General features: G+C 39.7%; 1 protein-coding gene across 1 annotated transcript; it reads left to right on the top strand.

Annotated features, from left to right (window-relative positions):
• The first annotated feature begins 52,491 nt into the window (after positions 1 to 52,491).
• Positions 52,492 to 68,041, top strand: TSPAN8 (tetraspanin 8). The gene is made up of 8 exons (XM_005514175.3): positions 52,492 to 53,007; positions 57,788 to 57,850; positions 60,318 to 60,446; positions 61,052 to 61,126; positions 61,212 to 61,319; positions 62,986 to 63,120; positions 65,112 to 65,195; positions 67,750 to 68,041. The coding sequence occupies exons 1-8, from the start codon at positions 52,948 to 52,950 to the stop codon at positions 67,801 to 67,803; spliced, it is 708 nt and encodes a 235-aa protein (XP_005514232.2). The 5' UTR covers positions 52,492 to 52,947; the 3' UTR covers positions 67,804 to 68,041.
• The last annotated feature ends 4,048 nt before the right edge of the window (positions 68,042 to 72,089 follow it).

Genomic DNA, 72,089 nt, shown 5'->3' with positions numbered 1-72,089 from the left:
TCTAGGCTGGAGTATGGATTTGCTGGAGTGCAAATACCTCTTTATTCAGTGTAATGTGATATTTCCTGGATGTTGCTGGGGACAAAACATTTAGAAAACTGCATGTAGGTCAGCCATGCCCCAACTGCCTGAGGTTTGTTTGGTTTTGGTTTTGTTTTTTGTTTTTCATATTTCCCACAGTTTTAAATAAAAATGCAAGGAATCACATTTTTTCCCACTCTTGCAGAAGATAAAATAAAATAGCTTACTTGAATAATCTGGTTCATTGCTTATACTAGAGAAATAAATATTGGTGGGAATATGTCATCATAACACTTTTATTTTGCAGAAGTATTTTAGGAAAGAGAATTCTGAAGATAAAATTAAATCTCTATCCTGTAATAGCAGATACATTTATTCATCAGCAATTTCTGACACGACTGAAAGGCACTAGAAAGGTCATGAGCTTATAAGTAGTTGGAACAGTCTGTATTTAAGGAAGACATCATAGAAAATAACCTTAGACTGGGCAATTGGAATTCATTTAGAAGGACCCAGAGATTCAGACCTGTAAGTGGATTCAGGATTCCAAAAGGCCAAGTTACTGATATAGGTACACGCCTTTGATGAATAGCAACAGCTTTACAAGTGACTACCTGTCAGCTGAGGCACAGAAATTATCTGTAAACACACCTCAGTCATGAAAAAACACATTAGCTCAAACCTCACTGAAAGTAATCAGCTGCCTTGCATTTAACCACCAGATGGGCATAGATGGCCCAGAGAGGCAGCTGAGAAACTATAGGTTAAGATGATTATTACTCTGGAGCGATTCATCACTGTGTTGATGCACTGAAAACACAAGACAGAGATACCTAGGGACAAAAATTTGAAGCTGAATGGCAAAGAGGTTGAAGAAACCATAGCTGTTGACACAGAATTAAAGAAAAATTCTCTCTGCTTTTCAGCAAGTTGACTAATATCAGCTAAAAGAGAAAAATGAAGCATAATTGGGAATGAAATGGAAAGAACTATAACTGAAGTAAAAACAAAATTAGAGGTGATTTTATCAAAAGGGTAACAGACTCAACAAAGGCCATCCTCCTTTAGTCTTTGCACCAAAATGCAGGTCTAACAGCATTTATTTTAAATCAAGCCTACTGAGTTAGTGATAGTACTTGATCTGAAGACAAGTGCTTTGCATGTGTTTGTGTAAGGAGGGGAAATTGATGTAGGCAACTGCAGACTTGTGAGTCTGGCTCAGTAGTACATGTAGTTTTAAAACAGGTTTTGAAGAGAAAGACCATTTCAGCATCAGATAAAATGGGAGTGGAATATTGGTTTTCCCTTTTCCCTTTCCCTTTTCCCTTTTCCCTTTTCCCTTTTCCCTTTTCCCTTTTCCCTTTTCCCTTTTCCCTTCCCTCTCCCTCTCCCTCTCCCTCTCCCTCTACCTTTCCCTTTCTCTTTCCCTTTCCATTTTCTTTCCAATAGGATGATTTCATCTTCTAGAGGAAAGAAATGAAGGGGGAATATTCTGCCTGTCCTACAGTGCAGTCATTATGCTGTCAAAACCAAAATTACTTGCTTGCTTGGAGAAAGCGGAATTTAAGACTGCAAGTATAAGTTTACCAGGGTAGATGATTTAGGGCAATGTTGGAAAAAGAACCATTAGACTGAGGGGCAGGTAGTTAGGACTGATCCCTAAGAAGCTGTATTAGAAGAAAACTTTAAATCAATAGTCTTAAAAGAAGTGGGATTGAAACTTCCTGGTAGTACAGTATCAAGAAATTTAGATAACTGAGAAAAAAGCTTAATATAGCTGATGAAAAGACCTGCATCACTTTGAGGACTGGGGAACTAGACATGAGATTCAGCAGTAAGAACTGCAAAGCATTGCAGAAAGGTGCAAAAGAGAAAATACAAAATCTTGTTATGAGCTGAGAACACATAAGTTGGAAATAGAGATCATGAGAGGCCTGATTTGTGCCTATCAATATCCTAGATGGCTAGAAAACTCAATTCACTGCTTTAAATATGGCATTTGGGTCTTATTATGCCTTTTCCTGCTGTGCTAAATATCAATTTGTTATCAAAAATCTCTTCCCTACATGGTTACTTGTAGAACATGATCCAGACACTTTCTTCATTAATTAAATGAACAGAGCTTCTGTCACCTCTCTCTCTGCAAAATAATTGTTCCCAGGCCACTAGCTGTTCTTTTAGATCCTTTCTGAGTCCCTGCCATCCAGATCCCTTTAGAAGTGCAGATAGCAGTGTCTTTCAGCAATGATCTCATTAATATTGTATTACTAAGTAATTACCACTCTTGACACTGTTACACATCCCTCTATTCAAGGACTGTATTCTCTGTCTATACCATATTGAAAACAGATGTTAGTCAATAATCACGATTTTGGGAAGTTATCCAGTGATGCTGTGGCTTAGGATAGTATCCCTGTTTCTCTCAATTTGAATACCGCTTTCTTTCCTAGGTATGTCTATCCTTGTGTTCAGGCATATTAAACAACTCTTTCATTTACCAAGCACTAAAGATTGGTCTATATAGGTGGTTTGACCCTACTTTTAATTGTTAGTCCTGTAATAAGTGGAAGGTTATCTGCAAGTAGATGTGATAAATAAAACACCATGTTAGATATGCAAGCATTTTTATTGGCTTTGTTAGAAAATGACCCTAACAGTGACAAAGTGGGGAACCCTGTCTACAGAGCTTTTGCTTTTTTTAAGATCTATCAATTAAATAAGAAATTGTTGATATCTTTATGTACCAATTAACAATATATATTTATAAATGTCTTATGTGTATATATACATGGTTATGTGTTTATGTATTTTATGCACACATAATTAAAAATCAATATTGATATGTGTAAGTCTTCATATAGTTACCCCCATTTTAAAGCACCAAGAGTAAGAGAATTTGATCTGGTTTATTAGTAAATTCCTAGTGCCATGTATGGTAAGCCTCAATAACAAAATGATTTAGTATGTCCTTAACAAATAACTACTTTAAATTAATTCTATGTGAATTGAAAACATTTAGTAAGTTACTATGAACTGATGTTAGGGCCAGAATAGCAAGAAACATATGCCATGTAGAAACAGAAATCTGGCCTTTAAAATTAAATCCTGTATACTTAACACCTTTTGTAAAAGCTGTTTTACTGTACAGCACTGCAACTTGAAGACATATCAAGCTGTTGCTATCTGAACTCTACTTCTTTACAAACTGTAGCTGTAAGCTAGTTCTATATAGGCAGGCACACTTAAACCGGTGGCCAAAATATAATCACATATGAAAGGCTCTGGAGACAGATGAGATGGAATACGAAAGGAAGCCAAAATGTAAATAGCAGCATAGCAAGAAAAGCATTGGTTTGTAATACCTTTTGCCACACTATCCAGAGAACCCCAGAAAAGGAGTTTGCTGTTTGCTGCTCCAAAGGGCAGTGGAAATGAGCTGAGTCAGGTAGCAGTGGTAGAGCCTTTCAGAGTCTACAGGTATCCTTGCTGGCAGAGGAAACAAGGTGATTTTCTCTGCCCATGGCCCCAACTCCTCCAGAGAATACAGAGAAGTTAAACAGTAAGGCCCAGCCAGTCCTGTTGCTCCCTTTAACTAATGCCATATACAGCAACCTACATGGTTTGGGCCTAAACCCAACATTTTTCCTAGGCAGCATCAACTCAAACAAAGGACAACACAGGTTACACAAAAAAGGGGAAATAACCATTAAAAGGGCATCTGGAGGAAAAAAAGACTGTCACATGGAAGTAAAAAATGAAGGATTTATGTTTCACACTGGACAAGGAGGCACAGCTAACCAACCAGCTTACTGTCAGCCAAATGCCATTGTATTGTCCATGTCCATGCCTCAGCATCTATACATTTCTCCCTAAATATGTTGCTTCCCATTGCCATGAATGACAGTGACAAAGTAAGACAAATAAAATATGGTATTCTTTTAAACACCAAACTGGAGCCATAAGACATGACATAGGTGAGGCTCTTTGCCTCTAGAAATGTAATGCATGGAAGAGGGACTCATCTCTTATTCCAAGCAAGAGCTTCTGGAAAAACAACACAACCTTCCTGTGCAGTTAAAATGTGAAACAGTCACAACAAAGACTTAACTTCAGAATAACAGTTTTACTGGCATTATTCACTGTGAGAGCTATACATTAGTCAGACAATTCAAAACCTGGATATACTTTTGAGTACACTTTGAGTACTTCTGAGTTCTGAGTGCCCCAAAAGTACTTTGGAAATAATTTTCCATGTTAAATATAAAATTACTAAGCAGTTTATTATTGTCAAAGCCATTCAACACAGACATCCTTGACTCTAACATAAATCTCCTGAGGAATGCATTTATAGCAAAATACACATGAAGTGTTCATTTCTGAGCATCCCTGTAAGCCATCTGCAGCAGTAGCACTTAATGGAACTTTCCACTGTGCATTACTTTCCTACCTTCCTGATGATTTCTTTTATGTCGTTATGGCTCAGTGGCTGTTAGGTGAGGGAACTGGATACAATGCTGTTGCTCTAATTAGACTATGGTGATCAGTGAGTGGAAATTGTCTCACTTTTCTTGCACTGCTTCGTTTGCCTTCCTGTTTGAGCTTGTAAATCTTTTCCATCAGCCTCTGTATTCCATATTTTCATGTGCTTTAAAAGTTGAGGTTGGGATGGGGATTTCTATCTCCAAAACTGTCTAAGCATACAAAGCTTTCTCTCTCTCTCCTTTTATAAGTTGTTTTTTAGTTCTTTCAAAAATACCTCATTTTGCTAAGAAAACATTGTGAGAAATTATTTGTATAAGGCTAAGTCCTGCTGTTCTTACTGAGGATAATGTGCACTAATAATGATAAAATCTCACCCACTCTGAGATATCTTGGCCCCAAATCATTTCCCCTACCACAATCCTTAGGATTGAATGAGCATTTTGATTCAGTTGCCATTATGTGTTCAAGACTCTACCAGATTAAAGTGCTTTGCTGCTCAAAAGGGCTTGACTCTGGCCTTTCAATTATATTTGTAGTTTTGCATATGCAGTTCTTCTTGTGCCAGCTCTTAAAATTCTTGATTTTTTTCCTCCATCTTTCTTATTGAAGCAAATTCCAACTGAAAATTTCAGAGTAAACCCTGGTATTTTCAGATTTCATGTTCAGATGGACATGAATCACACTCTGTATCAAATAGAGCAGCTGGACATGACACCACAAACTGCAGATCCAACTGAGGGTCAAAACAGGAGACCTATTGGACATCATTTCTGTCAACTAATTTTATGCAAAAACATTTTTCAAGTGAGCAACTTTTGTGTATTTGGTATCTTAAAATGCATAAAGGTGAGGGAGGAGGGTGAAAGAAGCATTGAGCTCTTCTGTCTTTGAGCAACTTGTGCTAAATACAGGGAGGATTAAGCCCTTTGGTGAAAATCATTTCTACTGGTTGAACCTTGTAAGTATGAGATATAAAATTATAAAACATTTTAAAACAAGGAGTGTGGAGCTGATGTGCAGTGTTTATAAATCGTATGTATCAAAGAGAAGCCTGTCAAGCTGTGTTTAATAACACAAACACGGAGTTCATTCAAAGAGGGATATCTGCAGTTTTAATATATTTTTTTAAAGTAAGAATCCAGTTTGTAATTAAAACACGTGTATGAAGAAAACTTTTGTTATTGTTCCTGAAACTAACAAAGAGTGCTATTTTTTTTACTGTAAAAGTTTCATTTAAAACCTTGAACAAGTCCATTTTAGCTGTTTACTTTCTTCCACTGAATTCAACCTGTATTAACAGGCCCAGTAGCAAGCACATTTTTTCCATTCAATTATTTGAATAGTGAAGAGAACAAGTTCTATAAGCAACTTCTGTAGATTTTCATACAAGGAACCTGATGTTGACTTACACCTAGAAATACTGAGAACAGAAGCAATGCTAGAATACTTACCTAAGTAGCAGTAAAGCACCAATTAATATTTTTTACTCGAGACTACAGAAAAAAGGAAGTTTAAATGAAAGTGATCAAATGTTGAAAACATTAGTGAAGTTCCTGAAATAGTAAGGAAAAAAGCAATAACTATCCAGTAAGTGGATATTATAAATTACTTTTTCCTCTCTGATGATTACCCTTATGATTGTAATGAATTTATTTGTCTTGTATAGTGCTGACTATCAACATTTTAACAGTTAATCAGGAAAGGAAGCCAGCATCTCTGGTGGTCGTCCTACATAATTTCACTGCAAAGTACTTTTGCAGTTGTTAATATTTCTAATTAGAGTTTGTCAAGTGATGCTGCCTGATAGAGTTGTGAAGAGCTTCCTGTAAAACTTGCAAAACTGCTCAATTTGTTATCTTTCACACTTCTCTTCAAAAGTTGCTCTCACTGATGTCTACAGAAAACATATCAGTGGGTAGACTACTGGGCTGCAAACATAACTGCCCAGCAGATAGAGATTTGTTCCACTTCTTACTCCATCTGAAATATTTTCTAGCATTTTGTCATCTCTATCACTTTTTTTATTCTTCTTGAGTAAGGTTTTCGGGGGAGAGACTGTCTTTCTGCTCTGTGTTCTACAGTCATGTTCCATTGTTAGGGCTCCTACTCACTAAGCTAATGCAAGTAAATTAATAATAATCTTTCTGCCTTTCTGTACATTCTATCCTGAGTAGATACTGCCCTTCTCACATGGGCTAAACATCTTATTTTTCTTTGCCAGTGACGCTTCAGGTGGTATACTGAAATAGTATTTTATTCTCCCCAAAGATAAGTAAATGACATTCAACAAAGCATGTAAACAGACTGCACTTCAAGTGTGTAAACCATGGCACTGCTAGGAATCAGTCCAATATGAGGTTTCAGTACATAGCTATGCACTTTGCTAAGCACTGATAACAGAAGTTTCATTAAAATTCAGCATGAACTTCACGACTTGGCTGCCCTGGGGTCTTTCTATGCTTAAAAGCTATAAAAATCCTAGAATGTGAAAGTGTACTGTCAATTCAGGCCCTTTAATCACATGACCTTATGCAATAGGTACATTTTTCATTGGGCAAGAAGGAGGAAGAGGACACTGATGTTTAGAGTAATGATAACAAAGGAAAATAAGTTTGCTAGGAAAGTAAAACAAGACCTAACACTGTGTGACTCCTGTGTCTGTTTTCAGAGTCCACAGGACATGAGAAGAAAATACAAACTGCTTGCTCTTTTAAAAACTGTATCTGAGTGCTGCACGGATAAAATCTCTGGACTTCAGGGATCTTGAAAACAATTTGATTTTTCAAATATTTCTCAATGTAAGTCAACTGAGAAAGTAGCCAGGCAAAAGTCTCTCACACTTCACATGCTGTTGAAGATTTTTCTAAGCTACCACCGGGAAGTTTTGTGGGCTTATGCTCTTGCCTCATAGGTGTCACACAAACAACTAAAAATGCTGGATCCACTTCATAAAATATTTTAAAATTTGTCTTCTTTCTTTGCTTAGAACACAGTTCTGGTCCCTAAAGTAAAGTGAGGAAAAGCAAACATGAAATTATCCATCCCAGGATATAAAACAGTGAGTTGTACTTCCAGTTTATTTCAACACTTGAAGAAAAAAAAATAATCTCATAATAATGAAATCCTGAAGTGTGCATCACAAGTCTGATTAGTCTTCCTGATCATAAACCTCGGCAGTAAAATTATGTCCTCAGGGAGGCAGTGAATGTCCTCATGCAGGGCATAATCCCAAATAACATTCATATGTAGTCAGATCTGATTAGCCTAGGTGAATGGTAAACTCATTTTATATTTAGATTACAGCACTAATAAAAAATGCATGAAGGCAAGAGATTGAGAAGAGGAGGCTGCAGGCAAATGAAAGGGGAAAAATTTCCATACTTCTGTTTTTCAGAATTTGGAGTGTGCAAAACACACCTGAACCCTCATATATGTTATCTGTCTTTAGAATCAAACATATGAATACTTGCCCTTAGCAAAAATGATAACCTAAAAAGTATATCAACAATTGTATACTACATTTGACTTAATATATCAATACTTTTGCAAACCTGATGAAACTCTTGCTGATCATGATCACTGATATGAAATAAATACATAATGAACGCAGTGTTTGTGTACAGATTTGAATGTATAGATTTTAGTTGACCATGAAGTGGACAAACACAAAGACAGTGCTCTAGAACCTGCAGTGCAGCATGAAGAGGTGTGAAAGGGGGAACAACCTGGGAGAATCAGGGATGAGGGCTTGTTTTTTTTGTGTGTGCAGCTCCTTTTGCCTATTTGTTTTGTCATCAGAGGAGAAATAGCATTTCAAAAGACAGTGAAGGGATCAAGGAGGAAAAGCTTGTTACAATACTGGAGAAATTGGACTGCAAGCTTAATCCATAAGTTAGGAACTAGGCACTGCTGACATCACTAATAAAAGTCTGTATTACCTAATGTTTTTGTAATTATATTTTATTGTGGATCCAGTACTAAGTTACACAATGCAATTTCCCAATAACTTCAAGAGATTACTGTTTATTTCAGGACAAAAAGTTGATTCATTCTGTACAATATCATAGGTATTGCCCAGACTTTGAATGTTAGCAGTCAAATTTGCTGGTTTGACTTGGAAAAATTAGCTGCCCTGTTGTCATAGTTGGCTTTGTTCTATTCTGTTTCCACATTATTAGATAAAAGGGTGCAAAACGACCAATAGAAAATTGCTGCATAGTAATTTTTCAGCCTTCTGCTAAGTGTTTATACTTACCTTTCATCCTATTATTCATCATCATTGTGTATTATTGCATAAGAGTATTTGGACTTCATCCAAATATATGTTTACATAAGGTAGGCTTTTGTAAGACAAAGATCTCAGTAGTCCTAGTTCCAAAGAGAGGGTGTGAATGAAGAAGCAGGTCTCTGAAATATAAAGGCATGGAAACTCTCGTGGGGGATGGTATAGAGTTAGAAGACATTCTGGTCATCCATGAAACTCTCATGGAGCAACAGAGAAAAAGGACAAGTAAAACGTGAGGGATTTCTTCAGAGTTGGGAAAAGAGAAGACAGCTATTTATTCCCAGGGCACAGGTGCACGGATTTTACTATGTACCGTAGCTGTTTAGTCACTAAAAAGGTGACTCCAAGGCTCTGAATCCAGCTTGGTATAATTATCTCTATGTAGCCAGAGTTAAGCCTCTTACAGCAAATCTCGTCACCCCTATGTTTTCTTGGGAACTTAGACCTGAATTCTGACTACCATTCAGAAAATACTCAAACTTTAGGTCCTGCAGTACTTAAGGCATGTGCTGGGTATAGGGAAGCTGTTACGGCAGTTTCTTGCTGTGGTAACTCTTGTGGGAAATAAAATGATGTAATGGTGTCATGCATCAGGCCCATAGTTAGCACATGTAGTTAGACTATTAGTTGGTGTGTTTAAACAAATTTCACATTATTTTTATTAATACTTTTTTGATTCCTAGCTTTATGGATGGCAGCTAAAGGCCATTTTAATTATATTTCACATTTAAGGGCCTGCTTTTGCAGGAATTATGGCAAGAGAAGTGTTGGCAAGTTCACAACAACTGCAAGATTGAGCAATAAGGGAATTAAAAAGATTTGTAAAGAACCAGTGACTAAGTGCCTATTTCACTGCCTGTTGTATCCTGTTATATCTAGAGAATGGAAAAAGGAAATGCCATATTGACTAGATTGAGCTGTACTTGCCATCTCAGTAATGAATCCATCATGCAATTCCTTCAAATGAAATCTCAGTTAAACTGCACAACTGTTTCTTTTTACTTGCACACTGTAAAAATTCAGAGCAGCAAGTGTCAAGGAAAATATATTCATTGGAAAGAAGCTACCAAAATCTGTACGTTTGACTGTTATCTGCAGCTTATTTCACACATCCCCCAAAAGCAAGCAGTCAAAAATGGAAACTGCATGGGTGGTTTATTGGTCAGCACTGGGATCCAAGCCTGTCTTCTTGATGCAATTGTCTTCTTTATATGAAACAGACTGGTAATTTGTTTCCCAATTCCATAATAATCTGAATTCAATAGAAAATATGAAAGCATTTCAGATTGTTCATACCCTCCCACATGCCCCTGTATTTAAATTTTGGGCCTGGGTCTCCTCTTCCTAGTAAACAATACAGTAATTCACAGCTTTTCAGGTGTAACAGGATGCAATAAGTAAACAAACAGATTCTGATTTGCACAGGCCTTCCATTACACTGAAGCTGAAGTCTTTTTAATAGAATATGAGACCTGCATACTTAAATTCCCAATGAAGTCCTTTTCCTTGATCATTACTGTCTAAAGTAGTTTTTCACTAAATGTTCAATGCGGTTATAGAAATAGCAACAATTTCTCTAGAAAAAAAGGCAATTTCTTTGTGTCACTCTCTTTTTAGAGAAAGCAGTCTTCTCAGTTCCCATGTCACTAGTTTCTGTGAAGTGTGTTGTAATTGAGAGAGTGCAGTCATTCTATTCACAAAACAGGATGATGGACAGGTTACGATTATTGTGCTATCTTATCTTATTGTGCTATAATCAGCAAAAGTTCCTGAACATAGTTCTGCCAGAAGGAAAAAATTATTGATGCCTTGTTAAGAAGCATTTGCTACTCTCAGAATTATTTTTGGAAAAAAAGATTCTGCATATATTAAGATAAAAAGCACAAAGGCAGGTAAGCAAAACGTAAAAAGGCACTTTAAACTTCTTTTTCATCACCTTTCACCAGAGATTTTATTATAAGTGTGTTTCATTTTACTAGAGTATTAGCTTTAGTCTGGAATTTAGCAGCTCACATTAGAAGCCAGGAGTCAATGACTGACTCCTCTGTGTTCAGGATGAGGAAAAACTGGAAGGGTTGCTTCTTACACTTACATAGTCTTTCCTGGAGTTGTCTCAGTTCTGTGTAGCTGCTCATCCCTCAATATTAGCAGTGAAGACTGTTCCAGCCTTCAAAAAAATATTGTACAAATATCTGTTTCTGAGTAGGTCATTAGTTTTCATGGACTTGCCAGCTATCCTACACAGTAGGTGGGAAAAAAACGTCGTGCTGCTTGAGCATGATGCCAACAATAACTAGCAATTCACAGCTATGATTTCTCACCAAGTAATTATAACTTTTACTTTACTAGGGGAAAGAAAATAATACTAAGAATGAATATTTTAAAAACATTTACCCATTACCAAATCATTCTTAAATTTTCTTTGGAAGAAGGAGTTGGGAGCCTTTCTTATTAGTTGGAAATTTCCACTAACTTCCTTGGGAATTCCAGCCATGCTAAAAATACAGTATCCATATACCTACGTGTCAAAGCTCATCCTCTTTTCCTAGTAGGATGCATTCTGTATCCAACATAGACATTTCACAGTTGTATCATGGTGTTTATGAGGTTTTTGGCATAGGTTCCTTGCCAGTTCCATTCTGTAGAATGCTTTGGGCGTTCCTGAAGGTAGGTGTTCCAAAATTCATTCAACCTCCTCCTGAAAATGTCACTGCTTCCTAGCATCACAGCCATGTACTATTAGTGTAAAGTTGTTTGTCTCAATTTAATATTGTTACCTTTGTCTGGCCAGAGGAAATCTAGAGCAGGATCATGAGGAAAAGTCTCCAACACCCATGGGGAAAAAGTGCTGGTCAAGTTTGTATAGTATTTCCTTTCCCTATGTAACTGCGATTTGAATTACTGCTTGACCATGTAATTCATTTGCATTTCTTGTTATAAGAGGCCATTGCACTTTATTTAATTTTGGAGAGATACTTATCACTTCAAGATTTAATATTATTTCAGACTCACATTAACTTGCTAATGGGTTACTAATATGTGTACTCCTGGCTCAGAATTTGCCTATCAATAATAACTCAGTTTTTCTGGGATGTCAATGCATATTAGAAATGCTAACCCTCCCAGTAATGTCATGGAGATGGGTTTTGCATATTTTAGGTATGTATCTTCCTGTAGATCGTTTCTAAGACATTACCTGCTTATGAACTTAAGAGATCCAGTGTTGCAAGCACTTCCCTTCCTCACTTCTTGATTTTATTCAGGCAATGCTGGTTCTTTTAAATTGTAAAATTCTCAGTAAATGGTCTTTGGTCAAGATTTCTTTTAAGATGCTTGAAGTTAAGCCTTGAAGTCTGCATTTTGTACTAGTCCTGTGTTCTACTGCCCTAGATCACTGGGAACTGTGGACAGTCTTGCATTTGTGAAATTCAAGGCAATATCCAAACACAGCCTTGGGAGTTTAAACCCTTATTTTTAAAAAATTTTGGCCGCATTGTTTACAGATTTTGACTTATGCAGAGGGACCACTCTGTGTCCTCCTTCTGTTAGATAAAGGAAAATATATAGAAGAGTTAAGGAAGATATAGGAAGGGATTGTGTGGTGGGGTTTGCATGTTGCCCTGACTTTTTTGTTAATGCTAGGAATTGGGAATGGAAGTTGTTAGTGCCTCAAGAAAGAGATGAGACAAATATTACCAGCCACAGAATTTATGAGATGAATATTACCCTCCCGAGCATTTATGACAGAAGATACTTTTGGCTTAAATGTTCCTCACACTCCTAGAAGAGAAGCCAAGATGACTGGGCATGCAACCATAGGTTAAGTCCAACATCAAGGACGGATGTTGTGACATCATGGAACAGGAGAAGACGACACAAGTAACTGAAGAGGTGCAGATAACTCCTGATAACTCAGATGGGGAAAACAGAGTTTGGTGGAAAGGGAGATCCAAAGAAACATCCAACAACAAGAAGGATTACCTAGCAGAAGAGAAACAGGATAACAGAAGATAGATGCTACACAAAAGAAAACATGGAAGGTGGAATGAGAAGGAGAAAGGAAGACAGCACTGGTGTCAGAAAATAAGGTATGAAGGATAGCTGTGAATTAGAAACAAAGGAGGAAATAGACAAAACACATCCAATTTGAAAGACAAATAGTGATGAGGTGAAATGAGTTTTATAGGAATGGAAGAACACCCTTCATGTTCTCATGGAAAACAGGCAGGTTTGTGTGATTGGTACTCCTTGCTAAGAAGAATCAACAGGCTTGTTCCCAGAGCAGGCCCACAGTACAAAATGACATACTGATTTTTAGGCTCTGGGATGCATGGAATTAGAGACAAATTAGTGAAAAGACTTTATGGTGGGAAAAATAAAACCAGCAATGTTATTTTACCACTAGGCCAGCCAGGTAGCATTCTAAGCAAAGTAGGGGACCTCAGTGGCACTAGTGAAAGAGAGAGGTTATGATAACATAAAGAACTGGGCTACAGGGATGGTTTATCAATTCTAGCTTATGGAACTAAGTTGGTAATTCACAATGAAAATTTTAAACAAATAGATACGGAGAGAGGGTTGAGAGATTCTCATGCAATTTGGAATGGCCTGCCCAGGGAGGTGGTGGACTCACCGTCCCTGGAGGTTTTTAAACTGAGATTGGATATGGCACTTAGTGCCATGATCTAGTAAATGGACTGAAGTTGGACCAAGGGTTGGACTTGACAATCTCTGAGGTCTTTTCCAACCCAGTCGATTTTGTGATTCTGTAATCCTCAAGTCTTCTTTTAGTTCACAGCAATAGTGAAATTAGGAAAAGTGTAGCAAAAATGCAGCTGAAGGGTATTAAGTTATTGAAAAACAAAAGAACCCCAAAAGGAATAAAGAGAAAGTATTACTAAGGAGTAGAGTCACAGTCAAGTGGGTTCTGCAGCTAAAATCACATAATCTAGCTGAAGAATTGAGTGAAGTCGGAAATAAAGATTAAGAAGTAAAGATTGAAAGAAGTAAGGTAAAGAACCCCAAAAAGAAAGTGGAGAAGCCTGAACAACAGATGCTTTACACAAATTTAAGTATTATATAGAAAAAAGAGGCATAACAGAGGAGCCTGATGAAATGATAAATGCCTTTTGAAGCGTAGGCCGTATTCACAGAAGAAAGAAAGGTAAATGTACCAGGCAGGCATTGTACATGTTTAGATGCAGAATGCTGTAAAACGATGAGAAAAAGGAGCATACATAGAAGACAGTAGATATTCAATCTGGGGAAGATATTAAGAAGAAACTTATTCTGTGAACAGATCTTGAAGATCAGTTTTACATGTTGAGAGTGTTCCCTTTAACATTAATGTATAAATAATTTTACTAGGCATTGTGTCGAGGACATTAATTCAGGGACACAAACCTGAGAGCAAATGCTATTAGTAATTGTAAGACGACCAGTAGTGGGTTGTGCTGAGAAGAAAACAATGTGGCACATTTGGGGACAGATTTTATTTAGCGTTTTCACTATTGAAAGTGTTACTAAAATCTGGAGGATTTTAAAGTGAAGAGGTGTTGTTAATATACAGCAACATCAGACTATCATATAAGAAACACTGAATTACTTTGAGAATTACAGCGCTAGATACAGTGCCACAAGGAAAATGTGCAAGTGTTTGTGAAATATGTCAGGGATTAATTAACTGAAGACAGTAGACGCATTTAAAGATAGGTACGTTCCAACCTGAGGCTGAGAAGAATCAGGAAGACTAGCTGATCACAAGACCACCCCATAAAGTGAATTTGAAGAATCACAAGCACTTGTAGGGAGTTCTGAGAGATGGTGAGGGAGGGAGGCAATCCTTGGCACCCGTTGAACAACTGCACCTGCCTGTGTTCATGAAAGCGGCCTGCCCTAAAACAGAAGAGCAATACTTGACTGATGTGGTATCAGAGATTCTGCTTCATCAGAGAATTTAAAATAAATTCTCAAGAAGAAGACTGAAAGGGAATGTCCCGGTGAAGACACCATGTGTTCAAATCAAACAGGGAATGAGAAGAAATATTTTAGCCACCATAAGTACAAGATTGTGGAGCAGCCCTCCTACTGCAGTAGTACAGGTTTTAAGATGGAACTTGACGAATGGGAGCTGTCTGGCATGAAGAGGACTTCACACCGGGAATATTGTGTCCAGTTCTGGGACCCTCAGTTCAGGAAGTACAGGGAACTGCTGGAGAGAGTCCAGCGCAGGGCAACAAAGATGATGAAGGGAGTGGAGCATCTCCCTTATGAGGAAAGGCTGAGGGAGCTGGGGCTCTTGAGCTTGGAGGAGACTGAGGGGTGACCTTATTAAAATTTACAAATATATAAAGGGTGAATGTCACGAGGATGGAGCCAGGCGCTTCTCGGTGACAGACAATGATAGGACAAGGGGTAATGGGTTCACACTGTAACACAAGAGGTTCCACTTAAATTTGAGAGGAAACTTCTTCTCAGTGAGGGTAACAGAACACTGGAACAGGCTGCCCTGGGGGTTGTGGAGTCTCCTTCTCTGGAGACATTCAAAACCCACCTGGACACCTTCCTGTGAAACCTCATCTAGGTGTTCCTGCTCCGGCAGGGAGATTGGACTAGATGATCTTTTGAGATCCCTTCCAATCCCTATCATTCTGTGATTCTGTGACTCAGTAACCCAGATGTTCCTGTCCTCCAGCAGTCAGCCAGGATCCTCAGCTCCACCTGTGGGTCCAGGAGCTCAGGACAGGCACTGCCTGGGACCCCAGGTCTGAGTGTGAACATTTTGCCAGCACCCCTGGGCCCAGCCCAGGCCCCATAGAACCTGGTGGGGCTCTCTGGTGGACTCCAGCCTGGTTCCCTTCCCTCAGTGACTTGGATGATTGCCAGGGGTTTGGCAGTGCTGTCACTGCCACCACCATAGCCCTGTTCAGGAGCTGCAGGCCTGTACCCACCAGGCATCCCTGCTTGGCCTGTGTGTGGGTTGCCTGCAGCTCCTGGGTCACCCCGAAGCAGGCAGCCTCTCTCCGGCTGCTCCCTGGAAATTCCCTTCCATCCTCAGGGATACTTTTCCTAGTACAAGGCAACTAGTGGTGGTCATGTAACCCAAGGACTGTTAAAGAGCCTGTGATAGTATTGACCCAGGTGTTGATATCCTCATAAAAATTATAAATATTAAGCAATTATGCACAGGTTGTAGGGGCAGAGACTAAAGCAGAACTGAGCTCTTCCCAAATCTTCTTGGGCTCTGGACAATATATGCTTAGAGAGATCTCAGAAAAACTGCATTTCTTGTGGTGTCCTGTTTTACACTGAGTGAAAACCAGGCCTATGGACTGTGCTAATGCTGTCCTAGTACCCAGAATGCTAAATAATCTGTCAGTTACAACAGATTAAAGTTTAAACTATGTCTGGTTTTGATGGCAATGACTAGAATGGAGGAACAGTAAGAGTTGTTTATAGTACTGAAAATATATTTTAAAAAATTTAGAACAGCTAATTCTAATTTGACTCTAGTGACCAAATCAGCCTGGATGGTCCCAGCAGAAGCAGCTACTCCCTGTGTTTTGTTGAAACTTTTCTGAATGCTCATTTCTCTTGCATTCTTATGAAGACAACATTTTTTCCTGTGTGTTCCTCTCAGGGAATTAACTCTTTTCCAGTGCTGCAATGGGGGACTGAGGAACCCTACATAAGATCCTGTGACCGAAAACTGGCATTTCCCCTGCTGAGCAACACATCATCTATGTCTTGCCTGTGGTTAAAAGTACGAGTCAAATCCATTAATATACTTGCTGGTGCCAGGGATGTATTCCCTTGTGGCGTGATTCAGTATTGGGGGTATAGCCCCTGAATTGCATTTTTTCTTAAATTTGGTCACAACATATCGTACAAGGACTCAGTTGATTAAATTTTCCATTTTTTTTTTTTAACAGACCAAGTATCACATCATTTGGTAATTTAAACGAGTGTAGCTTTTGGAATGGCTTATGCCAGCTGAAAATCTGTATTTCTTAATAACATCTAACCTCACTTTACTTTGGTATTCAAAATGCTCCAAATGGATTATCTTGGAATTTATTACAAGGTGAAAAGGCTCCTAACATACAGTTATGCAAGACAAATGCCATACTTACTGAATTTTTCTGGCTGAACTTCATTCCTCTGCAAACTAACATTTATAATAGAAGTGTTGACAAAGCCTCTAAATACAGAATTGTAATAGCGGTGTTAGACTAAATATATTATCATTTATATGACAAGATTAACAAAACTGTAGCTTTTCTCCAAATGAACTTCAAGTCCCATAAAGAGAAAATTAAGGTCCTAGTACTGACATATGGCATCCAGGGCAACTTTTTCAGATGTATGAAATGCTTTACCTACAACAGGCTTGGCTCAACCCTTCTGTCTGCTTATGTGGTATAAAGTGAATTTAAAATAACTGGAGCATCCAGCAGAGGTTTTCCTGCTGCAAGGGAATCCTCTGCCTGCAGAAAGATCATGGCAGTATGGAAGTATCTTAGGTACTGGTCACGTTTTCACCGTTGAAATAATGAGAGCCATTTGCCATACGTGGACAATCACTGGAGTAAGTGAGGGGTACTGGAGCAGGCTGACACTGAGGTATGTTTGCTGGGGCTTTTCTTTTGGTGGAAAAATAAAAAGACCTACTCCTAAATACAGATCTCCTGGGATTAAAGAATTACAATCAGCTTTTTTTTTGCAGCTGTTTTCTCCACTACCTCCAAATATAGACCAGCTAGAGTGGAAAATCTGACTCTTAGTGCAAATGTATTCAGTACACAAAATTGGTATGTGCCTATATACTGGTAGGTTAACCACTTTGTATGCTGTACTGTGTCTTTTAGACGTATGTATTCAGACAGCTATTTCTGTGCTGGGATTTTTCACATAATTTAGGGGTATGCAAGCTCATACTGCTGGTTCAAAACTGTAAATCCATTTATATGAACATGTGCAGACAATACGGAATTCCGTACACGTGACAGCACTGAAACCATGAATGAACCGACTGAGATGAATGCAGTTATGTCTTATAGTGTATGAACTCATCAGAATTCTAGACAAAAAGCACCAGGGACCTTAAAATAAAAAAGGGAAATGTTTATGTTGGATGATCTTGACAGTACATAACAATACCAGCAATGTCAGTTTCTTCATGATACAGTCACCGTGGACATCCTAAATTCCCTATGAATATCCAGCCATGTCCCATTTTAAAACAAACTGACCCACCCATAATTATTCCTTTTAACTATTAATATGTGTTCTTAAAAAAACACACACTTGCATATATATGTAGACAGATGTCTGTGATCTGTGCTTTCCCTTATGCTAATGATTTAAGACAGAAATATTTAAACTGACTGTGTTTGTCTCCTTTGTTAAAATAGCGCACTACTTGAATATCTGAATCTTGTAGTTTTTAAGAAACTATATGAAACTAAAATATCATGTAGGCATACTTGAGGTCTGATGAACAAAAATAATATTTTTTTGTACAAAGAATTTTTGTGATGTTACTAATATGACACAACTTGGTTAGAACAAATTTGGGGAGTGACCTTGCAGTCCTCATTCTATTAATTAAACTTCAGAAGAAACTAAGAGGTGTTTGGGATGAGCGACACTACAGGAGCAAGTTTACTCAGCTGTCATTTACACTCAAGTGCCATTTTGCTGGCATAGATGGTGATTTGGATTATCATTACCTTGTAGCATATAAATACTGAAACTGTAATTTGCAAAAAAAAAAGTCTTTTCTCATAAGAATAATGCTAAAGATGGAGGAGGCTGTAGGTTATCTGGTGTGCTCCTACTCTCTTGCATCCAGAAATTTCTTATTTTACATTTATTGAGAGCATTTGTTACATGTCTTTTACATAGTGTAAGTGGTGGAAGAAGAGTCTGAATGAGGAAGTAAGACACGGCACAGAGGAGCCCAGGGAGAAAGCTAAGGTCCAGAAAGTCTAGTATGAAACCCATTTGCTTGTTGAAATAACTTCTATTTGCAGCTGAGAATGCTCATCAAGTTCCAAATATTTGGCTGCAGTTCTCTTTCCATAAACATTGGAGTCACATCATACATGTCTACAGGGCTCAGCCGCACCTCTTCTGCCTTTGCCTCAGGATCCCTGCCTCCAGTGGCGCAGCCAACACAACCATCCAGAACACTCTCCTTATCGTTCTTTATTCCTCCTTTTAAAGTTTGTTTTGAGGCAGCAACAGGCAAAATCTTTCCCCCAACTCTCTCCAATTCAGGGTCACTGACATCTTTGGACATTGACAGACCAGGTTTTTTGATGTTTCATGATAGCCTGAGCTTAATCTACATGTTGATAGAAATAGATGGTGGTGTTTTAACTTTCAAGAACAGTTTGAGGGTTTAGGGGCCATCTCCACCCTCTTGACCTATTTAGCCTAAACAGTTTGCCAAAGCTGCAGGGATGCCAAAGGTTGTGCTAGATAGTTCCATTTGGGTCTCCCACCCAAACAAAAGGGTGGAGAATTCCAGACTCAGTGTGATTCAGGAAGGCCAAAAACACTGCAAGACTCCACAAAAAATATTTATTTTTCCTTTTTTAAGCTAATCCAGAAGAAACAGCATATCCTTTTTGCCTTTAACTCAGTCACGAGAGAAATTTGAACCACAACTGAAGGTGGAAATTCTGTGTACCTGATCTTATTGTTGTGTTTTTAAGAGGAACCACAATGGTTTTAAGTGGAGTGTTTTGATTAAAACAGGGGTCAGTCTACCACTTGGGGTGCTCTGCTTGCTTGCATTTATACCTATTTATACCTGCATGGTAAAATGTAGTGACAGCTCTTTGCCTGTGTGTTGACAATGTACGTGCAGATAGTGTTACCTGTAGTGTGAAAAGCAAATCCTGGGAGATACTTGCCTGTACTGATAGCAAGAGAGTCTTCTGACTTCTCTGCATTTAGGTGTAACATACATACAAAATTCAGCTTGTCACTGATGCTTACTGACAGGTTTTGCCAAAATGGACTGCTCTCATGCTTTCCCCAATACCTAAGAAACATTTCATTATGCCATAAATATTCTGAACAGGAGGAGTGCAGCAAAAAAATTTCTCTAGCGAGTAGTAGAGGTGGTAGCTACAGATTACCTGTTGGAGGTTTTCTTTGTTCAGATTTGTACTGCTTTTTGCCAGTATAGAGTTAAATTTCTTCATAGTAGCTTGTAGAGAGAGATGCTTTGGATTTGTGATGAAAGTAGTGTTGATAACACAAGGCTGTTTTGGTTACTGCTGAGCAGTGCTCACACAAGGTCCAAGTGTTTTCTGCTCCTCACACCGCCCTATGAGTGAGTAGGCTGGGGGTGCACAAGAAGCTGGGATGGGACGCATCTGGTACAACTGAGCCCAACTGACCAAAGGGATGTCACACACCATGTGGTGTCATGTTCAGCAATAAAAACTGGTGGGGTGGAGGTTGGCAGGGGCCGCCATTGTTGGGGACTGGCTGGGCATGTTGTTTGGTATTGAGTAATTGTCTTCCTTTGCATCACTTGTGTCTCTTGGTTGCCAATTTTTTACCCCTCCATTTTTTCAAATAATTAAACACTCTTTATCTCAAACCATGAGTTTTCTCACTTCTACCCTTCTGATCCTCCTGCCCATCCTGCTGTGGGACAGTGAGCATGGAGCTGCATGGTGCTTAGCTGCCTACTGGTGTTAAACCATGACAAGATTTGAACTGCCACATGAGCCCATTTGCCTGTCTTCTGAATCCCTGGAAATCATAGTTCAGAATGTGGTTTGAGTACTTGTCATGAATGTGCATCTACATTGGTTAATTTGCCTTGTTTCTGCTCTGCTGCACTCCTAACCAGTTTTATTCCAATAGTAGTGGAGAAAAAGAATAAAGTGGATGAAATTCCTATGACTAAATATAAACATCTAAAATAAAAATAATCATTTTGGCTCCCTTTGTAGTCAATGGAGAGAAACAAACATTTGTAGAGTATGATTCATCTCATTCTGAGGTAGGTGTCTAAACTAGTTTGGATGAATCATGTCCTAAAAATGCCTAATTCTCTACATAATGAGAGTCTCTGGTGACAACTTCAGGTGTAGGTTTCTGCACTTTAGAAACCTGTATCCAAAGGGAGGTGAAGTCAATCTTGTCTAAGGAGATCCTAAGAACTGATAAACTACCACATGAGGCCAGACCATCTAGCTTAACACCACCACTGACTGATGCCTGGGACAACATGCTTCAAGAATAATACAAGACCAAGGCAAGTATGATCTTTCCTCATTATACTCTCTCAGCTTCTGACAGTCTCCATGTGCCAAAGGTTCTCCCCCGGTAACTGCTTATTGTAGCTGTTAGTGATGTCTCCTATGCATTTGCCTAGGCCAGTGAATTAATGTAACTAGCCCTCCCCATCACACTCTCCTCTGAAGCTTCAGGATTCTCGTCCAGGATGAAGAGTGTCCTACTATTCCTAATCTGTCCATGTATAGAAACCATTTCAATCTAATCACTATGATACTTTTCTCAGTATTTTCTCTGTTTCTATTATATCCTCTGGGAACCAGAACTGCATGTAGTATTCAACAGATATGTACTGCATGGATCATATTGATATATTTTGTTGCCAATTACCTTCCTAATATTTCCTAATGTTTCCTGATGTTCTAGCTGTCTTTTTGATCACTACCAAACATTACACTATTTTTATAGGTAATTATTCACCCTCACTCCAGAACTGATTTCCTTAACAGTGAGAATTAATAAATTATGGAACTGTAAGGTACATTTTCCTGTGTGCATTGCTTTACACTTGGCAATAATAACCATCAAATTCTATTTTCTCTCTTAGCTCTAGAATATTCTGAAATTCTTCTGCAATTCTTTGCATTTATCTTGATTGTAGATACTCTGTTTTGCTTTATATGATCTGTAAGTATTGCTGCTGTCTTGTTCATCCAGTTCCCGGGTACAAAACGGATTCCAGAACAGATTAACATAGGACAACAGAGATCTACTCCTATAAAAAATGACCTTGTAGCCTCAGTCTTTGTTTTGTATATTTTAAGTCGTTGTTTATCCTATAACAGCTTAGGTGTTTTTAAAGTTTCTTTGATAGAGGATCTCACCAAAATCTGATAAATTTTATGGTGAGTCCTTGCGAGTTTGAAATTAAACAGGGTTTTCATCACAGAGAGAGAAAGTGAATTGTGAAATATACATTGTCTTAGCAGAGAACTGGGGTATTAGGTAGTGGAGAAAAACCACAGAAGATCATTTTATAGTAAATAACAAAGGAATTCAGTGGAAAAGGGAAAGAATGGGGGAAAAAAGATTATGCTTTCATTGCACAATATATTATTTTAAGCAGGATGTGATTCTAGTACTTGGAAAGAGCAAGATTCAAAGGAGGAATCTTCCCTCTCCATTTCAAGCTTGCTGCTTTAGAATCTGCCTGCTTCTAATGTTAAGCTGTACCGTACCATGCAAAGCATAAATACGGATTCCTTCAGAGGTTTGATGACATTTTGTTGGAATACACAAACATGTTTTTTACAGATTTGTGATCTGCAAGAATTCCATGTGTGCCAGTACATTGGGGACCATGCCATAGATCACAGTTCAAAATTGCCAGTTCCCTCTATTTATTTACCTGAGTTAATAGAAACAAAAGAATATTGAACTGCAATTAAACTGAACTTGGAAAAGGATTTATGAAACCTTGTCAACTGTGTTATCCAACACAATACCATTTGTGGGAGAACAAAGATTGTTCATTTAGAATATGTTGAAACCATAAGTGAAATCACCTTACAAATATTTTTCTCCTTGAACGGATAACATCGGACAGACGGGAAAGCAATGCCTAACCCACTATTAACCATTACCAGGTTACCATTATAGTTAATTAGCAAGGCATTACCCATAATTCTCTGAAGACAATAGTTTTCTGGCTGTCACCCAGACCTGCTGCAGTTTAGGCTCATTGGCTCCAGAAGGCTGACAAGAGGTTTTTTCTGCAAAGAAGTATGTTGTGAAAGAAGCCCGGTGAAGGTGAAACACATGTTAATTCAGCTTTAGAGGGCCAATCTGATCACATTAGCTGGCAGCACTTCTGATGTCCATTTCAATGTCAGAGAAATTTCTGCATCAGTTTTCAAAACATAAATTTATATACTTACAGCTTTTTCTCTTTGGCTGATACCTAACTTTAACTAGAAACTAATTTGAAACCTGTGCCCTTGTTGAGAACTCATCAGCCCATCGTGAAAATCAGGTCATAGTTTGAAAATCTGCAAGATTTTTTCACTCTATGAAGGGAAGAGTTTAACATCTTCATTAGAGGTCTGGATGACAGGGCAGAGTGTACCCTCACTAAGTTTGCTGATGACATAAAACTGGGAGGAATGGCTGATACACCAGAGAGTCTTATTGGACTTCTCTGCAAGGATGGCCTGACAGTGCTGCTGAGCACATTTATATGAGAGATATGAGTTTCCTCTCTGGACTGTGCTGATATGGCCCACATCCTGATCAGGAAGATGCCAGCATTACTGTGGCAGCAGCCCATTCAACTGCTGTAATAAATAAAGTGCCATACTTTAATCCATAATGACGTCTCTTGATCAGTAAAAAGGAGAGTCAGAGGTCTTCAAAGGGGCAGCTCACAGGTAGCTGATTGTTGTGTGGATGCACCGTGTAGTAAGCATGTCACTGGACTGTCAGACCTTTATCACACACAACTTGAGAACAGTCCAGCAAATATCAACCCTGACCACTTCAGAGAGTAAAGGGACATATATAGGGACTGCTAGGATTCTGTTCCTTACAGGATTTCTAACTCACAGTGACAAGTTATTTCTGATGCACATCCTGGTATTTAAGCCCCCACATTTTCAAGGGCCTTTAAAAAGAATTCTTGCTTTTCCATTCCTTTCATGCTTTTTGATCCATACTAAGCGGCCTTGGACAGATGTTGTGCATAAGCTCACCCAGGGTTTAGAACTTAGACACCTCCTCACCAAAGCACACTGAGATGCTTCATCTGGAGAGCAGGACCTACTCAAAATGTGCTGATAAATGCATTCCTTACAAAATTTGTCTGTGGGTGCCACCTTCATTATAAAGTTAGAGCATAAAAACACCCTCCCAGTGCTCCTCTATATAGTAATCTAACAGTGTGAGCCTTCAGCCTGGAGGTGGAGGAGATCTGGATTCAGGCCTTCTTCATCTTAAGGACATGCAGATTCAGTTCTCCCACTAATGTGCCTTCATCCTTGGTTGTGGGGGACCATGAGGGAGTGATCTTAGTCTATTCTACCAAATTAGAGGAAAACCAAGGAACCAAGATTCACTGGGCCAGAGAAAAAGTGTGACATCTGAGCAATTTGCTGAAGAAAGGAAGTCCTGGACTCTTGATCTTTAGTTTCAGAGAATTGTTCTTGTATATTATATCAAGATGTCACTGGGTGAAACGAACTGAATTGAAAAAAAAAACACAACAAAATAAACCCTTTTCAGGGGCCGAAGTTTTTTTGGATCTAACCATAGGTCCTTTCATTGCTAACTTTTATGGTGCTGTATCGCTTTGATAAGCCTGTTGTGAATTCCCTTCATTTTACCATAGCGAGCACGGTGGCCCTTTACTATAGCTTTCCTTCAGGGAACAATGGCATGACTGTAAGCTGCACATGTACATGCAGAATGTGTGGCACACATTTTAACCTCACTTCCCAGAGCAGAGGTATTATTCTTAATTTGGCTTGCTTCGTAAGTTCACTAAGGGGCAGGAGAAGAATAATGGAATCCTGGAGATTTGGCTCATGTGATACAGCTGTGTGCTGTGAGTAAAGCCCTCTTTAGAGATATCATTTGGGGCCAATTTCTTTATTTTCTAGTCAGGCAAAATTCCCGTTGACGTCAATGGGAATTTTCCTTCCATAAAAAATGGGGACTCAGTTTTGACCCCAATTTTTTTGTCAGCTTAGGCCACTTCAGATAGTGTCAGTATTCTGAACACCCATTGGTGGGCAGAAAGCTTCTCTAATGTACTTAAGGTAACCTTAGTTTGGCATAAAAAGTGAAAAATAAGGAAAAACAACTCATCAGCCAGTTTTTTTTCAGTATTCCCAAATGTATCTTGTGTGAATAGTTGGACCATCAGATGCATAAAGATAGCAGGTATTTTGAATTTAATCTTTCAAAAATGCCTTTTAAAAACAGACATCTGGTAATAGCTTGTAAATAGAAATGTTAATAAAAATACATCATATTCAGAGATATTCACAATGTGAACCACTTACTCAACCCCAAGCTTAGGAAAAGTAAACGTTATCCATTTCCACATAATTTTTTTAGCCAAAGTCTTTTAAGCATATAACTTTACAGCTTTCATAAAAAGGGCATAAAAACGAAAAATGTGTTTTGCAATGAATCTGCCATTGATATGAGTGTTCAATTAAATGGACCGTGCAAGAAAAGAGGAAAGATTTGCTACTGGGATATTGCCAATGATATCCTTTGACACTTCTGCGGTCTCATGTGTTCCTGATCAAGCAGCACAGAGCACTGGAAAATCCCAAACCAATAAGCTTGAAACCAGAACAGCCTGCATACATTTGATATGCAGTCAGAAGAGTCTGAAATGATTGGCACTGAACTGTGGCCTTTCTATTAACTTACCTTAAACTGGTTTTGCCCTTTTGTTGACACAGAACTTCACCAACTCTATTTATACCCTGGAAAACTGCATGTTTCTGCTTAGACAACAGATTCAAACTGTGTTTTTACTAGTGGCAGCCATTTGGAATTCTTTCCTACCACACTGTATCCCATTTCACTGTAAATCTTCTCTTCTGGACACATACAAGGTTCATTCTTCTGTAAAATCTAGTTACAAATTTTGTAATTTATCGTTGATGTTACCCAGTGAAATATGTAACTAGTTTTAGCCCAGTTTCTAGATTCAGGTATTTTATTCCTGTCACAGAAATTTCAGTGTCCGTACAGCAATTCGGTACAGTTCCCAGTGTAAGATCCTGGTTGCCGTGCATACTGTACTCCAGGTGCAGAGACAAGAGAGTCACCTCTGCTGTCTTGTCCTTTCTCTCCAGCTCCAACCCTCTCCCCCTATGACCCCAGGATGCCTGTCCTTCTGTACACCTGGTTTGAGAATAGATGAGCGTGAAGTAAGGACTGGTAGTTGATCCGTCTTGGATGTTGTTTAAACCCTTAGTAGCTGAAGGATGCTGAGATTGTCACAGGTGACAGAGTTCCCTCCCACCTTTGTGGTGCAGGTTCCCTCAATGGGACATTGACCACACATTCTGACTGAAGAAAAAAAAGGAAGCCTTATAAAAAGAATACATAAATATTCCCATCATCTACTCTGTCACACACTCATACACATAGGAAGGTGAATTTCAAGCATAGTAGGAGCTCTTAATAAAGAAAGTGTGAAAAACAGAATGTCACAGAGACCATTTTTCCTTGTAAATGTAAAAAGTGGAAATGCATCATGAATATATCTGCATTCTTGCCACTGCCACTTACCTTCCATAAAGCTGAGGTCTTCCTTTTCCAGTGCTACAAATATGGCACCACTCATAATGATTACATTCTCTCAAAGAAGAATAAGAAAGAGAGACTAAGAATTATTTTGTTGTGGCCAAAGAATGAACAAACTACTGAAAGAAGAGTTTTATAAATTCTTAGCATAAAAGAGAGGTTATTCCAGTCTTCAGGAGAAAAAAAAAATCTCATGAGGAATTTAGCTTCTTACTTGCCATCTCATGTAATTGCATTCTCATCTGTGCAGATGCCGTTCTAAGTATAAAACTACTATCGAATTTGTTTTTCCTGTGCAGGAAACCCTCTTTCCATCAGTTCATCTGCTCTGATCAAATTTGTTTTCTTGTACATGAGGAAAGATACATAGCGCATTTGTCAAACATGCTATTACTCTTCCAAACATGTCAAATTCAGATATATCTTGGTCTCTGTTGGTGAAGAATGCAGGTGTTCAAGATCTGGCTCTCTTCGTGGCAATTCACTCAAGTTTCATCTTTGGCTGCACTGACCACTGCAACTCCAGCCGACACATCTGACTCCCTGCCCTGCATATAGACAGTTGATTCCTGCAGTAGACATAGCGGGACAGATCCCAATCTCAGGGATAAGTGCCATAGCAGACCTTGTGATTGCTAAATGTGTTTCCTCCTCAAAACAGGACAACCTTGTCTATGCTCCTCCTGGGAAAAGTCTGTGCCCTGTGCTCACCCCTGTACCACATCTTAGCATTATCTGGGAGAGTATTAATTGTCTCATGTCAAAACTGGGAAGTATTATAACAATCACATTTAACAGATGATGCTGGGAAATTGTACACACTGATGTCCTGACTTGTAAGCTTTTTACTAGTGTAAACACAGTTCAAAACATCTAAAATCCATCCCATTAAACCTGGAATGCTAAGGAATAACCTTGAATTGGCTTGCATGGGAAGAACACATTTTAGTGTGTTAAGAGTTCTCGTTGGTTTTCCTGACTTAAATTGAAGTCTCACAGAATATTGCCATTTAGAGGTAATTTGGGAACATACAAAAAATTCCAAAATGAGTAAGAAAAGCACTAAGAAAAACTTAAGCCTTTGAAAATGCCAAATACATGTATCTATATAACTTTTAAAACAAATAATGGTTGTCTCTCTAGACCACTGAAATATTATTATCCCTCCATTTTTTTCCATAACTTTATTCCCTTGTCTAACCAGGAATAATTCAGTACAGCTGAAATTCGGGAGCTGAAATGAAATGCAACTGGGACAAATCCCAGTAAAGTTACTTGCCTCATGTCAGCCAATGACTTCGGTACAATGAGTCATTTTAATTGCATCATGAGTGTCCAAAACACCTTCTGTTTCATTGACCTCTTGGAAAAGTGAAGGCTTCTTGTTGAGATAAGTCCTTTTTATTGGTTTCCTTGTTACAGTGTGTATATGTTTGTCTATGAGATGTATAGAGGACTATAAAGAACCGAATCATCAAATTGTAAACAAAATTAACAGTTGTCTTCAGAGCAAGGCAAGACGATTGGACATCATAGAATGCCTTACAATTCCTTTTCAGTCCAAGCGGGAAAATAAACAGACATGGCATTAAAATCTAAATGAAAGACTAGTTATATTTTGCATATTGCTACATGGACACCATCAGAAATGAAAACTTGGCATTCTCACATTTGTTGAAACAAAGAAAAAATACAAATCTGTATTTGCAATTGTATTATTTTTCCTTCAATATTTCAGACCTTTCATCTATTGTATCATGAATTTATTTACTGAGAAAGAAACCCAGCCCAATCATATGATTTGTGCAATTGCATGGCTCTAATTTCCTTTCTTGTGAAATGGTGAAAAAAGAGTATGCTCTATTTTGGTTACACACCACTTTGGCAAAAACTTAATTTTGAGATAATTTCCTTGACATTTGACTTACTAGTGTAAAGGAGAAAGAGGAATTTCCATCTGGAATCTTTCCATTTGCTACTACCATTTATTCTGTGACAGTCAGCAGCTATTCAAAACCCTCGACAGATACAATCAAAGAATGGTATTTGCATGTTAATAGATAGATATTTTTTTAAGATTTTCTTTATTATAAACAGTGTGCTCTGTTTACATGCAAGTTTGAGGTAACAATTATTTTAAGAGATGTTGTTTGATAAATAATCTAAAACTGTTCTTAATCTGCATGTAATCTAGGCTTTAGGAAATGAAAAGAACTTCAAGAGGTCATCTGTTCTGAAGAAGATCTTTGCAGGACCAGGGTCAGGGTGAACTGTTCCTGGAATTTCTGCTCAGCAAATGATAATGTTTCAGGTAACCACCACTGGGGAAAAAACGCGCATAGTACATTGATACGTCAAATTCCTGTGCAATACCTCTGCATCACGTTAAATCCCACATTAGCCCAATATAATTTGTGTGATGTACAGGCTTGAGTAGGCCTCTGCACAGTTAAAATAGATTTATAGAGCAGGGGTTTCTATGCTTGTCAGGAGAGTTGTTGAAAAAAGTACCACATAATAGCAGGAAGTGGGAATAAAGTGGGAGTGTGATAGAAACACCTAGTAAACGCTGTGCTCTGAGACTGAAAGACTATGGACCTGTTATTAAGCTCATTAAAGTTAACAGCAACAGTTATGACCATGAGAATGAGTACAATTCACATACAGACTTGAACTCAGTGAACAAGTTTGCATAAAACAAGAGCAAACCTGAAACCTTGCGAAAAAAAACTTGAATTGAACCAAGCCTTTTCCTGAGGGCTGGAAAAAAATTGATTAATTGCTTAATTTTCACATTCCTCATCTTTTCCGTTTTCAGCTGGGAGAAAAAGTGGACAGGAGAGTATTTTGTGGTATTTTTACTGGCCTGACAGAAGCTGAAGAGGTATTAGAGGTAATCTCATGAGAAAGTTTGACCTTGCAAGATTTCCGATTGATTTCCAGAGCCGAAAGATTCAAATACATTTGGACAGCCTTTGAAAAAACATCCAAGCTTCTGCATGCTTGTTTGAACTGAAGATCCAAATGTTTTTTCATACACTTTCCTTCCTCTCCTTGATGAATGCACATGTATAGTGTGCTTGTATGTGCATGTGCCATTTGTGAAACTTGGGAAGATACGTGTACATTTAGGCTCTTGTCAGAGGGCTTTCTGGGCTGAAGTGCTAATTCATTACCGGAAATAAAAGTTGATATGAAACATAAGTGCTAAGAACTCCAGAAAGTGCATTATGAAAAATAGTTGAGCTATATGCAGTCTTCAGTCTCATTAGGAAGTGAGAAAGAGATGGCATGGAAAAAATTAACTTGTCAACATAGTCATATATAATTTCCAAAGAGTACAATGTGAACACAAGATGTTGCACTGACCATTCAAATAAATCAGAAAGCTGTGAATAGTTTCAGAGATTTATTGATTTAATTACTGATCATAACACAGTGTGTTTGTTCTAAAGTAATCCTATAGAAAAAGGAAAAACATGATGTATTTATGCAGCTCTTGGACAGAAAAGCAGATCCTTTGAAACTAATGAGTTATGGGCTGCAAGTGAATCACACATTTACTATGCAAAGCTTTTAAAAAGTTTCTATAGAGCAGAGCAGCATCAACAGGGCATGTTAAATGTTACTGATTCCAGTGGAGATCTTTTTGACCTCAGAGTAGCTGAAGATTTCTCTATCATTTTAGTCATCACTGAAGTCTGAAACAAAAAAGGAGCACACTGACCGCGAAGATGATTTAGCATGGGAAAATCATGGGCACTTTTCAGCCTTGCACACAGACAGCACCTGAAAATACCCGCCCTGCAAAACTTGTACCGAGACGGAGTGAGTAGGAAGAAAATTATCTGATACTACAATCTGAATATTTGCTAGTGTTTCGATATTTAAACACGCTGGTCAGAAGAATACATCAGAGCTAAGCGCAAGCCAAAGCCTCCTGAGACAGTCTACATGCTGAAGGTTATGCATGTGCTTAAGTGCTGCTGTGGGGCAGGTCTGCAAAGATATGGAAGCCAGTATACTGGAGCAGTGCTGGGAAAGAGGAGCAAACAAACAGATGTGTAATTATGGATGAGGAGCAAAAGAAGAAAACAGCCGCAACATAGTGGGAGAGAAGTCATAGTGATTAAATTCACTGACTTAGGATGGATTCCTTTGTCTAAGGCAAATTTTTCTCCTCAGGCCGTGCTGCTGAAAAACCTTGGCTGACTTGTCCAAAGAACCCACAAGGCATATGAGAGGACATTTTGCCATAACAGCACAACACAGTTTATATATCTATATTTTTACAATTCTTGTAATACAGAAAATTCAAAGGTGGTGTTTTTCAGGGACTTGTTTCATCCAGAATGGGGCTGGCGTAAGCTTCTGTGTGTGCACTGTCAGCACTCAGGGTATAAGGCTCAGTGAATTGGGAAGTGAACTAAGTCAATTAAACTTAGTGATTTAGACTAAAAAATACTTCCTTATATAAGGGATGGGGAATGAATTTACCAAAGCCACAAGGATTCCTCTCTACCTGACTTTGGACCATATCCTACAGGCAGGGAGATGAAGTTAAACATGAATGTGATTTCTTTGGGACAAAATTTAGTTTTCCAGGCTTTCCAGTGGTTAATTGTCCACTGGAAAAATTAACCTCTAAACTAAATCTCTGGGATTTAATTCAGGCCTGATTTTTATTGGTCCTTAAGGAATAAATGTTTGTAACATCTAAAATAGTGTAACCTACATCTCCCTCAGAATAAACAAAAATTTTAATGATCTATAAAGTTTTATGAGTGACTGAACTTTAGTCAGCAGTGTTTCAGTGGGATTTCTAGAAACATCAAAAGAATAAAAAATCCAAATATAACACCATTCCACTTTGGTGGCTAAGAGTTAATAAAGTTTAAACTTCTTCCATACTCTGTCATTTAACTCCGTATCATAACTCTTGTTACTCTAAGGTTCATTGCCAAGAATTCATAGTAGTAGAAGCAGCAAATGAAAAATGGCCAGAAAGACCACAGTTTTGTTAGGCAAAACATTTCAGGTACAAGATTTTGGCTGCTGTGAAAGAAGGGGAGGTGGCCAAAACTACTTTAAAATAACAGCCTCCCCATATTCTGCAATTACATAACAATGAGTCCAGTCATTAATATCCATTAACTGTCTCAAAGTCCTGAGGAATTCAGTGCTATAACCCCTCCTGGAGTGCATCAAGCCAACAGCCTAAAGAGGTTCCCAAGACCTAAGCAAGCAGAATAATAATGATAGCTGGGAATAAACACCTTTGTTCACTAAAATTAATCATTGCAATGCTACGGTCTGTGACCAGGTCACTACCTTAAAGGCAGGTCCTGATTGTGGCAGCTGAGCAACCGTAATGGAAAAGCTCATATGCAGAGGGCATGAAGCAATTCTTTCGTAACATGTAACTAGGCCAAGGGAGCAAGACCTCGTGAGTGACAAACTGAGCTGGAACGGGCCACCATGTCCTCTGTAAGCGCGAATAATACTATGGTTGTGGGATACTGCCATTAACTAGAGGTGACATTCACTGACTGGCAAAAGAAGAAATGAGAAGAGGAAGTAGGTAACTCGGTGTAAGGCAAAGGAAGCAGATGAAGAAGCAGTAAAGTCTGAGACTAATACAGCACTGCTCCTGGAACTGACCTTCCTTTCCTGGGAAGAGATGCAGTTTTATGGAAGCCCTGGCTACATATCTGGGTGTAGGCAGTGCTAACCACTCACAGTCTCTGCTGCTGCCATTCACAGGCTGGAGGCCTCAAAAACATGTCTGCAGACCTGGGGGGAGGAGGTAGTCTAGTTTCTATCAGGTACCTAACTTGCTATTGTTTTCCATTAGGTATCTAAACAAAAGTTAGGCACCTTCATGGACCTGACCCCCTACCCTCACAAAATAAGGTGGGTTGGATTCCTTCGCAACAGTTCCAAAAAGAGATTCCTCATGGTCGCTACCACCACTTCTATGAGCAGCAAGGGTTCGCGTGTGGTGTGCAAGTCGGATGCAGAGAGCGAAGGGTGCAATTCCTCTGCATGCCTGACACAGCGGATGAACTCAGTGGGAGTAAGATGAAAGGACAAATATAAAGTGAACAGGGCTTAGCAGGTATGCTGAAATCACAGCTTTGCATTTGCTTGGCCAGTGTAGGAGGGAAGTAATGGAATTTATTTCTCTATTCCCAGATGGAAAAACCTGCAGGGAGGTTAAATTAGGAATTCTCCATAGTAGTTTTCCTTATGCATAGGGGACAGGAGATGAAAGTGTAGAGGTGGCTGAGGAAGAAGCAGACATGGTGATCAAGGCTGTCATCTTTGTCAGATCACAGGCAGGAACTGACAGTTTGATAGGCCAATATATTTGACAGATAGGGTGAGGATAAATGTGAAGGATCTTAAAGGCAAAGATGCTTGTGTTTGAAAACGTGAAGCCACTGGAAGGAAGCAAGGAGAATGGTGATGCAGTCAAAGCAAGGAGCCAGGAACGTGGTTCTAATCTCAGTGTTTTCAATAGAAGTAAAGGCAGCAGTAGTGCTGGAACATGGCTGGAGACCAGATTATTACAGACGAAGTGCAAAATGATGGGATACTGCTATGAGCCTTAGCTGGCTTCTGAGAGAAAGGATGAATCTGTGAGCTATTACACAGGAGGAGGCAAATAGACTTGGATCATACAGTGACTGAAAGAGGAAACAGAATCTAAAATGTTCCCTGATTGTGAACTGGAGGAAGTGTGAGGCTAAGAGCAGTGGAAAAAATGGGGAAGATGGACAGAATATTTAGTTTTAACCATTAACTGATTGTAAAAGATGTAGAAGTGAAGTGTTAGAATAAGAATTACATAGAGAAAGAGATTGTGAGAGATTTGGGAATCACTTGCAGAGATAAATTTTTAGGGCATCTACTAATGGGATAGAGCTGAGATCTTTAACAAAATATTTCTATCTCTCTGGCTCTCTTCTCCTGATGTCCAAACAGCCGGAAAAGTCATGAGCATGACCAATAGAAAATCTTCCTTTCTTTGCTTACTAAAAGCATAATTTTCTTACTTTTCTTATGTTTTTCTCACTTCTACAATAGGCTATCCACTAGGTGCATAGCCAATTGACTCATCTCCAGGTACTCCAAATACTGGCAGGGGTCACTGGCAATACTGGACAAAATAGAGCTTGTGAGTTTTACAAAAAAGGACAATACTTTCAGTGCAGCAATAAGACTCATCCCAAAATGTGACAATCTACTGGATGCACAACTGGCCTAGTCTTCTATTAATTCTATGACAAAGTTCTTGTTTTTCTTAAAGCATCTTTATGTGGCTTTAATTTTCACAGTGAGATAATCCCATGCTTTTCTGTCGGGCAAGAAATGAAAGTCCTGATGAGAGTTACCAGGCTGACAGACCAGAAAATACTTGATGGACATGTCATTCTTATCAAAACCAACAGCTTTGCAGCCAGGTTGGATTAATCCCATCAGCATGTTGTGGTTTTCTGTACCTCCCGACCTGACTCCTGTCATTCTTGCTGATGGACATGGCACCCTCCCCACCACCCTCAATAGCAAAGGGGCAGTAAGGGCTTCTGTGCACCAGGATGATCTGGCCTTCAAACTTGCTCCAGGACATGTCTCATGGAAGGGTTTAACTCCATCAAAGCATATCAACAATATTCTCAGAGGTTTCTGCCGAGAAACAGAGGCTAAAAGCCAAGAAAACTATTTGAAGAGATGGTAGCGATTCCTTTTTCCTACTAAATTTCTAGCCAATGTCTAAAACCAGGGTGACGGCTGAAGTGCTGAGAGTAATAAACAGAACATCTTACCGATCCTTTTGGCTTACGAGAAAGAGAAAAGCACCAAGTCTTTGTGTACTTTAAATAAATATTAGCAGTTTTTATTAGGAAGAGAACAAACTTGTTCAGCTTCTTTTATAGTAAACATGTCTGGTGCGGTGGAGGGAAAGGAGGGAAAATAGTGCATGTTTTTTATACAGTCTGGTTGGATAGCTGGCAAGTGCACCTGTAGGGCATATGTGAATATATAAACCCACACATGTTCACTTAAAAGGACACCGTCAGCTTGCTTCAGAGCTTTTGTTTGCTCTTTAATCTGCATTATTTTAATACCCTCTTAGAAGCTTACAAACATTATTTATTTCCCTATTGATTTCCTTCTTCTCTTTCCCCTTGTCAAAGCCTTTCTGTGTGTGTTTGTTTTGCTTTGTTTTGAGTGGAGATAAAATTAACACAGCTGGTCTTATTTAACAGCCCAAACAACTTCAATTTGTACCACACTTTCTCAGGCCGGTGCAAGTAAGGGCGAGAGCATGGGTGGACAGTGAGCTGAGTGGGCACGGTGTGGGAGTGTCACTTCGTGGTACCATGCTTAGACTGGGCTTTGATGGGACACCAAGGCAGCGCAGTTCCCAGTTTGGTCACCTGGGCCTGGGAGGGAGGAGAGACACATTGAAGAGGTTCAGTTCCTGTAAACGTGCAAGTAGCCACTTAACTGCCCCAAACAGAACAAAGTGGATGAATTTCAAAAACCACAGTGGGCTTTGTCCTACTCTGTGCAGTCAGATTAATGCCCCTCTGATGGTGCAAAAGGGTCCACTGTTAATGAAAATAAGTGTGAGAACCTCTATTTTCAATTCTTACTGACCATTATTTTCAGTTCTTACTGTTGTTATAAGCATGGGTCTGTTTACAATGATGCAAAGCTCCACAAAGAGCCCTGGGGACAGTGGCTGTCCATCCTTGCCATCGCCCTGGGCTGGTGCAGGTAGCAGACCCACCAGGAGAAGCGGCCTGGTGGGGGACACTCAGTGAGAGCCCCCTTCTCCTTGCCCTCTCTGTATGTGGCGGGAGAAGGGTACAAAGAGAAGCTTCCCAGAAAATCAGTGATGGTAGTGGGCTCTTCTGAGTACTGGGCTTTCCAGGCGAATTGAGGTGGAGAGACGGGAAAGAGTGGAAAAGCAGAAGAAGGGGACTTTCCTAGTCAATCCGCTGTGCAACAGCTCTGCTGTGGGACCTCCAGCTACCCTGGAAGATTCAGCTGCGGTCATTGCTCACTAAGCCATTGTCTTTAGGATCTGTTCCAAAACAGATTAGTTTAGCTGCTGACTCTCATTTTTAGATATTTGATCAAGTGAGGAGCCTAGAGGGAAAGCAACAGATGTTCAAGGATCAAATAATGTTTCTGTCTTCAGCCTTGCAGGCTTTGTCAAAATCTAACAACCCCTCTTTCAAGTTCCACGTGGATGAAAGGATTTTGTGATTTCACCAAAGTTTCACTCACCAGGAAGGAGTATCACCTTTGACAGCTTGCTTGACACCAAATGAAAGCAAGCAAGACTGGCACTGTGTTGTTATTTCATCTTCCCTTATGGCATGGTGGGACCAGCTTGCAAATGAACCTTTGCAAGCAGAAAGTGCAAGAATGTCTTATTAAGTGAAGCACCAAGTTAAAACATACAAAATAAGCTGCACAAGAGCTCTAAATCCGGTCTTGCATCCGTTTTTGAGAATTCGCAGGATTGCTGTCCTTTGGAATGTGACTCTCCGAAGGCTGCCAAAGAAAATCAGAAGCTCATCTCAGCAATAGCTGTGTGGCTACAAAAGCAGTATGAAATAACAGGTTGAAAAGAGAAATTCACACCCAGCCCATTACTGGATTAAGTGCTTTATGTTCCCATACAGTGTTCAGCTATTCTCCAGTACTTATAGTGTCGAAGGAACATAATACACCAAAGCAAGGAAAATACTCTAAAAAGCCGGCATGAAAAGCCACCCTCACACAGAGGTCAGATGTGGCTACTTCTTCTGCACTGAGCAGCTCTGGGCAGGGCTTTCCCAAATGGGCTGGTGGGAAGCCATTTTAGGGCTTCCTTCTGCCATCTTCTGCCTCTTTGTAGTAATGCGAGTTGGGGAGCAAACGCTTCGGCCTCTTGCACAGGCCTTTGGTCTGTGACAGTGGGATCTGGGCTTTTGCCCAAGGACAGGATATCTGATTGCAGTCATACACCAGGAAATAATTGAAAATAACTTGTTTATAATAGTAATTATGCTTTATTGAAGGGTAACACTAATTCGCTAAGGTGGAAGGCTACAAAATGGGTACCTCCCAAAGAGGACTGAGTTGTATGTGTGGGGAGTTCTATGTCCCTTCTGGAGGGGGTCCCACTCTGCTTTTGCCACTGATGCATTTAGTCTTAGCCAAGCAGCTGTCTGGATATGCTTGCCACCACCTCACTACATGGTAGTCCCTGCCATTGCTGGGTCAGGTATGAATATTTGAAAATATTTTGCATACATAAATGTGGTTTTATTTCCTTCCAGTTGTGTCCATCCACTGTGCTGCGAGCTATCTCAAGCCATCCAGGATTTGCACTGGCATTCTGCTACTTTTGTTTTCATAGCAGCTAGTAAGTAAGGTCTTCAGCTTCTGAGAAAACCTCAGCTACAAGCTACATATACACATATATTCTGTGAGGCATTTGCTGTTGGCATTTAAAAAACAATGACAGCGACAGCTACCAATTTATGTTCCTGCTATTTGGGTTTAAGCTACAGTACTACATGAGAAGGTGGAAGCAGTTCAGCTATTTTCTGCTTTTTCCTAAGAAGTGGATTTATAGTTTCTTATGTGTTTTTCTTCATCTCATTTTGGATGTGTCTCTCTCTTGTCTCTACAAACGTTATCCCAGAAACATAAGATTAAAACAGTGGTTGCTTCGTTCACCTCTGACTTGCACTTACAGATGCAGAAGTCCCTTTCCTGCCAATTTCTATGAACAACTGCATTTAAAAGGTCCTATGATGACTCTACTGGCAAAATGCTGTTTCTCGTTTCCCTTCTTTTGGTACATTTTTGTCCCTGAACGAAATAATTAATACTTTCTGTTCTGCTTTCTCTTACCTTCCACTTGTCTTTGTTTCATTTCTGACTGTGTAAATTTGTTTGGAACATAAAGATCTTTCTCTTTGCTCTTTCCAACAATGTTGTGTACTACATTTTATGAATGATTGTGACTTTTATAGAGTACAGCCTATTTGTGTGTGCAATTTTGCAGCGCTAAGGTTTTCAATAAAATTCCTCTTACCACAAAGTTTAGTTAAGTAAAAAATTGACTTTTTTTTTTTCCAGCTCTGCTTGGGGTTACTTTTATGTGTTGCTAAGCATATCTAATTAACTTTGGCACAATAATTTTGTCATAAAAGTGGAAACAATACAAGCTAAGTAATCCTTGTCTAAGAACTCAAAATGCAGAGAATGTTGGGGTTTTTGTGGTTGTGCTGTAATTTATTTTAACAGAAAACAATTTACACCATCAAATTTTTGGGGGTATTCTTAACCTGTAAGGTTTGTTTCCTTTCTTATGAATAAAAATAGTCACTACATCAATTATTTGCTATTTTTGTGTGGTTAGGGGGAGTCTCTGTGCAATCCTGAACGAGAAGCACGTTTTAATGTGCCTGGTTGCCCAAGCAGCCCCTGGGGCAATGAACCTTTCCAGGCCACGCTCTGGGCACAGAGCTGGTCACTAGGGGTTCAGCAGGAGACTTTAGGGGCCAAATTCTAAACTAACATAAAGACTGCTGCCAGCAATAGAAAGATTTTATTTACACACCGAGGAATAAGAAATAATCAACAGACAAAAAGCCTCCAAGAAATGAATTAAAATATGGGAAAGGTGTAAAGCATTATGACACACTTATGCCTAGTTTACAATTTCTGGGAAAATATTATCTTACTAAAACTTGCTAAAATGCACTGTATCCATTGCATCCTCATAAAGAAGCTGGACACATGCTGAAAAAAGAGGGAGACACCAGTAGAAGCACATTTTGTTTGCTGCAATGTTCCTTTTCCTTCCTGTTTCTTCAGCAAATGCGTGGGTTACAGTACACACCATGTTTTACCTTAATCAGTAATGTACCAGGCACCAACAGTTACACATCATCACACACACCTTCTTATCACCTCTCAAGGTGTGTTTGTAGATTACATGTGATGTAAATGTGAGTGAAGTCTCCATGGGTTACACATACCAGTTATTGTTATCTATGAAAATTATTTATTAACAGAACAAGGGAGGAGAAAGGCTGGGAGACGTTTCAAAGTAGGGTTTCCTTTGGTTAACCTCAGGTTACGTGACTCACAAACTAAGGGGTGCGAATGTGTATCTAAAGCTTTGTTATATTGCCTCAACTATGAAGAAGTTCAGGAGCATTTTAATTTGTCTGTCTCTGATCTCTGTTGTTAACAGTTTACTCTGTAGCACTGCCTGTGTATGGTCCCCATCTTTCTTGATTTCCCTTGCTCTAAGTAGCCCACAGTAATCTTCCTTCCCCTGATTTACATGGTGTTTTCTTTGTGATTGATTCTCTGGCCTTATTTCTGTTTTCCTGTTGTCTCCCCTGCTCCTGACTCTGGAGCAGAGCATTTGGTTTGGAGAAGAGTCAAAGCTGCAAAAACCTCCTTCGAGTGCTGAGGTATCCCAGAAGTCAGGGTCGTTGTTGCTTGGCCATGCCCCAAAAGCCTTTTCTATAACCAGAGCTGATGCCAGAGTAGTTGTGCCAAGTTGGTGGATATAGAGGGTTCCCCTGCACATGGAGGACACTTTGGTTCACTATTTAACTATTGAATTTTCCATGAAAGCTACAATGGTGCCCAAAGAAGCCTAATACAATTAAGTATCCAGCCCAATGATCTCACATCCTTTGCAGCAGTTGAAGACTCATAAACACATTTTATGCCTGTGTTGGTATGTTGTCATAATTTGGGAGACACATTGCCTGGAAACACAATAGTTGGTTATGAAAGTCTACTTTGATGCTGAGAGATCTCAGCCAGATGTTACATTCCAGTAATCAAAATTAAGTTACCGCAGGAGCAAATAGGAAGTAGTGAAAGGCTAACTTTATATAGCTCTGTGTTTTTCTCTTTCTTAAAAACAGGGACTACTCAGAGACAATGACGAGGAGATTACTAGGAGAATAAATCCAAAGAATTGTAGAATCAGTAGAGCTAGTCAGGGAAAACACTTCATATTATGCATTATCTTAGAATGTATATCTGACTAGAGCTGTATATGCATTAAGTATATCAGAGGTCCAAGAAAAGATCAACAGACTGTAGAATCAACTGGCACAGGGTACAGATGAATATAGAAAATATGGTAGAGAAAAGGCTGCACAGAAAACTCAGAATTTGCAGATATCTACTGCACAAGGCAATCTCAAGGCTGTTCTAGATAAGTTGACCCAGGGAAGTATGTCTGTAAGACAGACTTCGCAGATTGTCACAAAAGACAGGGGGAAGAATGGAAATGTCTGGCAGCCACAGTCTGGGGAAGAAGAGGAAAAATACACAGAAAAGCTTTTTCTCTGAAAAAGGGATGTAGGAGCAGACTCAGGGTGGGGGAGGGAGTGCAGACAATCTTTTTAAAAATAAAGGAAGATTCACCCACCTATCTGAAAAGCAAGATCCTTGCTGGAACAAATTGCAAATCAGTGTGGTGGGCAGGGGTGAATATTTAAAGGTGGAAGCTCAGGGATCTTCTATTTCTCGCATATATTCAATGTCCGCTTTAAAGCAATATGCATAAACACCTGTGGTAGTTGAATCCTAAAACTGATTTTTGGCTAGTTTATTGTCCTGTTGAGTAAACAGTAATACAGAACTAACCTTATTTCCCTGCTTGTCACATGGATTCTGCTTGCTTATCTCCACAGGGCACTATCTTCATGAGAAGCAGATTGTGTTTGCACACCCTGCCTTCTCCACAACACACTGTCCCCTGACAGTGGGGATTCTTCCCTCTCATTCAAGGATGAGATTTGCTTATACCCTAAGTATACTGCCTCTCAAGAAAGTATTTCAGGTAATATTCAGAAAATCATTATCACTGGCTATATCTTGAAAGACATGAAATATTCTTAATAGGACAACCTCTTCTGCAGAAAATGGGAATGCAGAAGCTCTTCTCTATCCTTTGTCTGTACAGCATGTGATGGGTTGCCACATAAGGTGTTATTTATTAAACCAGCCAAGGTGAAAATCAAGAGAAGTCCTCTATGGTAGATAAGGAGATGCTTAAAATACAGATGTCACCAGGTAGTGTTGAAAGGGAGGATGCTGGCATCAAAGTAATTTAGTTTATAGAGAACAGAAGAGGAGCAGCAAACGAGCAGAGTTGGGAGCTGCTTTTTTTTTTTTTTTTTTAACATTTTCACTGTATCACTGTAACCTGAAAAATGGAGGAGCACTGATGGGAAATGCTAGAGACACAAAGGTTTGAGAGATGATCAAGTTATGAGTGATCGTGATACACATAAAAACTGAATGGCCTGAGGACTGGGGGACTGGAGTGAGACAGATTTATGCAAAATGTGTCAAGTATTTAGCTTGAATGGGGATAAGAAAAAAAACTTATCAGAAAATAATCAGGTAAATACAACTGACGATGGGAACTTCGGCATGTTAGTTACTAGTATAAATCTGCATTACTGGTGTGATACAGCTGGGAAAGACAAATATGGATGGGAGATCAATTACCTGTAGAAAGAGGAATGGTTATTTTCTACACCTCACGTGGATCTCTGTGTCCTAAATGGGGGTCCTTTATTCAGGAAAGATAAACTTAGATGGAAACAGGCACAGAGAAACATGTTTAGGTTCAGCAAGGGGAATGGCAAGCATCTTGTGAGGGAAAACTAGAAGAACGTGGCATCTTTTTAGCAAAGCAGTATTTGAGTTCATGAAGGTGTTACAGAAGGAAAATAATGGTTTAAGCTAAAAGATGGAGTTGTCAGATAAGATGGAAATAAACTGTATAAATGTAAACTGGCCATGTGCAGTTCAGAATGGAAATTAGAAGAACTTTCCTAACCAGTATAGTAACGGGACTAGAGGAAGTGAAGAAAACAAACTGCTAAAATGGAAGTTGATAAAAAAAGATATGATGTCTGCAATAATGAGAGACTGGTTTATGTGACTCAGGAGTACTTGCTGAGCTGAAAGGCCAGTTTCTTAAATTAGATGTATTTTTATAGCTCATAAAATCATCATACCTATGTCACTGAAGCACTGCCTAGCTAAATGAGACCGGATTCATATGCTCAGGTGAGGAGAGAGCATTAAGATCATCTATTCTGAGCTCTAATGCAATGCAGCCCATAGAAACCCACTCATACATTTTTGCTCCAGGCTCGATGCATCTCTTTGATCTGTAGCATGTCTTTTCAGAAAGGTATTCAGATTTAATTTAAATGCTTCTAGTGAAGTAGAATGTACCACATTTAACAGCAACATCTATTGAAACTGCAATGCAGATGGGGCTTGAGAGAACAGCTTTTGACCTTAGTGATTTTTTTTCCTTTTTTGCCATCGTTGACAGGCTTTATGAGGAAATACATCAGACGGATCATTGTGGAATATATTAAACTTCCTACATCTATCCTGATCTGATGAATTCCTTCTCAACAGTCTCAGGAGGAGCTAGTGGCCTGTGGTATGTTCTTTCTGCTATTGAGCCCAATGATGAAATCAGCGAAGTTATTCCCATTTATACTGGGTAAGAATCTGATCCTTTACACATATGATTAACAGACTTCATAGTATTGGTAAATACTTTCTAAGTAATCCAATAAACTGGAAAATAGCTATATATCTTACGTCTGGGTAAAGCCAGCTGACTTTGTTTTATGGTATGCTGTGTCTAGTGCACAACATTTAGTTTCTTATACAGAGAGAAAGCTCTTAGGGTAGTATCTATTTCCTTTAATATTAGTTTCCTAAATCTGACACATAATCTCAGCTAATCCTTTAAGTTCTCTCTGTAATTAGGAAAGAGACAAAAATTCTTGCCGACAGTAAGCCACCTCACCTTGGGATAGATCTCCTTCAGGTTAGAAAACTAACTTAAATTACAGACTTACCTTTTAAGTGACTGCAATTAAGTGAAAAGAATCCTATTTATAAAGTCTGGAAGAGAAATATCCTCCTGACAGGGAATTCTGGGTGTCTGTCAAAGAGTAAATTTGGAGTAGTTCAGTGGCAGGACTAAATAAACCAAAATAGCAGTACTCAGATGCAAACAGAGGTCTGATTTCTATGTGATGGGGAGAAAGAACAGGAGAGGAAGCCATTCAGATGTGTGAATAAATATAACTCCTCATAAAGAGCTGTGAGCCTTAGAAAACAAGCATGGAGCTGAACTCAAGCACAGCTAAACAGTGATTTGACTCAAAGTTATTCTTCTCTTGTGACATTTTTGTTTGGTTGTAGTAGCTTTTCATTGGCATCCCTTCCAGACATCTCAGGCACCCTGAATCGCAGTCCTGTACAACCAGCACTGTGCATCCCAGAGGATTCTCCCACCATGTATGATATCTTTTGATAACAAGCTTATTGTTTGCAGCACCGTGGTTATGCCTTATTTTTAGCACCCAAAGACTCTTTCACGAGCAAGGTGTGAAGGTGCCAGACCTTGAACTAAATCTCCGACTAATCAAAATCCTTTCCCAAATGACTCTTATTATGTATAGTCAGCATAGTATTAAGCATGTCTTTTATAAGGATAGCTTGAATATGTTTAATCTGTACTAAGGCACTATGAAAAGAAAGACAGTATGTCCGAACTCTTAGCTGGAGCAGTCAGCCCAGCCATCTGGAGGTCAAGTATTTTTAGAGGTCTGACTTGGATTAGAGTGTGACCCCCATGCACATGAATCATCAGAAGGATTAATGAAGTGTATAAAGTGTGTGTGCTTGTTAATCTCATCTATGGACATGACAAAGGAAGAAATTCTTCACTTTGCTGCATTAAATGGTTTAGCAAAGAGAAGACACAAAGTCTAACCATATGCTGACAGGGAGCCTACATCTTAATGGAAAAGTGTCTTTTATTATCTTAACAGTTAAGAACGATAGTGATTGTGCTCAAAGCTGGCATGACATGAAAATGATCCTGTTTCCGTTTGAGCTGTGAAATCTCTACTCTTCTTCCTTTTGGCTTTCCTACCTCTGTTTTAAACGTTATCCATTATATATATTCTATTTTAAATTAAGACTAGAGTTTCATCATTTGCATTGACTTTAGTTCACACTTCCTGCAAGTTCCACTGGTTTGTACCATGGATATAAACATGGTTGCTCAAGTTTTTGGCTTTGGCTTGGCCTAATACTTTTACAGGGGCAAGTATTTCTCACAGCGACTCTGATAACATAAAATAGGATGTTTACTAGCTTAACTTTGGCTTAAATTGTTGCATTAATTCTTTAACTGTATCGTTAACAGGGGCCTCTGCCATTCCAGCTGTCCACCCAGGGCAGATACTCTGAGGCAGGGTGGTTCCATAGAGGTTGTCTTCCTTGGCCCTGCAAGGGAGGCTTTTGAAGTTCCAGAGTCAGCTCTATGACAAACTGTCTTTGGAATCCTTCATGGATGGTGGCAATCAGAGGGTTGTCTTCTGAAGCTCATCGCTCCTGTTATGGTACACAGAATGAGTCAAGGGGATCAGAGGAAAAGTGCAGAAGCACATAATGGTTTCTAAAAGGCTGAGCTGGTCTCTAAGAACTTCTGTAGATCCAAAAGCCCTGGGTTTGTTCCAGTGTGCATCTTTCTTTCTAGGTCAGTAAAGGAGGCTTTTGGACACTTCTTGCAGCATTGAAGAGAACCATCTTTATACAACACCCTAGAGTATCCCAGCTCCATGTGCTTGTCTGTTTGGAGGGAGGTAATCCCAGAAAACTTGTGAAAGCTGAAAAAAAGGGGACTATTTTTACAGTAGTGGTTAACATTTGGAGCTTATTGCTGGATGGTACTAAGATTCCTCTGAAAGCAGCTCAGCACTCTCAGCTCTGATTGCACTCTTGAGAGGCTGACAGTCCCTCGGCACGGGCTTCTTAGCTTTTCTGAGGACTGGGCTCTTTACAGCATCTTTCTTCAATGGCTTCAGTAGGAAATTAGTTTTTAGTACAAATGTGAATTGCATATGTGCAAGTTGCAAATCTGGATCATTGCCAGTAGGTAAAGTCGCTAACTCTGCTATTTGGTAGTTACTACAAAGTTTTCAGTAATACTCTTCAGTTCTTTTTCCTGTCCTTTCAGCTACAGAAAAAAAACCCAACCACATTTGGAAAGAAAAGAGCCTTTTTATGTATAGAGGGGATAAATGAATAGCACTTGCGGGACAAAGATGAGTGGGAATGAAAATGTGAGTTTTTTCAGCAAATGTTTATAGTCTGCGAATGATAGCATTTTCATATTCAAGCTTTGTAAAAAAAAACCAGCACTCAGGGGCAGAAATGAAAGGTTTGTGTGTGAGGGGATTAAACTAAAAAAGCAATACAACTCTCTGAATCAGAAAAGACCCCAGTGTCCACAGAGCGCTGCAGAGCAGCAAAGTTTAATGTCAGCAGGATTGTGAAGGTCAGTGAGCAGATGAGGGTTGATGGAAACTCCTCTCTGGACTGTGAAAAGACTACACACATCTGGTAAAACAGTCCCAGAGGATCTCTGAGTTTCAGGGGGGTTGTGAAGTCTGTAGCTCACTTGCTGTGTAGTGTTATTTTGATGGCGTAACTGTCTACAGCAACCATAGAAAAATAAAGAAGCTCCCATTCAGCTTTCAGAGCATGAATGTTTTACCCTGAATGAGACTTAAGGAATTAATAATGTTGAAAGCTAAAGCTTGCTTACTTATATTTGATTTGTAATTTTTGTATGTGTTTACTTACTTTGCCAAACAGAGGTATGGCTCAGTGAAAGTGGGGATTGAGTGTCATGTTATCCTGAAATAGAAGAAATACACTTGTCAAAATAAGTATAAAATAAGTCTTTTGGGAGGAAAATTTCATGACAGATGTTATGTGCTTCCCATGTACTAATTCTAAACATAACTGGTGACCACATTGCCTGCCTGCCTGTATTATGTAGGGTTTTCATACAAGGCATTAAGAAAGCATCTTTATGGGGAATAATATAATTATAGTTACATAACTGATGTCTATAGGACAACAGAATAACGTAGTTTTCATTTTCTAATGTATAATTTTTGGCTCACAAAATAACTGTGTACCTGTCTGGGCCTCATGTCTTTTGGGACACTGCCCACCCACAGCTGGAGGGCATCAGGGAAAATTCAGAGAAAAAGTGTCATGTTTTTCTGTCAGGTTTATTCTTTTTCCTTTGGAAAAATCAGTACAGGGAAGAAGGTTAGATATATAATTTCTAATCTGTACCGACAGTGGTTTGCCTTATAAACTTATTCTGATTTAGACGGGCATAAACAAAATCAGAATCAAGTTCCTGATGTTTAGACCTGGATAAGAAATATGCATGTTCTTTTCCAGGAGAAACACTCCAAGAGCAGCTTCTTTTTGCTTGAAAAAGAAGGTGATATTCTAAAGATACATCTGAAGCCTTTTGATTCTTCATTGAAAAAGGCTGTTCTCTATATTTTTAAGGCATCTTTCTTCACAGCGATCTGTATTTTACAGCATAGACAGTTTCAAGACATGCTGAAAATGTCAGGGGTCAAAAATACCACCTCTTATGTTAGTAACAGTTCCCATACATTGAGCCCTGCCTAGGAAATATGATCCTACGAGAATCATATTCAGTATGGGTTCTTTAGCAAGCATTTTTTAATGAAGTTAAGCTTAATATTATACTTACAGGTTAGATAGTGAAACCCTTACTGACACTGATTAGCATGTTAATCCATGATGAATTAATTTTGAAACCAAAAAAATATTTTAAACCTGGAGACAGATATTTTAAATGAATCCTGACCAGGCACTGGGAAATAGGAAATCCCTGACATAAGCCCTGACATAAAAGAACAGCTTAGTTCATGAAGTACATAAATGAGCAAAAAGGATGTAAAACAGCCAAGAAGGCGAGCAGTAAATGAAAAGGTCTGGGGAGGCAGAGAAGGTGAAAAGAGAAAAATGTGGATTAGGTATGTGAGTTTATTTGTACTTAAGGACTTATTTTAATACAAGCCAAATATCAACGAAAGCTTAAAAATATGTATTTCAAAGAGTTTTCAGATGAAAGGCTTAGAAAAAAGACGATGCTGTATGGGAAGAGGAGGCTGCACCCTTTGGGAGGGAGAGCGGATCACAGGCAGACCTGCTGCACAAGGTTCGTTTTCTGGTGGAAGAGTTGTTGCTTTGGGGCAAGTGAGAGTGTTCGAGACATTCGACCTTGCAAAAGCAGGAACATATGAGTGATGTTGGCTCCAGGCCATGGAGTGCCTGGATAGGAGCTCAGCTCAGAGCTGGCTGGGGATTTTCTGATGAAACTCTTTTGTCAGAACAGGAACCTTTTGTGGAGGTGTATCCCCATCTAAACTCCCTCTCCAGGGACAAGATTTCCAGTGCTAACATGAAAAGTGCAATCAGAGGGAGGACATGAGGCACCTCTGACCAACAGCCCGATGGCCAACACGCTCACCTGGGCCACAGGAGTCCCCCTCCATGTGCCTGTTTTGGGACAAGGGGTATTATAGAATCATAGAATGTCCTGAGTTAGAAGGGACCCACAAGGATCATTGAGTCCAACTCGTATCCCTGCATATGACAACCCCACAGTTCACACCATGTGTCTGAGGGCTTGTCCAGTCTCTTCTTGAACACTGTCAGGCTTGGGGCCATGACACCTCCCTGGGGAGCCTGTTCCAGTGCTCCACCATCCTGTGGGTGAAGAACCTTTTCCTAATACATATACACTCTCACTTCCTTTCTCCAGGACTTGAAATGAGGGGAAAGCACCAGGTTAACCCAGCTATACAGTTCTCAGCCTGGAGCTGAGATTGACATGGGACACAGCAGGATTTACATGCTTCTGAGTTTATAGACATGGTTGGGACATCTAGGTTTGTTTTGATGGTCAGGCCACTGCCACTCCAGAGCTGGGTTACTCACTAGCTCATGTGCTAGGCAGTATCTTTCATGTAAGGAGTTTACATTTTTGTTGGCTAGAGTGCAGACGAACACAGTTATAATGAAAGAAGGGTTTACATTATTAATGCCTACAAACATCTATTATTTCAAAGTGAAGGTAAAAGTCCTAAAAGGAAGAAATCAGTTCCCAGTATGACACTAGCAGGAGACCAGTTCACTCATTTAGCCCACAGAAAACTGAGAGGCTCCAGATCCTGCTCTAAAGCACAACTTTGTTCATCCTTGTATCAGTTCAGGGTCTGGTAGGAGGGAGGAAAAGAAAGAAGATAAGCCAGTAGTGATATTTGGCACTGAGGGACCACACTGGACTGCTTTCTGAGTGGATTTTGTCTTTCTCTGAGGTGGAACTGGGGCGGTGCTGGGGTCAGGGCACTGCTGAGTTGCAGCGCCTCAATGCTTCTGAGAGACTGGGCTTGCTGCTTTGGGCTGCACACCATGCTAAAGCAGCTACCCAGCTTTGGACTGAGCCAGGGAAAAGGCAACTCATGGCAAAAACTGTGCAGCCCTGCCCACAGTATTCAATACTACTGAACACTATGTCCAGTTCCTAATTTCCTTTTCGTTTTGTTTTGTCTATTTTTTGCATCACTCTAACAGAATAAAGAAGTCTTAAAGGGGAAAGAAACATGTTCTTCCTTCCTTTTGAGCACTATAAGAACAGAAAGGGTCTGCTGTGAAACTGTGATGCTGTCCCTCTGGGGAGGCTCTTGGGTGGAAACCATCTCATATGACTCCATTTTCCAGGGTACACTTTTTGGCAGGTGGAAAGAAACAGGCAGCTTAAGGGCACAGTTCACCTGGCCTGTTTTCATGCTTATGATAGGATAAGCTAAATCACTCCCTAGCAGTTCCAATTCCTCTGCACAAGCTATCAAAGTACCCTAGACAGCTGACCTGGGCAACCGTATACATGCATAATATTGGTTGAAAATACTCGGGTTCCTTTTCGTGTGGACAATTGCAGGATCAGCCTTAGACTCGATCATCACTATCTAATCCATGTGTGGCATAGAAGTTTGCAAAAAGCTTATCTGTTTATAGTACTGTCAATCACAAGTCAGCTACCCAAAATCACGAACATGGTGTAAAGAGTCGTGTGATTAAATACAATACTGCCATCTTCTTTCTTCTAATTTTTATTCAGCCTTTGGAGTTCTCAGATACAGTTTTGTCATGCTTTCAGCTCTTACCCCTCATCTCAAGGCCTAGATGAAAGAATACTTTAAAATAAGGGAAAGGAATCTTGAAACTGTTGGATCTGGGAGCCGAATCTAAACTCAGAAACCATGTCAGTACCACATATATTCCAACACAAAATAATTATCCATAAATAAGATCTGCTAGGACACTGTAATATTTTGCTAAGAGTCAGACATGGGACTATACTGCAGTTTTACAACTGAAGTATTACCAGCTATTATGGTATTGCAGTAATATCTATTTAATAAGGTTGAACCCAAAACGTGATGTGTAGTATAATGACTACAATCTCAGTCAGACCTAGTGTTGCAAATACCTTCAAGGACAAAAACAGAAGCTCCCATTTCCCACTGGTTTAAAGGTGTTTGCCCTACTGTTTGGACTGCAAACATTTCTTCAGGCAGCATTCCCCATTTAGATGAGTGCCAAAATGCTGTCAAGGCTGATGGTACACAGCATTTGTTTCACCTGGCATCATGAGTGAGCAACGTCTTGTGAAAGCGTGAAAAAAGCTCTTATATTTTACACTACTGTTTAGCCAGGAATTTAATCAGGAAATGCAGAAACTTGTATGGAGTAGAGACCTCAGGGCAACAGGTAAGCTTGCAAAAGGTGGAGTATCCCTTTGTCTGAAGGACAAATGCTGTGATAGCTTCAGATCTGTCTCTGAACAACTTTTATTGGCTGTCCCTACTGATTCAGCAGATCTAGAGACCTCCCTTTGAGGCTGCAAGCTCCACACTGAATGTAGTTCTCACCTGTCTTTTCTGTTGTGTCTCTATTACTGATCTGAACTGAAATTCCTATGACAAACAAACCTTTGTTATACTCTATCCACATCCCACTGTTCAAAGAACTTGCTGCTCCCCAAGACAAACCAGTTTTTCAAGTCCAGACTGAACGTATGACTGGCTACACACAGTGAATCATCTGATATGGGGGTTTGGTCACAGGCTTTGGTCACAGCACCTCACAAGGGGAAATGACGGTTGTAAAAAAAAAAGAAAAGAAAGACTTAAAGTCAAGAAAGACTCACAGGAAAATGAAGATAAAAGCATTATAAAACCAACTGTAGCTGCTTGGGAAGTGTCAAAGGGGACATGTTTTACTCCAGGTTCATCACAGGTGTACTGGCAATCTTATTCTGCCACAATAAGCCTCTTCCTCTCCAGTTTCTTGTGTGACACAGCAGGCAAAGTCACCATGTTGTCATCGCTCCTCTGTCGTGATGGGGAACCGTGTGTGTTGTGTCAGAGGCTCCCGCCCTGTGCTGCACCCAGGCTGTGCACTGATAATCCTCCTTTCTGTAAGGAGGAGAAGAAAGGGAACAGGGTTTTACAATTTCCTTACTGGAAAAAGCTTTTGAGCAGTTTGTGGTACAGGCTTTGTTATTGGTAGGGTACAGCTGATCATCTGAACCGTTTGTGGAGGGGTAATGGGAGCAATTTTGTGTGCAGCCAAGTAGTCACAGAATTTCTCATGCCATTGCTGTCATTCATGAGTCTCTGCAATTATCTGCATGACCTTCGTACTTGTAGGTACAACTGCAAATGGAATCTGTGCCATAATTGTGGCTTTCCCCTTCTCCAAGGCATATAAAAACCATTGTATAGCCAGGAAATAAGAAATCATGTACTCATCCAGAAGATTTAATCTGAAAATCTGCCACTCTATGAAAACTGCTCTTTTGCTTTTAATATTAGATGACATATTTTTACTTTGGATACCATTAAATATAGATATGAAACATGTAGGAATTGTAGTAAATTCAGATACTGAGTTTCTTTTCAGCAGCCATATTTAGCACGTTGGAAACCTACTAGGAAATGTATTTAAATTGGCATTATTTTCCATTTGTCATCATAGGAAAGTAGCATCTATCAGGCCATAGGAAAGCCTTTTTTTGCTTTTTCCAAAGAGATCATCAAACATATAAAATGCAGGTAGATTCTTCAAGGTTTAGGAAGAACAGGGAACTTATCAGAATTTGCTTGTAGTTAATATTCAACAGACACATTAAAAAAAAAATCCCAGAAGTTCTGGCAAATTTCTTCAACATCCACAGCCAGAAGTATAAAATTGTAATGAAAACAGGTTTCAGATCTAAATCATATCTATCTTCAGCTGTTTAAATTTCCTAGACTGAACAAGAAACTCAGCTGTGCTGGTCTTGCTCCTCCCAAGGATGGAGACTGGGGAAGGGTCCAGAGATGCTGTGGAATCCTCTGCCCGTGGAGAGGCCTGGGGTCCACTAACAGCCTGGGACTGTATCCACTCTGGGAGTGACTCCAGGTCATGGTTGTCACAGACCCACCGCTGCCCAAAACCCAAGAGTTCTCTGAAGGGAAGCAGGAAGGCGAAAGGTCCTTGCACACCAACATTTTTCGAAGGGCCTGTGTGTGCATGCCCACATTTACTTCCTATATTATTACTGCTCTAGCACTGTTTTCATCAGACATCTCTGACTGAATGCCGGGGCTTAAGCATCTCAAAGACAACAGTGCTATAGCTTAAGCCTTCTTTGATGAGAATCATCTACTGTGTGTAAAGACTTAGAGCTGTGTAGTTTTTGGTACAAAATGCTGTGTTTGAACTCTTCTTATAATAGACTTAGTATACTGTGATTGCATGGGCTGATTGCGGAGCTATCTCTTCAAATCCTGTGTCATCGGTGATTCTTTTATTACCCTTCATGGCTTTTTTCATACAATTTTAAATGGCCCTTTAAACTTTTCTCATGATTCATCTGTGGCTATGGCATTCCTCCATAAAGACACCCACATTTCTCAACTTACTTATTTGTTGAGTGCTTTAGATCTAAACCATACCACACAGTTGTTTCTCCCAGTCCTTACAAAATCTGTATTTCATGAGTGCAATTATTTTTAGGAACATTCTCAGATTCAGGGTGGATATTGTGAAATAAACTAGTCTAACAGCCAATCTCCTAGAGTTAGAAAAAAAAAGAGTATTACTGCAGAAAGGAGCTCAGAAAGTCAAAGGCAGGTATAGAGTCACTCATACAAATGGGAATGGTTGTATCTGCTTAAATATAATTAGTGAAAGCGAATGGAGAGATGACGACATCACACGTCCATTAAAAGCTGGTTTAGAGAGCAGCTAGAGGAAGTTGTTTTCAATGAAGAGTAATTTTTTTTTTTCATGGATCCTACAAAAACCAGGCTCTAAGTTACATCTTTTTGTCACCATCTACAGGTGTGTTACATACTAACACTTTTTTTTTTCTTTTTTTCTTTTTTTTTTCCCCAAATACAGAGAGCAGAATTAAAGAACGTGAACTGACAGTGAAGACTGAAAAATGGGCTTGGGCCAAGGGTGCTTCATAAATCAGTGCAGTCCAACATTTCCTTGATCTCTCACATTTAAATCTTCTGTGCTCACCCGCAAAATAAAGTTGCTTTTTTTTATGATGAACTCAGAGGAACCTGGGTCTGACCCTCATGCCCCCAAGGACTGCTATACAGAACTTCTCCAGAAAATGGGCTGATAGACAAAACAGGGCAATGATACCTTTATTTTCCCTTCAGGATTCCTCGTTTGAGGAGCACAAAAGAAAACAAACAAGACATAAAAAAACCCGAATGAAACAGGTTTATTGCCTTGTCTTCTGGGATGAAGCTGGCTCCTGTTGCTGAGAGGTCTCCTGCATCTGATGCCAGAGCCGTGATTGCTGTGCTGGGATTCACAACACTTTTGGGAACCTGCACAGCAGGAGGTTTTGTGCACCACAGTGCTCAGGGTCCCAGGGGCCTGATTTGATGAGCAAGAGGAAAAGTATCTGAGGTGGACACCGAAAGGAGAAAATGGCAGCAGATTCCATACCCCTCCGCTGCTGGGATTACACAGACTCAGCCCTTTATGCCAGTTGAGGGATGGAGTGGGAGGGTGAACATGACCAAATGAGTATCAGCAATGATCAGTGGGCAATGAAAGAGTAAACCCTGTAACTTAAAAACATTATGAAATTCCATTTCTGCCTCTTAAAAACAGGTCTGTAAAGTTTTTTCATGCTCAGTGCCCTTTTTCTTGAAACTATGCCTTTTGCTGCATTGTCTGTTTACTTTTGAGGTGTACGACAAGATTAACTGCACCACAGAAATGTACAAATCACGAAGACATAATGAGAGTCTGAAGACTCAGTGATAACACCTGGTAGTGCTTCCTCAACACTCTGGTTAATATTTACCTGTGGTATAGGGACTATTTAAATAACAGTTGATACCTTGGTAACAATTTTTGCTTTCAGTAGCACAGTGCACTTGACGTGGTTTCAGAGGTTTCCTGAAGACGCAGGAACAGCTTTTATATTGAGGTCAAACTCTTAGGAAAGCTTCTTCTGCAGTTCTCATTTTTGTCTCAACTTGTTGAAAATGGCGGGTGTAAGCAGCTGCATGAAGTACTCCATGTTCATCTTCAACTTCTTGTTTTGGGTAAGTCAGTGTTTAAATTGTTATTAGTGATGCATGAAATGTGTTCAACATTATCTGAACGCTGTAGCTGAAGGAAATGTAGAGAAAATAGAGCATAAGTGGAACCAGAGTACAACTCCAAATTGGGGAGGGGAGAACATGTTTAACTTTTGCCCTTCCTTTTATTTTTTTATTTGAAATAGCTTTCCCTCCACATTCAAAAGTAGAGCAGCTGTGAGTCTGTTTCCCTGCCCATATCGTACCCCCCATGTCAAGGGACTTCACTTATTTCAGCCAGAAGATAACAGTCTCTCCACTTACAATACATCGTCCTTTTGCTTTTGTCTGCTGCTTACATCCAAACAGCATGGTCCTGAACATGTAGTTGCCGCAGAAGATACAGAAAATTCACTTTTATTTTTAGCCTCCTAATTGATAAATGGTTTTCATATCCTTCTCTGTGGTTCTTTGCTTTGCATTCAGTGTCATAATTAGTTTCTGATGGTGGACAGTAAATGTTTGTAAAATGGTATGGACTGGCAGTGCTGCGAATAGCTGTATCAAGACATCCAGCACAGGGCAGTAGGCAGGTTTCTGGGTGTAATTTGAACTGTGTCTGACTATTGATTACATCTCAGCTGGTTGCAAGAGTTTCAAGTCCTGGAAGCTCTGGAAAAGTTTGAGTTTAAGAACGTTTCTCTCATGGTTCAACCTCACTGTCAGCTTTCCTGACAGAAATTTGTCAGGTTCACCAAAGGTTCACTGAAACCAGAAGCGGAACTACTAGCCACATTTTGGGCTTTGCCTCATGGGATTTTTTTCAAGTGAAAAGGTGATACAATTCAAAAGGGACCGCAAACAGTAGCCTTGGAAAAATTGCGGCCAGCCAAAATGAAAAGAATTAGCAAAATTCTTTGATTGCTTGTGGACCTCACAAAGAAATTCCTAACAGGCCAGTGAAGGTTTGACTGCCTCCCTCTCTTCTTCTTCCACCTCCATCAAGGCAGACTGAAGACATTCAACATCTGTGCTGAAGCTTTTCTGCAACAGTACTTAAAAGAGTCCATAAGTTTCTGAATTGGAATTCCTGCCCCTCAGAAAGTTTTTCCTGTTCACATTCATCCATTCTTACTATAAGCTAAAACACAGGAGAATGTCTCAGAGTAGCATAAGAAAAGCTCGAAACTACTTCTGGAATGAAAATGTGAATAGTGCCCCATGCCTAAGCCTCCAGTGACAGCATGGGTTTCCTAGGAAAAAAACACAGGGCACAGTCCTGGGGGCCTGTTGAAATCTCTGGAAACAAGCAGGTGTGGAACAAACTTCCCAAGCCTATCTTTATGCCAAAGGCAGGAAAATCCACACTCTGTTTCAGGAAAGAACATGCTGAAGGCTTTTGCTGTGCACGTGACTGACTGGATGGGACAGAGGAGCACAGGAATGCAGCTGTAGTTACCTATTTTAAAGTGAGGGGTTTAGCACTACCAAGATAGGGAAGAATATACACGGTACAAACAGGAATATGGGCAAACTGAGTACAATGAAGCTAAATTCTTTGATTCACATTCTTGTCTCTAATTCCTGGAAATAATTAAATTGCTGTAGTAAAGTATAGGGAAGAGTGATGTCTCTACAGCCACTGGTTTCACTGCTGCTCGCCCCAGTGCACAAGGCAGCTGGCAAGTGGAAAGTTAAACTGTAGCGAGAAATGAAGGTGACTTTAACCTTAACTAGATAAGAGCAACAGCTGCATATTTACCTGGTGTCCTTTCATTTTAAGACCTTTGCAATCTATCTGGGAGTGTCCCCTCTTAGGAGACTTTGGAATGGGCTTTCCAGTCTTCTAATGCCTTTTTCTAAGCCACTCTTAGAGCACAGCACTAGGTGTGTAAGCTCTGGAACAGTCTAAACCAGCTCTGCAAAATGGTTTTGGCTTCACTACATGGCATGTGCCCCCTGGGAATCTACAGGCCCACAAGCCCCCCATTGGACTCCAGCCTGTCCATAGAGTTTGATCAAAGAAAGCTGACCATGGCCTTTTGTGCTTTGGAGCTGGGTGCCTATCGAGAGTTTTTAATAGTCCTTAAGTTAATCCTGAAGTCAGTTTTGTGCTTTAAACCTGACACATAGGTCAGATTTTTCCTCTTTCCCTTCTTCAGAGATTGCAGGTTATCCAGTTGCACCTGCTGCCCTCCTTCTTTCTGTTTCTGCTACTCCACATCATGCAAAATTGTGGAATTAGCAATTTTTTTGCATTGAATATTGATGTCTGATCCTAGTTTGAGGCAACCTGTTTAGTGACAGTGCCATCTTTGATCAGTTGTTGATAGCAGACTTGCAGTCCCATCTACAACTGAAGTGGCCCCTTCCCCATACCTTAAATCTGAACATCTCTACTCCTGAAAGCAGCAAGACAAACTCAGCAGGTGTGCTGAGCCATAGACAACATTCTTGGTAGGAATGTCCTAGCACTGTTAATTTCAGGTATCTCAAGGTAGTGTTCCAGGCAACTGTTTTCCTGAACAGGAGGAAGCCTGTAGAAAGTTCCTCCAGATACCCTTAAACGGGTTGCTTAAAAAGTGTGTGCCAGTGGGGGCATTCCCTGTAGGTTTGGTATTCCTGTGTTTGAGAAGCACATAGTCTTGATGTATTGCTGGTCCAGAGTCATGGCAATCTCATCTGAGGTGATACTATATTAATTTGGTTTTATTTCTTCATCACACCAAGAATGAAGGGCTCAAGAGAGATGGACTGATTGAATTTGAGGGACAAGAACCCTGTTCCTGGTTAGTTTATGAGACAGTGACAAGGTCACTGATTCTTGGTCAAGGGTTGAGGCAAAATTATGATAGACATCTAGTTCTGGGAAAATGGGTGAGGACCTTTTCCAAGAATCTCTTTTTATTCATTTGGAAAGTACTGGTTCGTTAAAAATGAAATTTCTTGAAGAGAAAGTTTCCTTAGTCAAAACTTTATTTTAAGAAAACTCAATAATTAGGATGGAACATTCCAGCAAACTTGAAATATTTAACTTAGCCTCTTTGGGGACAGACCATTTTGATTTGTTAGTTTTAAACTTTTTTTTTGTGCATTCTTGTACACTTTTTATATTATGAAAATAAACAGAACCAAAACATTAAGATTTTACTGAAATGGAGAATTTTTCAATCAGCCTAAATAACTCTATTTTTATAATTAAAATACCTTAGTAAAATTTTTTATTTATAAATGAAGGGGTTTTTTTTAATGGATTCTGATCCATCTGATTGGTAAATTCCTGTACATTTAGCTGTATTTACTTCTACTATGCGGTATTTTTATGGGAGGTCCTATGTAACAAATAAGTGAGTGGGTCAAATACTCTTTGGTTTTGCAGCAATAGCTGCTTCAGTGGAAGTTTTCATATTAGCAAGCCTGTGTTGCCTGGTGCATAGCCACATGGCTCACACAGTGCTGCTGAACAAGAACCAAATACAGAGTTATGTGATACCATCAGTTTCTAGGCAGATTGAGTGCGATTCAGAAGGTTTCAGTGGGGAGTTCTAGTTAAATTTGATAACATGATATAGCTGTCATCGATTGTACAACTTCCCTTTTCATGTTTAAAATGTACTTATAGGATCTTTACTTAGAGCAGGAAAATGTGTGGTGCTCATGTCTGAGTGCTGGCTCTCTCCCATATTAAATAATCTGCTAAAGTCATTATGGTCTTTGATGCTGAATATTATATGAAACGTTTTGTGGGGAAAGTATATTTTAAGAAAAATTATCTAAAACATATAAAAATAGCTCTTTTAATTTTAAAAGCTTAGGAATAGTCCCAGTCTCCATGGGAAGCTCATAACATTTCAGAGCCATTTATGATTTGAGTATTAATGACATACAGGAAGATAATTCTAAATCTGACTAGTCTCTGTTCCTCTGTGATCTCTCTTTCCTACCAGTTGTCTCAGCAGGCACAGTCTTCACACCTGATTAGCCTGTTAGTTACCAGTCTCCAACACTTAATAAAGAGAAATTCTGTATAAGAACCATCATGGACAAGGTTAGGAGTAGAATGACAGGCACATGGTACCTGAACGATTATAGAAACAGGAGCACAATTAGTTAGTGATTAGGGAATGTGTCTGGACCTGGGATTCATCTGTCCTGATTTTGACATCTTAAAGCTAGTCATTCCAGTCTAATTTTCACACGTATGTGACCAAGTATGCTTGTTTTCTGTAAAAATGTGATGGAAATAATAACTATATGCATTTTATAGGAGGAATATTCTAAGGACTGGAGATGGTCAGTATATTTGCAATAGAAACAGCAGAAAGGTGTTAGTTAGAACCTTTCCTGATAGTTTTACCACAGGGAATGTATCTCTAGGTATGTGTCCTGAAGAATTCTAGAAACAACAGTTATAGAAACATCCCTTATCAAATCTCATATGTTTCCCTTATACAAGAAACAATGTTCTTTACAGCCATTTTACATACATACAATAGCAATTTATATTCCTCTCTCATCTGATGGATTTTTCTGTGTGCTTCCCAACCACACGTATAAATCATCAAGGAAATGCAGAATCCTCTGAGGTAGAAACATCAGGGATTTGGTGCATAACTGAAGATTTAACTACCCTTATGAAGTTTCCTGGATATGAATCAATATTCTGTGCTCCAGCAATTCATGTTTCTTTCACTTTGCCAAGCAAATGATTTCAGAATTTTGGCCAGCATCTTGTGCAATTTGGATGCTGAATGTTAATCTAAAATTGCTGGTGTTTCTAAATGTTCTTTATTTTCTCCTGCAGCTGTGTGGTTCCATTATCTTGGGAGTCTCTATATGGATACGTGTCAGCAAAGATGCTCAGCAGGTAAACGCATGCAGTCATACCAGAACCATGTAAAATGTGGAAGCTACTGCATATACTTTCATTTCCCATCTTCGTTTCTACAAATTCGTTATGTTTTTGTTGAGGTGGTTTGTGTGGGTAAAGATTAATGCAGTTTATGATGTTTAAGATCAAACAAGATGGTGCAGGTAGTCAGATAAAGTGATTGACATAAGCACAGATATGTGACTATAAGAAGTGTTTTCTAGTGTTATTAATGTAGGTTTTTGCAGATGCACACTGATTTCTGTTGGAGAATATGTCTCTCCTCTAATGAAAAATGATGATGGTTTTGTTACTGGTTTCAGTGTTAGAGAGAACAATGAGGAACCATGTGGCTCCGAGACTTTTCAGTGTCCTTCCCTATTAGAAAAGCGTTGTCATATATAGTCCTGGGGTTTCTTCCACGTGATTGTAGGGAATATTTTCGCCTTTCTCACTATCTTCAGTAACATCATTCTTGTTTCCCCAGTAAATGCAACTTTGAATAGGAGTAAGGTTATTAAATTACTTTGGACTTTATGACTTCTCTTTTCTGCAAAGCTAGGGAAAATACAATTTTGAGGACTGCTTGATCTTGCAGACGTGTAGCAGAACCTTGTCTCGTTGGTGCAAAGGCCCTTGGGCCCTGTGGGCCCTGCCAGCCTTTTGCCCAGCCTGATCCCAGCGGCACTGGCCCCTGACTTGCATCATGTTTTCCGTCACCCTTGGGTGAAGCTGATTTCACAGTTCATAGATGCTCCTCTAAAAGGCACTGTGCAATTTTTGCATGTTGGTGCTTTGTTATACTAACAAGAAGAATAACCTGACTCTAACGTTTAAGCAGTGTATTTATTCTCATGAATTTGGTCCATAGAATTGTAAATGAATTTGAAAATGTACAGCCATAGAAGTGAAAATAATGGCTGAGTGTGACTAGGAAGCATTTTTTCAGCTTTCAGATTGATTAAGTTGCAAATCTTCACATCACTCCCCTGCTGACAGTCTGTCAGTTAAGAACAACAACATTTAGCTCAGTATTTTCCCATCTGGATAGAAAAAAATTATGGAGAGGAAATAGCTTTACACATTTCTTACCATTTGGCTGATGATGTTTTTGCCCTTAGCCAGTCCCAGATGTCTCATTCTGGCAGAGGATGGATGCAACAGAACTCAGTTTGAGGTGACATTGTGCCATGGCGTGAATTAGGTCATGGTGGAGAGCTCTGCCATTCTCTGCTGTGGAAGAGTGGCAACTTTGACTCCTTAATCAACATTTTAGAAAAAGATAAAATTGCCATACTTGCTTGTTAACCATCTCTAGTATGATGGTTCGTATGGTACAATGGAGCTTGGAAAATCCTTTCTTAATTTTTGACAGATTTCCTATTCAGAAAAGCATACTGAAGTCTATCCCAAACTTGTTTCCTGAAGTGACACTTTGTACTCCCCGAAAACTCAGTTAAGAGTAGGGACCAAAATTCAAAGGCATTTTCTCACATTTTTGCCTCTATGCAGGCAAAGCTCCCATTCGAAACCAATGTATGCTTTGCCTGAGTGATAATTGAACAGCCCATACGGATTTGGCTGTAGATGAATAGGTCTTTCTAAGAATAAATAACAGGAGGTTCAGTCCAACTTGGAAGGGGAAAGAACAACACATTCTTCAAATTATGCTTGTCTATATACCTTTGCAATTTTCATCAGAAGATAAATGTGACAACTTCCAGACATTTTTGCTAATCTTGGCACCAGCCACACTGGAAAATATTCTTTGAACATTTTTCTCTATTTTGGCCTTTGGCCTTAGTCAGTCCTATGGGAACTGAATAATTTGATATTTAATAATATTGAGGTATATGAATTGTTTAGTTGAATGCCCCACACATCAAAATACAGTCCTCATCTCTGAGGGTAATATTAGAGATTATGCATTAATAAAAAAAAAAGAAAAAAAAAAAAGATAAAAGAAAGCTGCTTTGGAAAATACATCTAATTATTTCTCTAGCATATCCAGCATCACTTCCAGAAGTGTTCTCTCAGGAACAGCCACAGAATACGTTTCTGGCCTTTTAATGACAAACAGAAGTTTTGTTTCTTTAACATTCTGTTAATGTAGGAGAGATTTTGAGATAATCAATTTTGCCAATTTTCCAGTAAAAGGCAAAGATTCATTGACTGAAAACTAACTGAAAGCCACTTTAAAGACAAGAGACATTTATTTACTCTGGAAAGTTGACTTTCATCTTGTGCAGAGACAAAGACTGTGAAAAGCCAGGTTCTACTGAGCTCCCCAACAAAACATTTAGCAAGGGGACATTAGAAGCTTGTTTATTCACGGATCAGAATTTTGCCATGGTTGCTAATCAGTATACTTATCAATTACGAAATAATTATCTCTTTTTGGGGGTACAGATGTTTTTAGGATGAGCTTCTTGTAGCTGAAATATTTTTTCCCCTCTTTTATCAGGAGTTGCAGATAGAGAGCAACATGTTTGCAGGGGTTGATCTGCTGATAGCAGTGGGCTCCATCATTATGGTCCTTGGCTTTCTAGGGTGCTGTGGTGCCATCAAGGAGAGTCGGTGCATGCTGCTGTTGGTAAGAAAGAAAAACATCTGACTACCTTTAACAGGCCACAGCTACATTTGATGGATATGCTCTTTGCAAATGAGGTTGTGAGCCATTTTGTTTAATGAAATACTTGATTATGATCACGTGTTTTCATTGCTTAACTTGTGCTTGAGCCATTTCTGAATTCTAGTGCAGAAAAAATGATGGGTGGTTTCATTAACCGGAAGATAGGGTCCAGGCAATCCCGAGCATGTCACTAGATTTTTCCATCCAACTATCACCAAAGTTCCATCCACCACTTAATTTCATAAATTCCCAGTTGCTTTCTTTGCTGGTCCTCCTAGAACGTCCTCCCTGTCCTTCTGCCCAACAACCCTCACCTACATACTGCCCATCATGCCACTACTTTGGTGTGCACCTTGTTTTGATCACCAGCTGAGCACACTCTGTCTTGAGCACCCACTTTTCTCATCACCAAAGAAGGAATAAGTGGAGCAGCCCTAGCTGGAACTTCTGTTTGTTCTACCTACATGGTTATTCAAGCACGTGAAATCGTAACCTTCACTTAGAAGAAATGATATCTTCTTGGTCAAAAGTACTATAGTTTTCTCCCCCTTTTGTTTTCTTCCTAGTTTTTTATTGGACTGCTTCTGATCCTGATCCTTCAGATCACAGGAGGTGTTTTGGGAGCAGTGTACAGATCTCAGGTACAGTATTATTCTGCATTTTCATCAATGTCTTCCCGGAGTTTTGTTTCTACCCTAAAAACTAATAAAATATTTGGGCTTTCAGATTGAAACAAGCTATAAGGAGACCCTCCAGCAGAATGTGAATTCATTGCAAGGCTCTACAGAAGAAGACAAAACATTTCAAGAGAGTTTCCAGAAGTTTGAGAACATGGTAATTAAAATGTAATGAAGGGCAGACAGGGATTGTTGCTCTCTGTTCCATCTCTGGCATTTGTCTGTGCTTCATTTTATGGTCACTTAGCCATAGATTTTCATTTCATTCCCTGGGGACGGGGAAGGGTCTGACTTAAGTGAAAACACTGCACAAGGGGCTTCTGCTCTCTCAATATGACAAGGGCCTTCTGTGATGATTTCTTTGTGCACTAGTGTTTGTAAGAGTGATGGAGCAAGGACACACAACATACAAGAGAGACTGATGGTTAGCGAGGCTCTCTCACGTGAAGGCTGCCTGCTCCTTCGCTACAGCTTTCCCTTCTGAAAAGACATTGCTCCTCCACTGCATCCCAGCTAAGAATTACCCAGTACTCTTAAGGCAAGATTATCCCAGGATAAGGAAAACTGCAGGAGTGTATTTCATTTTTAATATGCCATTGCTATGAAGGCATTAGATGCAACGCTTGTAAGAAAGGGGAAGAAAACTTGATAAAAGGGAGGTTTGTTTTCACTGTGCTTATAGCTACCCTGGCTTCCCCCACCTGCAGGACCCCAGAAGGTGAACACTTAGGGCCACCTTGGTCCTGTCTGTCACACAAAGGACACCCTTGAATCTCACTGATATCACTGATGGTGTAGACCCTTGCCCCTCCCATAGGTACCTGTATCTATACATTAACAGAGAGCCTGCTGTAGGCTCAAAGAATTCCAATATTTTTAAAGTCTGATGGTGTGAAAGAAAAGGAAGCAAGAAACAATATCTGGGTGGTTTATATTACTTCCGCTTCTCCTTCCCCATTCCACCTCTGGCCTTGTCCTCTGCTTCTGAGCCAGCTTATTTCTTCTGATATAATAAGCAGCTCCCTGGAGAGATGATTGAAGGGTGAGCAAAATGAAAAATCCCATAATTACTGTATTAATTTTTAAATAGACCAGGATTGCTTTATTATGTCCCACGGCCTTTGCTTTTGTACAAAATTATGTGAACATTTCCAGCTGCTTTTTAAAGAGGGGGGACCTCAAGCTCAAGTCTGCACCCCTGAGCTTTTGTGGCTTGAATAAAGTGGAACATGAAGTGAAACTGCACCTGGTTTAGGTTTCACAAACCCCAAAGGGAGCCCTGGCCTCCTCAGTCCATTTCTAATTTAAAGGGCTAACCATCATTCAAGGTGGTTATTTTTCTAGATTTCAGTGTTTTATGTCCCTGAGTTTTGCGTTTTCAGCCTGGCTTTTCAAGATGTGAAATGTGGGTGTTTCTGGAGCTGTTACTTAACTTCTGCAAGTATAACCTGAAGAAGGAAGACTTGATTCTCAAAAACTACTGTACTTAGCATTATTGCGTATTGCAGTTCAGTTCTGACACTGACAATTACTAACTTTATAGGATGTTAATTTTTTTTGAGCACTGTATAATGAAAATCTGGTCTTTTTTCCCCCCCTTTTAGAAAATTTTATTTTCCCTTTTTAAAATTTGTGCACGTACATTCTTATAACTGGTATGGAAATGTAAAGGGTATTTGAGACATATCAATTTGGGAAAACTTCCACATGGGAAAACACAAAAGGAAATTTCCCCTTTGTTGTTCCTCTCAACTGCCTCCCCTACTGCCCTCAAACTGCAAATCACCACTTTTTTCATCTCCCTGTCTCCTCCTTCATTGCAGAACCAGTGCTGTGGTTTGCTGAATGGAGCTGCAGACTGGGGAAAAAATTTTGGCAGTAATATCTGTAAGTGTGACGTACAGACCTCATCATCAGACCTCTGCACTACCTATAAAGGCTATAACGTTTACAAAAGGGTAAGACAAATGTAATGTTCCGGTCTTCTTTCCAAAAAGAGCTTTTAACCTAAGGTTGTCTTTGGTGACTGGCGTAATCATCAGTTCTGTGTCTTTCCAAAATGGCAAAGTTTCTTCTTCTCTTTGTTAGCCAGAATTGCCCCTGAGTCATCTGTTATGAAATTACTGTGCATACATGAAATATGCTCCTGCTTCCTCTTAGGTGCCTTTATCTTAGCTGTGCAGTGTGTGCTCTTAGGACTTCACCAGTCTCCATGGTTACTGTGGGTGAAAACTGGATGACTTTGGGGTCAGACCATGCCTCTGGGTCAGAGCGGCACGTCAGCTACCCTTTGGTTCTCTTTCCTCCCTCAGAAGGTGATGGTCTCACCCGGGCTCCTTCTGGTGGTAGCTCTGTTGGCTCAGAGGCTTTCGAAGGGCTCAGGGATGATGAAAAACAAACACGTCAAATGCAAGGCCTTTGGGGTTTTATGGTCCTCTGATAAAAAGCACCACACTCATTTTGCAGGATCTGCTGGGAAGAAACCTTATATGTTGTAGGCTTCATGGCAACATACTTAAAGGGTAATTTCCTACAACTACAACCTTCTGAAAAGCTTGTGGCAGTTGAGGTAACAAGGCAAAAATGTCTGGCAACAAAAAAGCATACTCAAAAACTGGTAGGTGGGCAGCAGAGCTCTCCATTAATTAATCTGAAGATCTATCTGTTTCCTTGTATGGAAATTTGGACTTCATGCCTACAAAGAAGAATATGAAAAAAAGTGGAAAACTAACACAAAATGGCTGCATTTTTAGAATGCTGGTGATACAAAGTTTGCCAATCTGTGCCTAGCACAAAGCAGATTTTAGCAAATATCTGAATTTGGATGTACAGTTTTCTAAATGCATAGCTCCTTAGCTGGGTCCTGCCTGAACACTAACTTCCTCCCTGTGTAGTCCCACAGAAGCAAATACTGTTTTAAAGCAAGGGAACAGTCTGGTTAAGTAGAGGATGCCAGAAACCAATCTGGAAATACAATGTATAAAAAGAGGCTGTTTTGGGCCACATTTTAATGTCTTTTTGGCCTCAGGAAAACCCTCTAAGGACACATGAGAAGCCATCAGTGAAATTACTGCAGGTGCAAGATATCACTCACATGAACACACAGACTTTGTAGTGATGTAGATGCTAGTAAAGACATTCAACTCTTGTGATCCAGAAAAAAGGATGTGAAATTCAGTGCAGATCAGAGTCAGCTTAAATGAGAAGTTTTTCAGAAAACTAGAAGGAGAAGATCTATGTGTTTATTGTAAGGGAGGAAATGTGGTAAAAGAATATAAATATATTTGGGGGGAAGGCAGTTATAATGTTGGAACGATACCATAGTTTTTGTGGATTTAAGCCATACTTGGCTTTCCCTACAATTTGCAAAAGGAATATTGTCAAGGCCTGGAGAAGATGTAGCCATTATAAGAACAGATGTATGCATTTATTAAAAATGAGACTAGGTCTGCACAGAACTTCGGATATGGTCGTTCTCTTCCTCCCAGCCCAAAACCACCAAACATTTGTCAAAATTAATATTTAACCTAGGTTTTATATCCAAATATTGAGAGTTAAGCCCGATTCTAATAATAGGCTTCGATGTTTTGAATCCAAAGGTCAGATTAGTAGGAAACGGAAGTCCTCTTTCAGATCTGGTCATTGCTGCATTATCAAGTGAAAGAATAAATGTATTTTTTCTTATGAACTAAAATATCATGCAATCATTAGGCATTACAGCTGCGTGTGTTCATTTGAAATTGTACCATTGAGCCATTAGATATCTTTCTCAGAGAAGAAGGCAGGTATAGCTGTGCTTTTTTTGTTAGCAACAAGCCAGAGCAAATTCAAATAGCCTTTCTTTAATACAGAGAGAGAAAGAGAGTGAGTGTGAGAGAAATTGTTTTAGAGGATGCATTCCTGATAGCCTTAGACTACCTATAATTAATCATTTTGTCCTATTTTTCAGCCTTGTGGAGAAGTGATGCTCGAATTCATCAAAAACCATCTGCTCATAATTATGGGGATTGCCTTTGGACTGGCTTTTATTGAGGTACCAGTACACACCATTAAAATATTTAGTAGCTGACAAGTAATATGTTCTGTTTAGGAATACACTGGGAATGGGATTAAAACACCTGGCTTCCTCATTTAATAGACAAGGGAAAACCACCTCTCACCTTAGCCGTAAGCTTACTGTTATTTCATATAAACAGTATATGGCTGCCGAGCTACGAACTTCAGCTGGGATCAGACCACCCTGCTGCCTGTATAAATGTATCATGTAGCACTTTTCCTGCAAAGATCGACAGTCCTGGAGCCAGGCTGTGCCTGACAGTGAGCCCTGGAGATAGAGGGATGAGCGGATCCCCAGCCCCAGGAAGACACAAGGCAGAATAGCCTGTCTTTTCCTCCTCTCTCCCTTCTTTACTTGAGGAAAAAGACATAAGAAGATAAGATAGCCCCTAAACTGCATATTCTTATCAAGGAGAAATTATGATACTAAATTATTACTCCAAGGGCATAATTTAGCCATCAAGATGGTGTGTGAATGCGCCTGAGTGCACACCTGTGCTGCTCCATATATTCCTGTGTGTAAAAAAAAGCAGAATATGTGAGCTCTTTTTAATTGCTTCATCATACACCGAAGAATAACATGCAAAATTTTCTCTGAAGAGAGAAGGAAAAACAGTGAGGTTATCCAGTCAGCTACTTGATGACTGATAGGCTTTGACTAGGAGAAAATGACAGAGAAAGACAGGATTTCATCATGTTGCTTTCTTCGGTCATTTTCTTTCTTTTCACTATTCCTCCGTGGTTTCCCTCCTCCCCTGCCCCCAGCAGATGGATGTTTGAGGGAAAAGCAGAAATGATGAAGATCGCTGTGCAGAGTTCAGTCTGTTATTCTGAGTGAAAACTTCTTAACATCATTGGCAGAGGATCGCTCCTCGTGGTAGAAGAGTGGGCAAGAGCTTCAGCTCAAAAATACATTTCCAGGAAAATAATAGTAAGCAGGGAAGTATTATGCAGCTGCAGCACTGGGAGAGAACAGGCCACTAGCTTCTTACTCGGCACAGGCATCATGTTATTTAAGGTGCTCTACGTGGGAGGTCAGGTCTCTTGTGTATATGTAGACTTTGGGGGGAAAATAGGTGAAATACACCAGTATTAAATGGCCTTTAAAATGTAATAGAAGTATAAAATTGCATCTATAGCCCAAAGGTAAGTTATAAGTCACTTTGTTCCAGTTACTGCAGTTACATGAGTTGTAGCCTTTAGTTTGTTTGCCATCATTCTTCCCTGTCCTCCAGTTAGCATTTTCTGTGGTGGTTGCCTTTCCCAATTATAAAAGGATTAGAAAACAACATGAATAAACAATATGAGCCTCAGCTGGTACAAATTGTCAGCTGGCAATTTACACTCGATAAACATGTAGCCTTTCCAAAGATATTAACACATTTTGACTTCTCAATTAATTGCAGATCAAAGGCCACATGCTTAACCATCTCTCTAGTCTGGAAAACCCCAGATAAAAATATGTGGACAAGGAAAAGTACTGTTCCCTAGTGTTTTCCTCTCTGCCTGCCCCATTATGCCACTTGTGGGCTCTTATGGTTTCAACTCACGCTAATAGTGGAAACGATACTGAGACAAAGTTTCATGAAAATGTTGGCATGATATGTCAGGGAAACCCTGTTGGCTTATTCCAGCTGTGAGTCCATCCCCTTGTCTTAGCTGTAGCCCTGTGTTCTGTATGCTCTCTGCTGTCTCTTCCTTAAATAAATGAAGTGTCCAGGTGTTTGTGACTTCATAAAAGTCACAGAGTCACAATACTTCCGATTTTTGTGAAACACTTTCACAGACTGGCTCATTTTAAACCCAGAAGGGAGCTTTCTGGTCTTCTCATCTCACCAGCTATCTGTCACAAGCTGTGGAACTTCACCCAGTAATTCCCACTACAGAAGGTGACCCTACTGAATTTTTTATTTCAAGCAACAGCTTCATTAGCAGACTCAGTGTTTCTGTCCCTAATTTGTTACTGATGAATATAAAATATTTGTTGCATGATCATTTGCCACTCAAAACAGTGGAGCATGTGTGTAGATCTATGCCTGTATATATATATATACATGAATGCCTTTACACTTAAATTTACATAAGAGAAAGTGACAATGGAAAAAGAGAGATTTCAAAGGGAAGCAGCCCTTAGAATTTACAATGGAATCAGAAAGTTGCCCTAATTTTATTAGAAAATAAAAGACAGAGTTTTTGTCTGAATTTCTTGAGCTTCTCAGTATTTGCTGCTCTGTTCCATTTTCAACATTGAGAATTACAAGGATGCCCATCCACAAGGCAATCCTTTCAAACAATGAAAGTTTTCCATCACGTCTGCAGTCTTAAGTGTGACATATACTGATTTCACTAAAATGGCTATATTCTATAGTTACGTTCTTTAAGAATAACATTGGAAAATATCTTCTGCATAGCAGATTTAACCTGCATGTGAAACCAAAATAATTGCAAACAATGTGTTCCCACTGTGTATCAGTTGTATCCTGGGATTTCCAAGACTGCCAAGTAATACCAGAAATGTCTCTGTTTTCCAGATTCTTGGTTTGGTCTTTTCTATGAGCCTCTACTGCCAGATCCAGAGAAAATGAAACTGTGGAAGTGTCAGAACGATGTTACCAGCCAAATCAAAACCTTTGTAGATAGAGGGATATTTGTCTTGGCACATTCATATGAATACAGCCATGTCCCAGGCAGCTGTTCTGACGAAAATGGCAGCCCTTGTGCACACGGATGCTTCACAACTTGCAAAACGACCTCCTTATACTTCATAAGATTTAATGATGTGAATGTGAATTTTTATTTGCAATAAACCTCTTTGTTTATGTTTCTGAGGACTATATTTTGTCTGAAGATAGCATTCAAGTCATGTTGAGATTCTGAGTTCACCATGCAGCGTGTCCACGTGGGTGTTACACCACCCATAGCAGGGTCATCATAAACAGCTGCAAACCATCTTGTGGTGGCTGACCAATCCGGGGAATCACATGCCCCCAGGCTGATTTGGTTGTGGGGCAGGGTGTTTTCATTACTAATATCATGGGTCAGTTTGACACTCGATATGGTATATATGGTCAGGGTTTTGTTACTTGTGAGGAGCACTGGGACTAGCTTTCATCCAAATACGAAAGCCACATTCACCTCAGGGACATTTAAATCAATATTCTGGCAGCTGAGATAGAGTCATAGAATCATAGAATCACTTTGGCTGGAAGAAACTGATCACCGAATCCAACTGTTAACCTGACACTGTCACTAAACCATGTCTCTTAAGAACCTCATGCCCAAATGGTGCTTAGATTGCATAGGAGTGTTTGTTTTAGTGGCCCGTGTTTTGCAGATATGCTTCAAGGGTGAAATCCAGTCCCATGTGGAGGCAAGACATGCACAGAAGTCATACAGGTGAGACTTCACCCAGGGTGGTGAAGATGAGTAGTAGGTTCCCGGGCAGCAGGTGGACCACAGAAGGCACGGCTGCAAACACAGCAGCAGCAATACAAAGCATTTCTGCTTCTGGATTCACCGGTGTTTGCAAGTGTTGCGGCCATGAGGCTCTGCCAGCCCCGACTGTCCCTGCCAAGCCCCCTGGCATTCCTCGCACCTTGCCCATGGACCAGAACCCCATGTCAACCCCCCTGGGGCCATCAGTCCCTGCCCCAGTGACGCAGCAGCAGCACTGGCCACCAGCTCCCCACAATCCTGCCCAGCCATGGGCCCCACTGAGCCAGGACCAGCCGTGGGCCAGTGTCCCAGTCCATCCCCAGGGAGGTGCTTGATGCCCAGGCCTGGGGCAGCCTGGGTGTCCACCAGCTGTGCTGCTCCTGGATGGGGTGGTGGGATGGGACCTGGCTGCCAGACCCTGTGTCCCTGTGTGGTCCCAGATCCCAGGGAACTGCTGCGGCCCAGGCGGCTCCCTAACAGAGAGTGAATAAGTGGTATCAGGGAGCAGATTTTTAAAGGTATGAAGAAGTCTAACAATGCCCGTAGGGATCTGATGAGGTTTTCCACAACATGCCAATGGCCTCATTGCATGCTGGGGACTAGCTGTATTTATCTTTAGGAGCAGTTTTAAACCCCTTCAGATAGCAGCTCTTAAGAGAAAACCATGTACCATGCTCTTCTACTTTAAGACTCTTCAAGTGCCCCTAACTGTCTCCAAGCACACTCAGACTGCTCCCATACTGACGGAGCCATGTAACTGTTGTTTACAGATATATTAAAAGCTTTCCTTAGGCAGAGATCTTTGCCTATGCCTTATACTGACAGGACTGGGTTCAGGTAAAATTCATCTTCAGCAACTATAATATTTTATTTTAAAACACGTCCAGAGGATAAGTTTTTGTCCTGTCCCCTCCTCTTTCCCTAGCACTCAGAGCTTTAGGCCAAGAAGTGAGAGCTGCTTTGAGAAATTTGTGTGTCTCCCAGGAAAATCATCTCGCTACCAGACAGTTCTGGCACTTGCCCTCCCCTCCGCTGAACCTCAGAAACAGTGCCAGAAGAATTCAAGTGTTGTTGGATCAGAGAAAAAGCCTGACCCCATAACCCAGCCGTACTCACTGGAAGCAGAAACACTGTCTTCTGGTTCTTCCTCTGCAGGCTGTTTTTTTTCTGTGCATATTCTACCCATGATCCAAAATCCTGGAAGCTGAGCCTGAATTACACAGACCATGGGATGGCAGCTGGACTCTTGGGTTATCACTACAGAAAAAAAAGGGAGCAGAAAGGCAAAACGCAGAGAGAACTGCATTTTCCTCTTCCTCTTCCTCCTTCCCATAAGAAGGAATGTTCTCTCTGAACAAAGGACCAAAGGGTGTCCCATAGAGAGGGGGCTCAGAGCTCTGCATGCCTAATGGATGAATATTAAGGGGAAATTACATCTTACGCTTGCTGCCAGAAGTAGTTAGCTTGAGTAAACTTGAGTATTACTGCTGTGGATTTATGATAAGCATTGACACAAGGTTGGCACAATGTTACACCGGGGAAAACAGACGTATAAAAGAAAGGTGCTAATACATCTAAATTTTGCTTGTCTACAGCCTGGCTTTGGATAGAGTCCCCAAAATATCCTCCTCTTGCATCAAAATAATGATGTGTCATACAATAGATATTTGTTAAAACTGTGTCACCATTAAAATCAACAATGAAATAGTGTTATCTTCAGGGAGGAACTTTGACACAAGGATTTAATCTGGAATGAAGGTGAATAGTTCCTCTGTTATTTAGTCATTTGTCTTTATTTCCTACAGCTCTGAGGAATACATCTGCAGTACTACGATTATAGGCTACCATGACTGTTCAAATAGGATTGAATCAGTGAAGTCACTCACGATATTACTAACTTGCTGCTGAAGTGGGTTTGCCTCTAAAACATACATACTCCCTTTGATGTTGCAAAACTTATTTATTTGTAATTCTCAGTAGCCCCTTAAAGTTTTCTCCTCTATTTTTCAACGGAAAAAGCAAAATACCAAGCATAAACCAAAGATAAATTTGTCTGGATGGGCTTCATCTGGCCACATGCAAAACTCTACAGCATTCATATAATAGAATCACAGAACAGTTTGGGTTGGAAGGGGCATTTACTGATCAACTAGTCCAATCCCCCTGCCATATCTGAGCTACCTGTTTGGACTCCCCTTGTAATCAATGAAGATAAAGAAGCACACCTAGGGTTTGAGCCATCTCATTCTAAAATAGATGTCCAAGGCGGTTAACCAAGTCACTTGCATTGCAGATAAGTAAATCTGTAGTGAACAAATTCCACTTTACAATACCAAACTTGTTAAAATCAATAGAAGCAGTGGTTGGTCAGGAAAAAGAGTGAGTATAATATTCCATGAGGGTGCATTGATTATTCGTTGATCCATTGACTGTTTTGCTCAGTCATAATACAGCCTGCTTGGAAATGAGCCCTGCTTACTCTCTGGGCTGGTAGGATGAGATTAATCTGGTGAGCAGTAATGTCCCTCTCAGAGCCACGATGCCGTAACAGAGATCCCAGCACGACTCCTTCATGGAGTCCTCTTGGTATTCTTATCAGAGAACATTTTGTGTTAGAAATTGACTCAAAATAACAATGGGACATTTTTCTGAGCCCACATCCACTTCTTAATCATGATGTCTGGAACTGCTGAAATGGAATTTGACAATAAATCCTCAATAGAACAATAAAACCAGAAGAGTTTTCTTTTGTGGGGTGTTGGGGAAGGTTATATTCTTTTTTATTTTTTTTTTTTTTCACAACAATCTCATCCAAGGTTATGTTCTTCTCAGTCTTACCCAATAAAATCAAGAATACAGAGGAAAGACACATGGCCAAGACCTTAGTGCTTTGGAATAACAAAGGGAGAAAAAGTATATATCATTCTAGTCTTAAATAGTAGAAGAAGAGTGACAATAAAGAAGGCAATGCTTCCCTGTCTTTGCTAGGGAAGCTGAATCCCAACTTAGACGCAAGCCTATTTAACACAAACTGGTGATTTATCATGTCAAAACCGAACAACTATTAAATGGCAACAGATAAGGCGCCACACCTGGGTCAGACTATCTGCAAAGAATGATTTGTTACATCATTTAAGGGATTTCGGAGGAATGTGTTGTTCTTGGAAGGGAATACATTTGGGGGAAAATACAGCGTGAATAGAAAAAAAGGAGTTATAGTTTATGGTAAAATATGAGTCAGTAAAGCAATGCCAGGAATGCCACAAATAATTAAGGGAGTTTAATAAGTCCATTGTTGGAAACAAAATTTAAAAAAAAATAAAAGGGAAGAAAAAGGCAGGAGCAGATAGACAAACAAAAAAGAAATCTGATTTTGAATAATGAAAGAAGAATTAAGCAAAACAGGACATGTTTATTTGAAAGAAAAAAGAATAAA

Source organism: Columba livia, chromosome 1 (assembly GCF_036013475.1).
Source record: "Columba livia isolate bColLiv1 breed racing homer chromosome 1, bColLiv1.pat.W.v2, whole genome shotgun sequence".
In the NCBI taxonomy this organism is placed as follows: Eukaryota; Metazoa; Chordata; class Aves; order Columbiformes; family Columbidae; genus Columba; species Columba livia.
This window is presented reverse-complemented; position numbering and strand designations above follow the sequence as displayed.

Coding starts and splice junctions, on each gene's coding strand:
- TSPAN8 (XM_005514175.3), top strand. CDS start 52,948: ATGGCGGGTGTAAGCAGCTGCATGAAGTACTCCATGTTCATCTTCAAC. Junction 61,320..62,985: donor TCCAGAAGTTTGAGAACATG/GTAATTAAAATG, acceptor CCTTCATTGCAG/AACCAGTGCTGTGGTTTGCT. Junction 65,196..67,749: donor TTGGACTGGCTTTTATTGAG/GTACCAGTACAC, acceptor TCTGTTTTCCAG/ATTCTTGGTTTGGTCTTTTC.